Below are 72,089 nucleotides of genomic sequence, written 5' to 3'. Positions count from 1 at the left end.
TGCATACATCCCAGTACATCACCGGGGCCAAGCTTCCTGCCATCCAGGACCTCTATACTAGGCGGTGTCAGAGGAAGGCCCTAAAAATGGTCACTGTAAGATCTACCTACACCTGTTGTATTCGGCGCATGTGACAAATACCATTTGATTTGTCGCCTTAACATTCTACAAAGCACTCATTAATCCACTGTAAAGTGTGGTTACTAGTCTCTCTCTGGTTGTGTGTCTCTTTCCCTCTCTCTGGTTGCGGTCTCTTCCCTCTCTCCCTGGGCTCTGTGTGGGATGTGTGGTGTATTACTTCTTTCCTGGTGTGTTGGATTGAGCTCTCCTGCTGGCTGGTCACAGTCAGACCACATAATTGAACAGCTCTGCTCCTGAACTCAATTTTATTCAAAGTGAAATAAGGCTGTGCTCCTGGGATAGCTTCAAAAGGAGCAGGGCCAGACCAAGGCATGATTCTGCAGGTCTGCTGGGCGGTGGAGGGGAAGGGGGGGTGTAACATCCAACTGGAGCATGGAAGGAAATCTGGACAGGCACCATGCTTAAATCAAAGGTGAAATGTCAGCGGAGTCGAGGCCTTTGAATTGGTTTGCTTTATATCTAATATACAGTAGCTATGGTTTCTCCATCCATGGACCTTTTGGAGAGGGACATTTTTGAAGAGAAAATTTCCTTTAGTATAAATGGGTCAGTGTACAAGGTCATTTCCATGTATAAGGACACATGAGCAGCAACATGTGAGATTCATAGGTGCATGTCAAGTTGAGTGTCAAATGAAAGCTGAATCAAAATTTTTGAGAAATTAAGGAATATATACTGTCCATTTTTCAGCATTTTTCCATCCTAAAAATTTGGAATAAGCAAAAGCTTTATTTTCTGGTCAAATAGATGGGAAAGGGGTCTTAGAAAACGCCTATCAGAAAAAGTCTTAAAAGTTCTTCGAAATACATCAAAACATAATAATGTTGAAGACCCCTGCCAACTAATATCAACACTTAGATTGAGTTTTGGATAAATGATTTACCTTCTGTAAGTTTAAGAAACATTCACTTTTGCTTTGAAATTCTGTTACCAAAAACCCACATATCTTTAAGATATTTTCTCATTTCTCTTCCTCATGAGGAGTTATAAAAGTTCACAGAAGTAGCAAGTAAAGATAGACTTATCAATTAGTTGAAATGTTTTTACGGGTATCAATGTTATTCATGAGTTATTAAGAAATGTTCAGATTAACTAGCCCATGTCTGCTAACATGTTTTATTTAGTTCCCCCCCATATACAGTTAAAGTCGGAAGTTTACATACACCTTAAACTCAGTTTTTCACAATTCCTGATATTTAATCCTAGTAAACATTTTCCTGTCTTAGGTCAGTTAGGATCACCACTTTATTTCAAGAATGTGAAATGTCAGAATAATACCAGAACTAATTATTTATTTCAGCTATTATTTCTTTCATCACATTCCCAGTGGGTCAGAAGTTTACATACACTCAATTAGTATTTGGTAGCATTGACTTTAAATTGTTTAACTTGGGTCAAACATTTCGGGTAGCCTTCCACAAGCTTCCCACAATAAGTTGGGTGCATTTTGGCCCATTCTTCCTGACAGAGCTGGTGTAACTGAGTCAGGTTTGTTGGCCTCCTTCTCGCACACACTTTTTCAGTTCTGCCCACAAATGTTCTATAGGATTGAGGTCAGGGCTGTGTGTTGACCACTCCAATACCTTGACTTTGTTGTCCTTTAGCCATTTTGCCACAACTTTGGAAGTATGCTTGGGGTCTACTGCACTGTACTCTACTGTAATGTACTGTATTGAACTCTACTTTACTGAACTCTGCTGTACTGTACTCTACTGAGCTCTACTGTGCTGTACTTTGATGTCCGAACTTGTGAAATGACATTCATATCCATAATTATGCATTGCTCTGTAGTACAGATCAGGGAGCCATGATGAAATCACATTACCGCAATGCCGTTACAGGGTGTAAATCCACTTCACTTACTGTAGTTCAATAACCAAAGTAGAAGATTCTGTGTCAGTGTGTCATGTTATAGCTGACACCCCATTCTTTCTGCAGTCATCGTTGAATCTTAATTCAGAGCAGATTTTTAACAGTTTTTTTTAAAAATGTGTACACTTAAAAAGCTGAGGGAGAGTTTACAAAGATTCTGTTACCAAACTTTGCATCTGCACAGTTCTTTCAGTAAATGTTTTTGTAAAATGTTCTATGTCTATTGTTAAAAATGGTCATTGTGCATAGAGTTGTATGGTTTGTCAAACTTTGAAATCAGTGGTTTTTGTTTGGCATACATTTTAAGTGAAAAATTGGAGTCTCAGCGCAATTCTGTTATCGTGGAATTGCCCACAAGCAACGCCCTTAGAATAAATGGTTCAGTGTACACTCTCAACCCCCTTAACTCATTCTGTGTATGATTCTGTGTATTATCGTGTCGGTTATTACTCTGGCATTGAAAAAAATGGATTTCAAACATGCAGATGACAGATATCCAAGATATATCTTCTCTCATTGTCTCTCGCTGACAAAGTAGCTCATCGAATTCAGAACTCCTAAGTTTTGTGATATTGCTTTGTTGAGATCTCATTCTGGGTGCTAGATGGCTTTTTTTTGTGTGTTTGCGAGCGCTGAAATGAGCACAGGGTTTAAATGGCTTTCTTTGCCCGGAGAGGTCCGATATAATTGCATCCTGACAAAACATTTTGTTGCTTCTTTACCGGTGAAGCTGATACTGTAACTCTCCAAACACCTGAGCAAGGCACCGTGAATACAAATACAGCACTACACCTCGTCTGCCTTCCCCATGTCTGCAAGAAACACTATCTGCTTAATGCGAATGTCTGCAATCATAAATGTAATGAAATACCCAAATGTTCTTATCCCAGTCTAACATTATAGTGAAATGTATACAGTATGGTGCAAATGTACCTGTGTTCAAGGTCTACTCCTGTAGCATTACTAGACATGTCCATTTCATTACATCTCAAATATTCTGTGGGTATAGACTGTAGAACAGCACTGAGTTCCTCTGTTTTTGCGAACTTTTGCAAAACCTTTAACTCGTCTTGTTTTTATTTTTTTTGTGTGCCATGGGGTCCATGCTTATCACTCTAGCCTCTCTCTGTCTCTATTCCATTCCCTCTGCATCTTGCCAATAAGTGAAGCAGGAACTGTAAGATTACAATGGAGCAGAGTGTGTATATTTCTATTACAGAGCTAAATTCCCCTGCCTGTGGCTTCAAGACCCTCCTTAGTCTCTGTCACCCCCGTCTAGACTCAAAATACAAGAGTGCTCAGGAAGCCTGATGGCCATCATGGTGAGGGGCTCTTCAGACGTATTGATGCTCCCTCTGAGTCCCCAGACACTAGCATCTTGTCCCCTCAAGCTACTACTCAACGGCGGCAGGAAGAGTCTTTCTCATATCGAGGCCACATCTAGCCACGAGCAATGTGTTGGCGACAGGTTGCGACACATGTACTGTAACGCAAGCCTATTTGGTTGCTGGTTGGTTTGCGGCAGTGAATTAGAATCCCTTGAAGTTTGGCTTGATGTGCGACTTAGGATGGGGAAAAAGTGAGGATATTGCTCAGCCAGATGTTAACTCCAGTCAGTGGACAGGCTAGGGAGATATTAAGGGGGGGGGGGGGGGGGGTGTATTCGCCCACGCTAGAGCTGGCTAATTGTGGAATCCAATCTTAAATCTGTGATAATTACAAGTGATCTAGGGTAAATTATAACAACCAGGAAGCACCCCCTGTAGGAAAATGGAGGTGGCTATATTTCATGTGAAAACCAAGTGTGACCACCAGCCAGCCCTGCACTGAGCACAGCGTCACAGCAGTCGGCTTAATAAGGAAATATTAAGCAAATTACCTGTGAAAATGGACAGTCATTTCCATGCCCCGGGCAAGCATTTTTTAATCCCTTTAGACCTTTTGAGTCATTCATCCGTGTGCAAATGATTATTCTTGGTCTGACAGATCAATTGGGGTTTTGAGGAAAGATGATATTATATAGTTTTTTCACAAGGCCACATCGTAAATGACAGGGTTATGAAACAGGGGATAACATGGACGCATGTTTTCCCTTTCTAATCAACCTTAGGTGACTCTTGTCCTCCCTCTTGCCTCATCATTCTCCCTCCTCTCTCTATCCCTCTATCGCTCACTCTCTCACCCACACACAAATACCAGTCTGATCTCACACACGCACACGCACATAAACACACACACACACACACACACACACACACACACACACACACACACACACACACACACACACAGCCGAGTACACAAAAGCAGCAGAGCGCTGTAACAGAATGCAGTCATTAGCAAATGGCCATATCATCCATTTTGTCAGCTCTGACAAATCATTTAATGGGATGTGGTCTGGTCATGGACCCATAGAGTGATACCTCCTATTTACTGTCCCCATTGCAAGCTCCATTGCTCTGCCCCTAAATATGAATCAAACAGAGGTGAGTCCCAATAGATGAGAAAGATGGACAGAGTATCTCAGATTTGTATATATATTCCGCTTTTATCTTTTCAGCACTATAACTCTATCCTCTCCTTTCTTCCTTGTTCATAGTGTGCCCCCTATAGGGCAGCAGGTGTATTGCTGCTCCATTTATATCGACGTCAAGCCTGCTATTTTATGATATTGGCTCCACAGATTACAGCAGTGCCAGATCCTACAATTGAAGTTCACCTTGAGTCGGGTCCTCTTTTAATTTAGAGGCAATACTTTTCTCAAAAAGAAACAGAGAATGGTGCCTCCCGAGTGGTGCAGCGATCTAAGGCACTGCATCACCACAGACCCGGGTTCAATTCCAGGCTATGTCGCAGCAGGCCGCGACCGGGAGACCCATGAGGCACAATTGGCCCAGCGCTGTCTGGGTTAGGGGAGGGTTTGGCCGGCCGGGATGTCCTTGTCACATCGCACTCTAGCGACTCCTTGTTGTGGGCCGGGCGCATGCAAGCTGACTTCGGTTGCCAGTTGTACAGTGTTTCCTCTGACACATTGGTGTGGCTGGCTTCCGGGTTAAGCGAGCAGTGTGTCAAGATGCAGTGTGGCTTGGCAGGGTTGTGTTTCAGAGGATGCCTGGCTATCGATCTTCGCCTCTCCTGAGTCCATACGGGAGTTGCAGCAATGGGACAAGACTGTAACTACCAATTGGATATCATGAAAAAGGGGTAAAAATATATTTTTTAAATGTTATGAGAGTGAAACACAAAGATATGGTCTGTCTTAGTCTCGTAAACCCAACCTAGGCGGCAGCAGTGCCTAGAGGTTAGGGTTCCCATCAAATCACAAGGCAGACATGCTGGTAAAACCTTTTCAGTTGTTTTAGTGAAGGTAGTTGATGCAAACTAACTACTCGCAAAATGCACTCATTAAAAATAACCTCTGGTCTCCAGCTTGCTAGCTACTATTTTGTATTTTATTTAAGCTGATAAGGCAGCGATGTAGGCAGTGACGTAGTTTGTCTATACCAAACTGGCGTTCTATTACGTACTGACGTGTTCTGCCAGAACATTGGAACATTGGAACATTGTGGGAGGCAACCCTGATGTCTAGAGAGACTAGGTTACACTCACAATATCAATTCACATGACAATATAGTAAATCAAAACTATTCCATTTAACACACCAATTAAAATCAGTAGCCTATGCTTTAAAAGCAGAGAATTCAGGATTTACTCTTTTCAACAAAATAATAACTGGGGACTGCAAAGAATTAATGGTTAATCAGCAATGGCTTACAGTTGAGAAAGTGATTTTGTTCTGGGTGGAAGTAACAAGAAATGCCATGAGAGAAATATTCTAGCTCTCCCTGGCGTAATTGGTGTTGTCTTCTCTTGATCTGTCTACTGACACTGCAATGTATTTACATGGCCAGATTGATGTGCTGTCATACTGCAGGCTACCTCCACTGCCAGTCTCACCATCTCATGTTTCAAACTGTAAATAGGCCTACCACTAAATGGTTTCTCCCATAGAAATAGAATCCACTGTCTCAGTCTGCATCTCAGTTCCTAACATGCACCCTTAGAAAAAAGGGTTCCAAAAGAGTTATTCTGCTGTCTCATAGGAGAACCCTTTTTGGCTGCAGGTAGAACCCTTTTGGGTTCCATGTAAAACCCTCTGTGTAAAGGGTTCTACCAAAAAGGGTTCTTCAAATGGTTCTCCTCTGGGGACAGCCAAATACCATTATAGGTTCTAGATAGCACCTTTTTTTCTAAGTGTGTAGGAAAAGCCCACAACCATAGTGGTGGCTGTTTGAAACAGACTCCTGTATAGAGCTTCAGATGAGAGAATGTTTTCTTTAACTTCTCTTTCAAAGACTGCCACATTCATTCCTAACTACCCTGTAGCAGGACTATTATAGTATTACATTACGACTTGACAGGAAACACGGCCCATCTAATTCACACATCCCTTTACTTGCAACACTTAATTCATTTGAGCAGCTAAAATGCCGCATTCCTCCACACACAGAGGGAAAGTTTTTAAACCACCTGTATTTAAAGCGGGTGGGTACTATAGTACTCCAGTACAGTAAATGATATTCAACCCATTTGCCATAACTGTATGATGAAGAGCATTGGCACGGCTTCTCAGCCCCTGTATCCATCATTTAGTACATTCAAAGATTCATCAGTGCCCTGAGTGGCTCTGTGGGCACACAATGAACGAACCGACAGAGTAGAAATACCTTCCGTGTGACAGAACCATAAACATGCTTCATAAAGTAATAGCTGCAGAAAGTGATTGTGCAGTCAATATTCTAAATCTTACATAAAATGAAGTATTTTGGATACACCTTCTTTCCCCTAAGTGCTTTATATTAAATTCAGTTCAGCAAGTCAGGAAGATCATTGGATGAGGGCCCTCAATGCTACATGAGCCAATAGAAAATATATTTCAGTGGGTAGGTGAGAGTTCGCCATCTCCAGCCACCACTTTATGAGGCTTTCCAAAGATCAATTGCTTCAGAATTCTTTCTATTTGAATGTCTGGACAACCAGGGCATCCCATGGTATTAAGATTCCCTTTTAATGATTTCCAGCGCAGGGAAACTATGGTTTAAATGTTCTGAACTGAGCAAAATAGGCGCAGCAGGCCTCTTACTAATCCTGTTTCCAAATGAGAGCCACTTGTCAAGGTCAGACTCCAAATCCGTTATTAATTTGTCCCCTGACAATAACTTCCTGGGGTATTCCCAGCCATCTTTCATCAGAACAACCCAATCGTCAGGCCCTATGTATTTACAGACTTCGACAGCAACAGCGGCCCGCAGACTACCAATTACCCCCTACATCTATTCAAATGACCATGTAATGTCACTGATGTTACACAGACCTGATCAGGAACAAATCAATGAGACAGTAACTAGGGAAACTACAGTGGATGGGGAGTATAGCTGTATAACCCCCATTGCACTCTCTAAAAACCCTACATAGTGAGGAGACATTTCTGAGGAATATGTTGGACTTTCATGTCGAGACCTTATATTGAATATGTTATGAATTCCTTATAGCATACCCTGCAAACAATAATACGTCACGAAATGGTCACCTAGTCATCAGGACATTGCGTCATGGTCCCCTGGAGGTTTTGTCGTGCAACACTGAAAGCACGAACGACCGCATGTAACCACAGCAATGGGACTGGGAACATGGTTGAGTATAAACAGTCCATTTACAGTATTTCCTCTATAAGGCAATCAAACAGGCAGAACGTCAGTACAAAGACAAAGTTGAGTTGCAATTCAACGGCTCAGACACAATACGTATGTGACAGGGACGATCACGTATTATAAAGGTAAAATCTGCCACATTGCGGACACCAACGTCTTGCTCCCGGACAAGCTAAATACCTTCTTTGCCCGCTTCGAGGGAAACACAGTGCACCACCGCTCCCATGGACTGTGAGGTCTCGTTCTCTGTTATCCATAGAAGACAATTAAGCATGTTAACCCACGCAAGGCTGCTGGCCCAGATGGCATCGCTAGCCGCATCCTCAGAGCATGCGCAGACCAGCTGGCTGGAGTGTTTAAGGACATATTCAATCTCTCCCTATCCCAGTCTGTTGTCCCCACTTGCTTCAAGAACTAAATTACTATCGCCCCGTAGCACTCACTTCTGTCATCATGAAGTTATTTGAGAGGCTAGTTAAGGATCATATCACCTCCACCTTACCCCGACACACAAAATCCACTGCAATTTGCATACCGCTGCAATAGATCCACGGATGACGCAATAGCCATCGCACAGCATACCGCCCTATCCCATCTGGACAAGAGGATGCAGAATGCTGTTCACCTCAGTCTTCAACACCATAGTACCCTCCAATCTCATCAATAAGCTTGGGCCCTGGGTCTGAACCCTGCCCTGTGCAACTGGGTCCTGAACTTCCTGACAGGCCGCCCCAAGGTGGTGAAGGTAGGCAACAACATCTCAACTACGCCTATCCTCAACATAGGGGCCCACAAGGGTGCATGCTCAGCCCCTTCCTGTACACATGGCTGTGTGGCCACGCACGACTCCAACTCAATCATTAAGTTTGCAGATGACATAACAGTGGTAGGCCTGATTACCACTCCCTGGCATAGTGGTAAAAAAGAAAATAACCTCTCCCTCAACGTCAACAAAATGAAGGAGCTAATCGTGGACTTCAATGGGGACACAGTGTAGAAGGTGAAAAGCTTCAAGTTCCTCGGTGTACACATCACTGACAATCTGAAATGGCCCGTCCATACAGACAGTGTGGTGAAGAAGAGGCAACAACGCCTCCAATTCGGATTGGCCCCTAAGACCTTCACAAAGTTTTATAGATGCACCATTGAGAGCATCCTGTTGGGCTGTATCCCCACCTGGTACGGCAACTGCACAGTCCGACAACCGCAGGGCTATCCAGAGGGTGGCGCTCAAAGCTTCACTGCCTGCCCTCCAAGACATCTACAGCACCTGGTGTCACAGGAAGGCCAAGAAGATCGTCAAGGACCTCAATAAACTGAGCCAAGGCCTATTCACCCTGCTACCATTCATAAGGCGAGGTCAGTACATGTGCATCAAAGCAGGAACCGAGAGACTGAAAAACATCTTCCATCTCAAGGCCAACAGACTGTTAAATAGTCACCACGAGCCGGCTCCCTCCCAGTACCCTGCTCTAAACTTTAGTCACTAGCTGACTACCACCCGGTTACTTTACTATGCACCCTAGAGGCTGCTACCCTACATAGACCTTAATAGACTTTAATAATGGAACTCTGGTAACTTTAATAATATTTACATAATGTTTTACCCACTTAATATGTACAGTGACTTCAGAAAATTTTCAGACCCCTTGACTTTTTCAAAATGTTGTTACTTCACAGTCTTAATACGTCTCTAAAACATATTAAATAAAAACAAATCCTCAGCAATCTACACCCCATAATGACAAAGCAAAAACAGGTTTTTATAAATTTTGCAAATTTATGAAAAAAACAAACATAAATACTGTATTTACATAACTATTCAGACCCTTTGCTATGAGACTTGAAATTGAGCTCAGGTGCATGCTGTTTCCATTTATCATCCATAAGAGGTTTCTACAACTTGATTGGAGTCCAAATTCAATTGACTGGACATCATTTGGAAAGGCACGCACCTGTCTATATAAGGTCCCACAGTTGACAGTGCACTTCAGAGCAAAAACCAAGCCATGAGGTCGAAGGAAATGTCCGTAGAGCTCTGAAAGATGATTGTGTCGAGGCACATATCTGGGGAAGGGTACTAAAAAAATTCTGCAGCATTGAAGGTCTCCAAGAACAGTGGTAGCCATCATCCTTAAATGGAAGAAGTTTGGAACCACTAAAACTATTCATTGAGCTGTCCCCATATTGCTGTTTATTTTTTTGCTCCTTTGCACCCCAGTATCTCTACTTGCACGTTCATCTTCTGCACATCTATCACTCCAGTGTTTAATTGCTAAATTGTCATTATCTCACAACTATGGCCAACTTATTGCCTTACCTCCATAATCATACTACATTTGCACAAACTGTATATAGATTTTTTAATTGTGTTATTGACTGTATGTTTGTTTATCCCATGTGTAACTCTGTGTTGTTGTTTGCGTCACACTGCTTTGCTTTGTCTTGGCCAGGTCACAGTTGTAAATGAGAACATGTTCTCAACTGGCCTACCTGGTTAAATAAAGTAAAAAAATAAAACAGTGGCCACCATCATTCTTAAATGGAAGAAGTTTTGAACCACCAAGACTCTTCCTAGAGTAGTCCGCCCGGCCAAACTGAGCAATTGGGGGAGAAGGGCCTTGGTCAGGGAGGAGACCAAGAACGCGATGGTCACTCTGACAGAGCTCTGGAGTTCCTCTGTGGAGATGGGAGATCCATCCAGAAGGACAACCATCTCTGCAGCACTCCACCAATCACGCCTTAATGGTAGAGTGGTCAGTAAAAAGTACATGACAGCCCGCTTGGAGTTTGCCAAAAGGTATCTAAAGACTCTCAGACCATGAGAAGCGTCACATCTGGAGGATACCTGGCACCATCCCTATGTTGAAGCAGGGTGGTGGCAGCATCATGCTGTGGGGATGTTTTTCAGCAGCAGGGACTGGGAGACTAGTCAGGATCGAGGCAAAGATGAACGGAGGAAAGTACAGAGAGATCCTTAATGAAAACCTGCTCAGAGCGCTCAGACTGGGGTGAAGGTTAACCTTCCAACAGGACAACGACTCTAAGCACACAGCCAAGACAACGCAGGAGTGGCTTCGGGACAAGTCTTTGAATGTCCTTGAGTGGCCCAGCCAGAGCCCAGACTTGAACCTGATAAAACATATCTGGAGGGACCTGAAAATAGCTGTGCAGCAATGCTCCCCATCTAACCTGACAGAACTTGAGAAGATCTGCAGAGAAGAATGGAAGAAACTCCCCAAATACAGGTGTGCCAAGCTTGTAGCGTCATACCCAAAAAGACTCAAGGCTGTAATCACTGCCAAAGGTGCTTCAACAAAGTACTGAGTAAAGGGTCTGAATGCTTATATAATTCTTATGTTGTAAGATGGCGCCGGAGAGGATGGCAGAGACGTTTTACGTTCCCCCAGCCGATTGTGTTTTTAGGTTTGTTTATTTGCAACTTATTTTTTTACAGATTTTGTACGTAATGTTGCCGCTACCGTCTCTTATGACCGAAAAGAACTTCAAGACATGAGGACAGTGATTACTCACCACTGACTAGCAGAATCCTCTTTTTCCTTTCACGACTATGACGAGCCCGATGAGAAGGATACACTGCTTCCTCGGAAACAAGCCATGATCCCCATGATCTGCATGAAGAGGAGGTGGAGAAAGAGGGGGTGAAGGTTGGGCTGCCTTCTGAGAATTCATAGGTGATCGAATAAACCCCCACTTCCCTCCATTCTGCTAGCAAACATGCAATCTTTGGACAATAAAATGTATAAGTTACGTGGGAGATGAAACTACAAACAGTACATTAAAAACTGTAACATCTTATGCTTGGCTGAACGACAACAACATCAACATTCAGCTGGCTGGTTATACAATGTACTGGCAGGATAGAACAGCGGCGTCTGGTAAAACAAGGCGCGGCGGTCTATGTATTTTTGTTAACAACAGATGGTGCACGATATCTAAGGAAGTCTCGAGCTATTGCTTGCCTGAGGTAGAGGATCTTATGATAAGCTGTAGACCACATTACCTACCAAGAGAGTTTTCATCTGTATTCTGTGTAGCTGTTTACATACCACCACAGTCAGAGGCTGGCACTAAGACAGCATTGAATGAGCTGTATTCCACCATAAGCAAACAAGAAAACGCTCACCAAGAGGCGGCGCTCCTAGCAGGGAAACTTAAATCTGTTTTACCCAATTTCTATCAGCATGTTAAATATGCAACCAGAAGAAAAATAACTCTGTACTCCACACACAGAGACACATACAAAGCTCTCCCTCAACCTGCATTTGACAAATCTGACCATAATTCTATCCTCCTGATTCCTGCTTACAATAAAAAATTAAAGGATGAAGCACCAGTGACTAGATCAATAAAAAAGTGGTCAGAGGAAGCAGATGCTAAGCTACAGGACTATTTTGCAAGCAAAGACTGGAATATGTTCCGGGAGTTCACCCCATCAGTCACTGGCTTCATCAATAAGTGCATCGATGACGTCGTCCCCACAGTGACCACACGTACATACCCCAACCAGAAGCCATGGATTACTACAGGCAGCCTCCGCACTGAGCTAAAGGCTAGAGCTGCCACTTTCAAGGAGCAGGACTCTAACCTGGAAGCTTATAAGAAATCCCGCTATGCCCTCCGACGAACCACCAAACAGGCAAAGCGTCAATACAGGACTAAGATCAAATCGTACTACACCGGCTCTGATGCTCATTGGATGTGGCAGGGCTTGCAAACCATTACAGACTACAAAGGGAATCACAGCCAAGAGCTGCCCAGTGACACGAGCCTAACAGATGAATTAAACCACTTCTATGTCCGCTTAGAGGCAAATAACACTGAAACTTGCATGAGAGCACCAGCTGTTCCGGAAGACTGTGTGATCACGCTCTCCGCAGCCGATGTGAGTAAGACCTTTAAACAGGTCAACATTCACAAGGCCGCAGGGCCAGACGGATTACCAGGACGTGTACTGCGAGCATGCGCTGACCAACTGGCAAGTGTCTTCACTGACATTTTCAACCTCTCCCTATCCGAGTCTGTAATACCAACATATTTTAAGCAGACCACCATAGTCCCTGTGCCCAAGAACACTAAGGTAACCTGCCAAAATTACTACTGACCCATAGCACTCAGGTCTGTAGCCATGAAGTGCTTTGAAAGGCTGGTCATGGCTCTCATCAACACCATCATCCCAGAAACCCTAGACCCACTCCAATTTGCATACCGCCCCAACAGATCCACAGATGATGCAATCTCCATTGCACTCCACACTGCCCTTTCCCACCTGGACAAAATTAACACCTATGTGAGAATGCTATTCATTGACTACAGCTCAGTGCTCAACACCATAGTGCCCTCAAAGCTCATCAATAAGCTAAGGTCCCTGGGACTCAACACCTCCCTCTGCAACTGGATCCTGGACTTCCTGACGGGCCACCCCCAGGTGTTAAGGGTAGGTAACAACACATCCACCACACTGATCCTCAACACAGGGGCCCCTCAGGGGTGCGTGCTGAGTCACCTCCTGTACTCCCTGTTCACTCATGACTGCACAGCCAGGCACTACTCCAACACCATCATTAAATTTGCAGATGACACAACAGTGGTAGGCCTGATCACTGATCACTGACAACGACGAGACAGCCTATAGGGAGGAGGTCAGAGACCTGGCTGTGTGGTGCCAGAACAACAACCTCTCCCTCAACATGATCAAGACAAAAGGAGATGATTGTGGTCTACAGGAAAATAAAACATTTCATTGACGGGGCTGGCGTGGAGCAGGTTGAGAGCTTCAAGTTCCTTGGTGTCCACATCACCAACAAACTAACATGGTCCAAGCACACCAAGATAGCCGTGAAGAGGGCACGACAAAACCTATTCCCCCTCAGAAAAATTTGCCATGGTCCTCGGATCCTCAAAAGTTTCTACAGCATCAGTATGACAACTGCTCAGCCTCCGACCACAAGGCACTTACAGAGGGTAGTGCGAACGGCCCAGGACATCACTGGGGCCAAGCTTCCTGCCATCCAGGACCTCTATACCAGGCAGTGTCAGAGGAAAAATTGTCAAAGACTCCAGCCACCCTAGTCATAGACAGTTCTCTATGCTACCGCACAGCAAGCGGTACCGGAGCGCCTAGTCTAGGTCCAAGAGGCTTCTAAACAGCTTCAACCCCCTAGCCATAAGACTCCTGACCATCTAGTCAAATGTCAAATGTACCCAGACTATTTGCAGTGCACCCCCCCCCCCCCCACCACCCTTTACACCACTGCTACTCTCTGTTGTCATTTATGCATAGTCACTTTAATATCTACCTACATGTACATAATACCTCAAATAACCAGTAATAATTGACTCTGTATCGATACCCCCCTGTGTATGGTCTCGCTATTGTTATTTCACTGCTGCTCTTTAATTACTTGTATCTCTTATTCCTATCTGTATTTTTTTTAACTGCATTGTTGGTTAGGTAGGTAAGCATTTCACCTGTTGTACTCTGTGCATTTGACTAATAAAATTTGATTTGATTCAATATTTCTAAAAACCTATTTTTGGTTTGTCATTATGGGGTATTGTGTGTAGATTGATGAGGGGGAGAAGGCTGTAACCTAACAAAATGTGGAAAAGTCAAAGTGGTCTGAATAAATTCCGAAGTAGCCACCTTCTGCCTTAATGCCAGCTTGGCACTCTCTTGGCATTCCCTCAACCAGTTAGTCACCTGGAATGCATTTCGATTAACAGGTGTGCCTTGTTATAAGTTCATTTGTGGAATTTCTTTCCTTCTTAATGTGTTTGAGCCAATCAATTGTGTTGTGACAAGGTAGGGTTGGTATACAGAAGATAGCCCTATTTGGTAAAAGACCAAGTCCATATTATGTCATTCTTGGGACATGTCATGGTCTCCTGGGAACAGACAGGGAACTACACAAAGGTCCCAGAGATAGTGCCTCCTTTACATCACTATACTGTATATGATCACAGTTCACACCAAAAACAAAATGAATGCATCACACCACCACAGCTGTCAGCAAGCACAGTTGGCAGGCATCAATATCGCCACTTTGTCCTCTCTTTGAGCTCTCCCAGCTTGCATTCACCATACAAAATTCCTGCTGCCTGTCAGAACCAATAATGCCACCTCACACTTTTAGTAGTCCTGACATCTTGGTGAACCACAATCATCAAATGCTAAAGTCCGGCTTTGGGTGTTGGAGGGGAGCCAGTGGGCGCGCTGGAGAGTGAGTGAGTAAGTGAGTGAGTGAGTGGAGGGAAGTAGGTAGGGGGGAGGGAAGTTAACACATACAGACACAGGTTTTCTCCCCAGTTGGTCTCCAGACTACACTCTAAGCAAAAAAGGTGCTATCTGGAACCTAAAAGAGTTCTTCGGCTGTCCCCATAGGAGAACCCTTTAAAGTGCCCTTTTTGGTTCCAGGTAGAAATAATATTTTTGGGTTACATGTAGGACCCATTCCACAGAGAATTCTACATGGAACCAAAAGGGTTCTAAGTGGAAACAAAAAAGGTTCTCTCTGGAACCTAAGTTTTTTCCTATAGGGACAACCGAAGAACCCTTTTGGAACCCATTTTCCTAAGAATGTAGAAACAAATGAAGTCTTGTGGGATAGTGTACATACTGTAGCTGAGGATGAGGTTGGAATAGGACATGAAGGGGAGAGAGAAGAGAGAGGCTCATGAACTCAACACTGTGCTGTAGTGAATAATGCAGCTACAGGCTCGGAGGGGGAATACTCACTCCGGTTAAGGCATCACCAGAGACCAACACATTAAAGGACACACAGACAGCAAAGGACACAGATAGGCCCATAGCAAAGACACATAGACCCACAGCGAAGGCTGGTATTAGACATTGAAGGACAAGGAGACACTGTTTTTTCCACTTGTGATAACACCTTAAGAAGAACCACTGGACAGCAGACTGCGGAGTAGCTCCTTTTAAAGAATTTCTATATTGAGGTCTGACATAGTGTATAGATTATCATACACATTTATGAGGCAGCTCTCTGCAGGGTTGAAGGCAAGAGCAGGAAACAACTTTATTAGCCCACAACTGTTGGGATTCAGCCGCTCTCTATGGGCCTCTCAGCTGCACTGGGTAAGACAGTGAAAGACAGATACTTAACAAGCACTGGCAGGAATGACATTACATTGAAATGACATCGAAGCGCACATGCATGAGATTTGGTTCTGGGTCCCGAGATACTGTTCACTCAGAGAGACACGGTTTCCAACCTGTCACAATTTCATCTGTTCTCATGCATGCATTCGAACATTCCAAAACAATAGACTATTGTAACAAATTACTGGGAAAAAAAGATAAATAGACCTCTAACTTTTATACAGCACTTTATGTTAATTCATGAATTGGTGTTCCTGTAGTGTACTATTGAAGGATTGGCCCAGGGGAGAATGGGGTGTGAAAACACCAGTTTGTTTGTTCATTGATTCCCCCTCAGACCGTTCAGCTGGAACCAGACCTGATGCTTATCTGCTGCTATGTTTGCTTATGCACTGCTGTTTACTAGTCCAGAGAAAGGGTTACAACCACATAAAAGTCAGGGAAGAGTGAGGGATTGGCAATGCCTTTGAACCCAATGCCTGGATGAGTCCATGCATCACAGCACTGACAGGTGTTTCAGCACTTCAGGCCTTTAGTGCTGGGCTTGAGTATGGCAGGGGACTCATCAAAGCTAAATGCAGAACCTGTTTTTTTGGCCTTTGTTATGAGATGCAAATGAGAGAGTGATGTATTCAGAGAAGCTTGGAAAATACATTTAATGAATTCTCATGCTCAGTTCACCATAGGAAGATAACCAAAAGGGACAATAACTGCAATTGGAAAATGATTGGTTGGAATCTAGATCTAAATTAATGGAGCAATTAAGTACATTTGAAGCGCATTAATAGATTGAATCTCTAAAACATGAGCCGTAATCTAAATATTCTGGAAGAATTGATTTGGAGTCTCAAATAGATGATATCACGACAAACTGTTCAACTAATTCTCCTCTTACCCTAATGTTTGTTATAGTTTTACTATCTATAGGAGCCATATAAAGTATTTTTACCTGTAGCCTATACCAATAACACATCACAGCACTGGGTTCTTACCTGCTTTAAGCTAAAAGTTATCAATGGCAGGCAGGGTTTGGCCAAAAGGGATTGAGAGATGTAAACCGGTGGATATGAAACAGAGATATGTGAATTCTAACTGATGGCTTCATGCAGGGAATGTGGCTCCTTCTACATGCTGTCAGTCAGGTGAGACAAGTGCCTATATTTCATATACTGTATGTAGGAGTGGCATTGGCTTCTAATTTACATTCAACCAATTTACTATCAACATGAGAGAGATTTCATCTGTATTTTTCATAGCTGTCTACAAACCACCACAGACCGATGCTGGCACTAAAACTGCACTCAATGAGCTTTATTCCGCCATGAGCAAACAGGAAAACATTAATCCAGAGGCGGCGCTCCTAGTGGCCGGGGACTTCAAGTTTAAGTTTCGGGGAAACTTGGCATGTGTCCTCAAATCTTCAAAAGGTTTTACAGCTGCACCATCAAGAGTATCCTGACTGGTTGCATCACTGCCTGGTATGGCAACTGCTCAGCCTCCAACCGCAAGGCACTATAGAGGGTAGTGCGTGCGGCCCAGTAAGTCACCGGGGCCAAGCTTTCTGCCATCCAGGATCACTATACCAGTTGGTGTCATAGACTGTTCTCTCTGCTATCGCACGGCAAGCGGTACCGGAGCGCCAAGTCTAGGTCCAAGACGCTTCTAAACAGCTTCTACCCCCAAATCATAAGACTCCTGAACATCGAATCAAATGGCAACCCAGACTATTTGCATTGCGCTGCTGCTATTCTCTGTTATTATCTATGCAGTCACTTTAATAACTCTACCTACATGTACATATTACCTCAATTACCTTGACACCAGTGCCCCCACACATTGACTCTGTACCGGTACCCACTGTATATTGTAATGAAAAGGTGTAGATTCACGTGGCAGTTGTTTATTTTGCCTTCGCAGAAGGCTGGAATCGTGGTCACAGGCAGGCAATGGTCATACACAGGTAGGCAAACAGGCAGGTGAATCAAAACTAGGACTGAAGGCTGTAACTGGTTCTCACAAACAATCAGTACCTCACAAAGGTACAAACAGAATGAACTGAACTAAATAAGGAGCTGATAAGACCAGGTGAGTAACTAACACAGGTGAAATCAATGAACAAAATGAAAGACAGGGCTACGTTCAAGAACACAACGAAACAAAACACAAGGTTGACTAAGAAAATGAATACACCATCTGACATATATAGCCCCACTCTTGTTATTTACTGAGGCTCTTAAATTATTTGTTATTCTGATCTCTTACTTTTTTTGCGGTATTTTCTTAAAACTGCATCGTTGGTTAAGGGTTTGTAAGTAAGCATTTCACTGTATTCGGCGCATGTGACAATAAAAATGTGATTTGATTTGATACCGGATGGGTGTAACGTCCAACAGGTCCTCCACACACAGCAGATGGTAGGAGGGTTTTTGTTTTTACACAGCTGGTGAATCATGTGGTGAGAATGGAACTGGCACAGCTGTAGTAGAAACAGAAATGCGTGTTGCCTTGGAAAGAAAATATGAATGCTAAGCAGTTGTGTTATTTTTTCTTATTTTCTCATGGGTAATTAAATCGCCAGACTGTTTTTCTACAGTTGTGTTAGCATGGTACAGTATCACTTCAAATGTATTGAAATCCTTTGAACAGGCCTACATCCCCAAACTGCTGTAGAGAAGGAAATAATTGTGAAATACAAGAAAATGATTCCCCAATTATGCATTTACAGACGGTGTACCAAATTCACTCACTCATATGATTATTTTATGCGTATTGTCAACGTTTGTAGGGCTATTATCAATGTAACTGAGAACACAACCAGGCATTACAGAATGAGTAAGTCTGCAATCCCAACAGTCTAACAGAGAAATCATGTGAAATAATACTTCACATAAGGTTCACTTCATGACATATTGATATTGATGTGAATTTATGAATTTATTTATGAATTTATGACATCTACTGGACATCTACTGGACAGGATGCCAACTCCTGTGTCATCAGACTGTCACCATCTTCACTCAGCTTCCAATATGTTAAAGGAAAACTCCACCCAAAAACTATCTTTTGGTATTTGTTTCATTAGTCCATTGTTGATATAAACGTCCCTTTTTCAGGACCCTGTCTTTCAAAGATAATTTGTAAAAATCCAAATAACTTCACTGATCTTCATTGTAAAGGGTTTAAACACTGTTTCCCATGCTTGTTCAATGAACCATAAACAATTAATGAACGTGCACCTGTGGAACGGTCGTTAAGACACTAACAGCTTATGGACGGTAGGCAATTAAGGTCACAGTTATGAAAACTTAGGACACTAAGAGGCCTTTCTGCTGACACTGAAAAACACCAAAAGAAAGATGCCCAGGATCCCTGCTCATCTGCGTGAATGTGCCTTAGGCATGCCGCAAGGAGGCATGAGGACTGCAGATGTGGCTAGGGCAATAAATTGCAATGTCCGTACTGTGAGATGCCTAAGACAGCGCTACAGGGAGACAGGATGGACTGCTGATCGTCCCCGCAGTGGCAAACCACGTGTAACAACACCTGCACAGGATCGGTACATCCGAACATCACACCTGCGGGACAGGTACAGGATGGCAACAACAACTGCCCGAGTTACACCAGGAAAGCACAATCCCTCCATCATTGCTCAGACTGTCTGCAATAGGCTGAGAGAGGCTGGACTGAGGGCTTGTAGGCTTGTTGTAAAGGCAGGTCCTCACAAGACATCACCGGCAACAACGTTGCCTATGGGCACAAACCCACCGTCACTGGACAAGAAAGGACTGGCAAAGGTACTCTTCACTGACGAGTCACGGTTTTGTCTCACCAGGGGTGATGGTCAGATTTGCGTTGAAGGAATGAGCGTTACAGCGAGGCCTGTACTCTGGAGCGGGATCGATTTGGAGTTGGAGGGTCCGTCCGTCATGGTCTGGGACAGTGTGTCACAGCATCATCGGACTGAGCTCGTTGTCGTTGCAGGCAATCTCACCGCTGTGCATTACAAGGAAGACATCCTCCTCCCTCATGTGGTACCCTTCTGCAGGCTCATCCTGACATGACCCTCCAGCATGACAATTCCACCAGCCATACTGCTCGTTCTGTGCGTGATTTCCTGCAAGACAAGAATGCCATTCCCCTCAGAAATGTCCGGGAACTGGCAGGTGCCTTGGTGGAAGAGTGGGGTAACATCTCACAGCAAGAACTGGCAAATCTGGTGCAGTCCATGAGGAGGAGATGCACTGCAGTACTTAATGCAGTTGGTGGCCACACCAGATACTGACTTTCTTTTAATTTTTACCCCCCCTTTGTTCAGGGACACATTATTCAATTTCTGTTAGTCACATGTCTGTGGAACTTGTTCAGTTTATGTCTCAGTTGTTGAATCTTGTTATGTTCATACAAATATTTACACATGTTAAGTTTGCTGAAAATCAACCCAGTTGACAGTGAGAGGACGTTTCTTTTTTTGCTGAGTTTAGTACCAAAATGATTTGCATGTCAGCAATTAAGTTTTCAAGATATAAAACTTTCAAATGGCTCTGTTGTGAGCCTCTTTGCTGTTGGACCCTGACATGATATAGAACACAAAAAAGCAGCTTCATCCACATATAAAGAAGTGCCTTTAGTGAAACATGTCTCATGAGACGGGAGAGCTCCAGTGGTTAATGAGATAATTATCTTCGAAAAGCACCTCTTTTTTTGAATATGACAACTTGAACGACATTTCTTTCATAAGTGGCAGAACCTCCCCGTCTTAGGCAGGTTCAGTACTAGAGGCCATACCTGCCCTTCCTTCCGTCCTTCCTGTCTGCAACCTCCTCTCTGTGTTATAATTTCAGTGAATTAAGTGCTTCACCACCCAGATACAGTACCTGGACAACTGTAGGTGGAATTTAACACAATGCACAGTGTCCATATTAGGACAGCTGCATGTAGACTAGAGGTTCTTCTGAAAGACGAGGAAAACGATACTATCACTAATATCAGCGTGATGTAAATTGAAGTTTCCAGGCCTAATAGAGAATGCGTGTAAAAGCCAAAGTGTCATTAATGGGAGCTGTTTCCTCTGAGTCTAATGTGGTGTGAGGATCTAATGTTATGGTTATTAGACTGCTCTCCCTGTCTCTCCCTCCCTTTCTCTCTAACTAACCAACAATATGGCTGATGTGACACCACACTGAATCCCCAAGCATCCTCCTGACATCTTAATTCAACTGCTCCTGGGCAGGTTTTACCCCTCTGTAAATCTCTGAGAGGATTATATCCTCACCTTATTTTTGGGGTGTTTGAAATCACCATATGTTGGCTTGTGACTAAATCTAAATCCTGTTTGATTCAGTTAGCTACATGTGTCTGCACTGTCATCCATTCTACATCGGGAGAAGCAGATACGGTGGAACCTCTCTTGGTTATACAAGAGTAATTGACTAATTTAACCACTTTTGAAGGAAGCGTTAAAAATAGAAAGTGTATACAATGTAACAACAACAGTAACGTATCTTGGTGTTCCGTCAAACCACGTATTAACAAGATGTCACAACGACAGATAGATGTTGAACCATGACAACGATCTACCTCATCTATCCATGTATAGGGCTGCATGCTGTTCTGGTTTTCTGCAGACTCGTTCAGGCGGCAAGTAGCTGGCTGCAACCAGTGGACTCATAAGGGGAAGTACCTGCCCTGAATCCTGGGTGTGGGCACAATTGAGCAACTTCAGGAATTATAACAACACACTCTGCCGAGGTAGCAGGGTTGGTCTGGCCTCACCACACCGTCTAATCGCAAAGACAGCGGCTCCCGAAGTGATGAGCGAGCATTTCTTCCTCATTATTTTTTCAGCTCGACACCAGTTGTCACTTTAGCTCTGCAGAGTAAAAAATACAATTCCTGATATTTTCCTGAGACTCTCTCTCTGTAGTTTCTGTCTCTCCAGACATCTTCATTACTTGCAGGTGGATTGCTTTGCCCGAGCATAGAGTTACCTTTTCTGACAGTCCTGGGACTTGGTCCCGAGAGATGTATTCAGCTGATATATAATACAAAGAAATAAAGTTATTTGTATTAAAGTGAAACATAACATCATCAATACCAACCTATTATTCCCAGAAACCACTTCAGTACTAACTTTTTAGTTCAGGTCATCACAACGCTCCTGTGGGACTATGATCATTAACGCAAACAAAAGTTACACTTTCACAGAAGGTCTACCTATTATCAGTTCCCAAAAAGCTCTGAAAAGCACTGCCTACGCGACTACACGTGACTGTTTAATGTTTATCTGGTGGAATCAATGCTTTAGCAGGTGAGCAGGCAGCTTTGTGGGCATAAAGGGAGGGTGTAGCTAGGTCCCTAGACAGAACTGAAATTTTAATTAGCATTGCTAGCGGTTTGGGTCACCAACACAGACATTCATCTGAGAGTGCTCAATATTTAATTAAATGGCTCTTGCTTTACCCATTTATTCTCCCAGCAACACCTTTTATCCGGCCTCCCAATTAATCAGCGCAAAATAATTAATGAGAAACAGCTCAGTCAAAGCCAGCCCTCAATATTCCACAAATACTGTATCAGTGGTTCAAATTTCCTGCAGAGGAGATGCAATGATGTTCAGTCATTGTAAAGCATTTTAGCACAGATTTTGTGACAATTGAAAAGACATAACTACCCCAATGTTGAACACAAGATCAGTAAAGGTGACAAAAATAGGATTCATTTTATCAAATTGTTTCGGCTGGTGCTCAAAGGTCACCAAGGGGAGGATCATCCTGTAGCACCAACTGTTCATATGGTCTCCAATCCACCAATACCTATGTTGCCAGTTACGTCACATTAATAAAGCCTGTCAACGACTGCTGCATGACTTCTGCCCATCACCAATTCAACCGAAGTATACATTTTTCCATCAGAAGATCCTTTGAAGATCCTTGTCTAAACATCTCAACATTTTCAGTTTCTTCTGAGCCTAACTCTTCACTAATTTCTTCTTCTTGATAACAGGTATTATTTGGCAGGTTGACTCTGCTCAGTTCTATTTCACTCTCTCATTTCACTTTTTTGCATTTAAATTACTTTTTGTAATTGCCTGAGCGAATCATGAAATAACACACACACACTTCTCCTCCTCTGTGTTGTCATCCTCCCTCTTCACTCTCAATAACAAGCACACAAAGTGCTCCAGATCCCTGTCAGGAATTTAGCTCACTTCAAGTGACTCATGTCACTGTTGGTCGTCTGACTTTGATTAATTTCTCTGTGACACACAGCAATTGAAGCCGGCTAGCCCCTACATCAAGTAAAATATTTACCAATTATTCACACAACCCTTGGGAATAGGCCTTAACAAGCACGCAGTGTTAGCATGCTGCTCATGAGCCTGCACAGAAGTGTGTGTGGGGTGGTGGTGTGGTGTGTGTGTGTGTGTGTGGGGGGGGGGGGGGGTGCTGCAGATAGTTGCTGGCCTTTACGAGTCATCCTGCCTTTGAGTTCCTTATCTTGTGTATACACAAGGACATTCACAATGTTGGGCCGGGGCACGGCTTCATATTAAATCCTGGAGCCTGAGCACCAGAATGCTATTACAGCTCAATTGGGTAAAGATACACTTACGTATGGCTAGATGGAGATCAACGTACAGCACTAGTCCTTCTCTTCACTGGTGATGATTAAAACGGTAACAGTAACAACTGACAAGGAACACTAAAGGATATTACCGTTTATTGTTATTATTATAATAATTTGCAGAATTCACATCTGTGGACAAAGAAACGCAGCGCTGCAATCCCTTCAACTGAAATGGCCCCTTTGAAATCTGAAATATAGAATAACATTTTTTTTTTTGTTAAAAGTTTATACATTTGCCATTAGATCTGACCTGCTGAAACAGCAAAAACAATTATATCTTCAAAGAAAGAGTAAGTCAGGGAAAATAAACAACAATCCCAGGATATTATTCTCTAATAGAAATGTATTAAATCTTCAAGGAGGTAGAGTTTGAAATAATCCACTGCTTGCATGGAATATAACAGGCAAAGGGAATGGAGTGGCGATTAAAGAGTTTTACAGGCCCTATGGGTACACTTTACCTTAAATCAGAGCTTTCCAGAGAACACAAAGACTCTTTCTGTTACAATGTCCCTGTGGATTAAAATGGCATCAAACACTTTCAAAATGGTTTCTGCAGTCCAATGATAAGATGGCAGGCGGTAGCTATGTAAATAAAGTTAACACTTGGTACAAGCTAGTGGAGGGGAAGAGGGCTCTCTCTGTGATGTACATTACAACACTGTGAGAGTGACACACTCCATGAGCATGATTCTAAAGCCTGCAACATGAATGCAAGGGCCTCTGTGTGTCATAGCAATTATAGGGAAGTATTTAAGGAGCCCTGATGCCCTCAGACACTGACATTCAACACCAATGATTTTCAGATCACTTTATTCACACAGAAATATAATATTATACAAGCAGTTGTCTAGTAAATACAGAATATACTGTACTACATAATGCCATTGGATCCTAGATCTCCATACCTGAATTGTGAATATACATTATTTTCATGTAAGTTAGCAGACACTCTTATCCAGAGCAATTTACAGTTAGTGCATTTATCTTAAGATAGCTAGGTGAGACAATCACATATCGCAGTCATAGTACATTCTTCCTCATTAAAGTGTTACATGTTGACCACATGTCCCAGTGATTCACAGCGAGCTACTTCCCTGACGTTGAAGCTGTCTATGTTACAAGCCATGTGGAAACAAGTTCTCACTGTTCTCCTCCAGCAGTTCTTCACTTTCCACTAAATTAAATCGTTTCAAATGAGAGCTGTCAGTGCCGCTCCAATCCTCCTCCTTTTTGAATACCAGTCATAAAACACGAAGGTGACCCAAGGGACTTGTGTTGGAACCTCAACAAGCAGACGGTGAGTCAAGTCAACAGGAGGAGTTTGACAAAGGGGGTAAGAGAAAATAAAATGTGACTTGTGTAATGTTGACGCAGGCTTTCTTTTAGTGACTGTGGGCTTGCATTTATAAGCTTTGATAAACTGTCCCCTGAAGTGGAAAAATGTCCTTCCCTTCAATTGACTTGTAACCCCACCACAGTGCTTTATGCAATAAACACTTTAGGAGGGTGGGGATAGGAAGCATGTAACTGAGCACATCTCCTTCATTTCAATACTCAAAACCATACAGTTAATCATACAATATATGTATGTATGTAATGGTCAGATACTAGCATCAGTTCACCTATTGAATGAGACACCTGGACATCCAGATCAAGTCCCTTGAACAGAATTACTTGGCTGCCTTCTGTCACAATGAGCTCCTCTAATGTTAGCTGTTTGACGCCACACGAACTGAATAGAGCTGGGTCGGAACAATGAAGAGTGACGGACAGGGACGAGGAGAAGTGAGGAGTGCTGTCATCTCATACTCAATTACAGTGAATTCATTTGGCTGAGATGGAGGAAGTCTAATCAGTTTCACAGGATCTCCTGTGGCTCCTGCTCTATTCACTACAGTAACATCTGCTCCATCCAGCTAGCGCAGTCAGACACACGCATGGCACTTGCTAGCCTTCTGAACAAAAAACACTCTCTGTCATATTTTCCTTCTCTTTTGTCAAAAAGCTATGTAATTACTGTATGGTGACAGCAAGTCCCATTTGCAGAAAAGAGGCTGGTGTTTGTTGCTGTCTTTCTAGCCCCAGCTGTACTAGTGAAGGTTTTGTAAAACTTCAGAATTACAGTACTGGCATGACTTTGAAAACTGCTATCCAGTAAAGAGCAAACCCCAGGAGCCCTTTGATATTTGTTTCAGATGTATATAAAGAGTTCTATAAAGAATGGCTTTCACTTTTAATGATAACCCAAACTAAAACACTACGTACATACCAACTGAGGGAATGTCATCTTGTTAGTATTGCAGCATTGTAGATTTCCATCCGAGAATCTCTTGCATAATAATCAGAATAATAACCTGGTTGAAAATCTGTTCTTTGATTTTTTTTAAACTCTTAAAACCTGTTACTGCGGTGGGCTAAACACTTTATGTACTGTACATCACAGAAGGCTGAAATATAACAAAACTGTTTGACATGGAAACACCAGATGTTTGTCAGGTTTTTTAAATAACCTTTATTAATGATGAAATTATAACAAATATGAATAGCAATCCACCCATGAGGCCAAAGAGGGCGCTGTTCCCAATGTAACCCTTCCTGAATGACTGCAGGAAAGGGTTACATTAGGAATAGGTAACTCACCATGGGTGGGCATGCCTGTTGGTTCAATTCAAAAACTCTATATGGGTACACTCATGTCACGTTTCATATCGAAGTCTGGTTGGACACAGTTTTCAATTTTCTCGTTCGAGACATCTTTTTCTCTGCTGGCTGTCTGTTGTACAGCATGATGGACACAGTGGATCGTTGCAGTCAGAGTCTTTGAGAATTACCAAAGCTGGGTGAGTAGATTTCCCCCAGAAAACGTGGCCAATCATCTTGTGTGGACCCATGTTATTTTTCACAGAAATAGTGTTTTCATTTCCTGGAGGGAAATAGTATTATTTACTACAAAATTGCTTGGCTTGTTCCCCATTGGGTGAACTGTGCAAGTTCAGACTAAACATGTCTCCTCTCCTTGGCTTTTCACATTGCCTACACCACTTTCAGGTGAGGCTTCATTTTCTACTACATTGCGGCACTCAGTAGTGGAGCAGCACAGCGGTCTTTAAGGCTAAAGAACTGGAGCTCAACCACATCTCAAACAGATGGTTATATCAAGGAGCTCTCTGGGAATGCTCAGGAACAGCAGGGGTTTATCTACTATGTCTCCTCAAATGAGCCCTTTACATGGGGATGGGACAGGAATGCAGTGGTTCAGGGCTTCTCATGACTGACCGGCAGTAAGGAAACATACAGCTTTCAAATGCATATCTTGCCTGGCAGCAGACAGATAAAGAATTTCATTCTGATTGTTCTTTGCCTCCATGGGATTAACTTTTGTAATCACCAGGCAGAGAAATAAGGCTCCATGTTGGCTGAGTGCACTTGGAGTGGGAATTTATGAAGGTGTTACAGTTGGATAACAGGTGTGGGATAAATCATACTGTAGACAATTTGGAAGACACAGTTTAATACGACACCTGTAATAACTAATAGTGCATTGAAATGTCAACGTTAACACGTTGTTAACCTGTTAAACGCACACAAAAGGTTTGGAAGAGGATACACATAACGACAGCAATGCGCATTTTGTTTCAGTTCGATTGGAGAAAGCATCAATTCTAGTCAGACTTTATATGAGGGTCACTGCAAGCAGAGCCTGCATTTGGCAGTGTTTTACGACATTTTCCTGGCTGTCTCCTAACCTGTTATCACTATACTGTATTATGCCTATACTGAAGCGTTCTCCTCTTCCCATGACTGGAAACCAAATGGAAACAATATGATTCAATATCAGAGTTATTGTTTTGTAGTCAATAATGACACAAAGCTGTGGTACTCGGAACCATTACACTACTGAAGCTAAAATAAAACATTATAAAGAAAGTACTTTTAAAACATCCAACAGTTGAGTCATCATTCACTGAAACAGTTTTAGATATGAAAATATAAACGTCTGCTTCAAATGTCTTGACAAAAGACATTCATAAAGCAATTGGCCAGCAATTAGGAACCATTTAGATTAAATGAAACTGCTGGGGAGACAGTCGCAAAAAGTCATTTGTGGAGGATATGACCATCATTTAAGAAAGGTACAGCACAGATTTCCTGGGTACACTGTGTAACTATTTATAGGCATAAACCTACATACAATTGAATACCAATTACCTAAGAAATTGATTTAACTCACTTTAAACCAGAACGATATTGAGCATTACAGAGATTTGAATTTATATGCAATTACCTTTCCAGCAATGCAAATATCAAGCATGAGCATTTTCCATGTGGGAAAAACAGCACTAAATCTCCAATGACAAACATTAACTGTAAGTAAGCAATGTCATAGGTCATGTCAGAGTTAAGCCATAATAATCAATTCAAACTCTTTAATAATCAATGCCAGTAAACCAGGCAAATACCACTTCTTCTCCTTAACATTTGAATCTTGGAAATCAAATGGTAATTAATTCCTAATATGTTTTAGAAATTGCCTAATTGCTTCATATGCCCGCCCCTCTCAGTCAGCCACCAGTTGCTTGTAGCAGCCAGAGGATGAATGAGCCGTTAATGATGCTCGGTACACTACAGTGATGCTTGCTGCTGCTGTAGCCTGGCACAGCACAGCACAGCCCAGCCCAGGCAGTGTTCTTCTAATTAAATGTTGCATACTGTATGCCATCATTACTGCTGGGAGAGGGAGCTCGCTCATCTGCTCCCACTGAGTGCCCTGAGATCAGGACAGCAGGGATGTTCTCCACTCCTCCAACTAGGTACTTCATACAGAACACTGAACACAAGCCACAACAATCATCTTTCTGTCTTCTATCAGCTAGAAAGCACTATTAGTGTCTAATGGTTGTAAATGTGCTGCTTGTTAAGCTTATTTAGGATATCTTGACCACAGATCAGATATGAACTATTGGATGATTGCTTGCTGCCCGGGTCCTTTGCCTTTAGGGCTAATTGTTTATTTTTGTCTGCTAGTCCTCCGTAGTTTTCTGAACATTACCTACATGCATCAGACAGACATTGTCTGGAATGTCACGAGTCAAGATCCACAGATCCTCTTTTTCCCATTTGGCATATCATCATCTCCATCTCTGTGGAAAATATCAGTGACACGTGGGGAATGAGAAGCAGAGAAAATATATAATATTATTTATGAGGAGTTGTTGCCCTCTGTGCTACATCGTTTACGAGAGAAAAGGGATGCTCGTCCTTTATGGTGCACTTCAATGGACATCAGAAATCCTCTAGGCCAATTGTCCTAACGCAGGGGAAAGAGAGTTTGATTATTTTCTCTCATTCTCTCATCATGATGGCTTCCGCCTCACACGGCTGTCATTGGTGTTCTTCTTATTAAAGATTAACAGGATTGTGTCCCTGGCGTTGTACACAGGTTGCCCCTCATGACTGTTCCAGATGAATCCCAGGCTGTGTCATTGTGTTCCTTTCAAGTTCCCTGAGACCAAAAGCCTGGATAGGACTCACTGGCTCCGTCTCCCTCACTCTCCCTGTCATTCCCTTTGTGGCTGGATAATGAAAAGTGTCTTAGCGCTGTGAAATATGAGATGTAACAAACTAAGTCGGCGAGTCTCCTTTTTTGGCACTATCTCCTTCAGCCCAAAGAGGAAAAAAGGGAGGATTAACGTTTTAAAAAGATTAAACAGCAGTGTTTCTTCTCAGATATATTTGATCTAATCCCCAGTTTGAGTTTCAGTTTCAGTCTTGCTCGTCAAGTCATTATTTTCAGACCAACAGCACACACTGAAACTTTCTTTCACTCCTTCTCTCTCTCAGAGTCCCTCTCTGTCCCTCTCTCTCGCTAACCCTCTCTCAGTCCCCCTCCCTCCCTCCCTCTCACTCCCTCTCTCTCTCACTCCCTCCCTCTCTCTAACCCTCTCTCTAACCCTCTTTCAATTCCTGAATGAAGTTGATGTTGGTGCTCTAAAATGGTTAGGGAGTTTTTGTAAAACTAGAAATGCAGAGTTCCAAACTAATAAAACTGCCAATGTCAACCTTGTCACAGTGACTTGAAGGTAAATTGCTCCTCCTTCACATTGGCATGAAAGGAAGGCACATATGTCTTGATAATGCACACGTCTTGATAATGCCTGTTTTTCACAGCACTCTGGGATATAACAACAGCAACTCAGCTGGCAACTTTCACAAATAAACAAATCTAAAATGCTGGGAGGAACATGTTTTTGCATTGACTATGACAGCACATTAATAGCATTCACATGCAAATATGTCAATGACATCGTTCTGTTGGTTGCCAGTGGGCATATTTCAATTGCTATTCACTGTCTGCGATGGTGTATGTTTTACATAGGAATGAGGAACGGGTTGGTCCATTATACTACATCTATCCAACCATATCACTTAACATAAATCGTTTCAGATAGTCTCATTATGGAAATGCCCACATAGTAAAACAGATGATAATGTTACATTTAAAGTCTGGGAGAGAGGCCCCATAGCAACACTGTCTCTTCCCCTAAGAACTGTCACTTTAACAGACCAATGTAGACCCTCAAAGCAGAGAGGGAGAAGGCATTCGGCCAGGCAACTGCTTGTCAGCCGACAACTACAGTATGTGACATTCAGGAAATTGACAAACACTGATTTACATAGTCTCCATTTCTCAACCTGGATGCAAGAATCCTTTGAAAAAAAGTTTCCTGTGCACACCCATGGAGGGCCTACTCCGTGGTGTTCCCAGCCCGTTGTCTGACATCCACGGAGCTAGTATTAAAAACACTAGTGGCCCATCTGAAAGAGACACTCAGTCGTGTGGGTTGATGGACACTCCAGCCGCACCATGAAAATGCTCTGGAGAGAATAATTGAGCCAAGCTAGCTGTGAATTGCCAGTAAGCATTTCATGGTAAGATCTACTACACCTGTGGTATTCGGCGCATGTGACAAATACAATTTGATTTGACATTTTTCTATCCAAATGTAGTGACTTGTGAGTGGGTGGTGCTAGATCGCCTTGGATAAAATGTCTCTGCTGTTTGAAGGCTCCTGAACATGGGCTGATGGAGAGACAGGTCCCTGTTCTAGACGCTGTGGTGCATTGAAGGAGGGTACAGTAAGGTTTACCACCACCATGACTCCCAGAGTCCCTGTGCTGGACCATTCTATGGGTAAAATCTAAATTGCGTACTCCTCTCACCTTCTCTCCTCGCCTCCCTCTTAAAACCCATTGGATGAGAAAGCCAGAGGTCTCTTCCCTCTGACCTTCTCCTGAAATTGGTTTTGAGAAGGAGGAGAGAGGAGAGAGGATGCAAGGAGTATGCAATTGAGATTCTCCCAATGTCATCACATCTTGGGGAAAGCATCACAAAATCAATCAATTAATCAAGTATTCAATCAAGGAGCTAAGATGTGCCATGCATATCAATTCCAATGGTTACGAGGGAAGGAGGTACTGCCCTTTTGAAGGCTTAGTTACCACCATTCACAAAATATATAATTCAATGGACATCATGATGACCCTCACAATGATTTTCATGCATCAACCTAATTTTTCATATAAAAGGTTTTTAAACAATTCCAAAAATGAGCCTTCAGAAGACAAGCACACAAGTCATGTTTTGCTGGAACGAGAATCCATCTGGGATAATTTTCATTTATTCCATCTGAGCACCAGGGCGTCAGTTCTCGTTGGTGGAGGACCATATTGTGCCAATGGTGTGTGGCGATAACGGCTGTCTGCTCTCTGTGTGTGTGTGTGTGTGTGTGCAGGTGCGCGTGTGTGCAGGCGTGTGTGTGTGTATGCGTGTGTGTATGCGTGTGTGCGTGTCAATGTGAGCATGCAACATAGGACTTTGGGGAGTAGAGCACTGCAACTCCTCTCGTTCCAAGTTAGATTCTTAGCTAACTGAATATGAAAACAGCTTTTTGTCCAAAGTACTCTGTCCTTATTCTAAAAAATAATTGTAAGTTGGATCTACAGGAGTCCCACTTGCAGTGAACTAGCAACTCTCTCTGAATCAATTAGTGGTCTACCATGGTTTACTGGAGTGATTGGACCTTCTGGGTGCAATGGGAAAATTGTAGGCTACTTGAATTAGCAATGAATAAAGCGGTGGTGAAAATAATGCGTAAGAGTAGATACTTTTCTGGCCAAGACCACTTCACCTTTAGAAATATTTCTCCATTCCAGGCTTCTAGAAATAAACACCATGTCATACATCACTCATTTTGATGGTCATATTGGTGATGTAAAAAACTACGAATGGAAACGCACTCGCATTGGCCGGCAAATCGGGTGACTTTAAATCGAAAGAATCAAACTCAATTATTGTACTTTCTTTGGAGTCTAGAATGTTCTGCTTGACTAATTAAAGACAAATTAAAGGTCAGAGACATGGAATCACGCACGTTGGATCGTTGAGTCAAACTGAAAACCACTGAGATTCCCAAATGGCACCCTATTCCCTATATAGTGCACTTATTTTGGTCAAAGTACACAGACCTAAGAGGTTAATGAAAAATGGGAATCCACATCGATGTCAGAGGATCTGAAAGTCATACTGTAAGCCCAAATAGCCAAGAAAACGTCCATTATATGGGGCATTGTGACAAGTGATACATCAAAATACTCACTAGGTTTGATTGATTTGATATTTGTCTAGCTATCACAGAGTTGTTTTCCTAGTTGTCACAGTGGGTTGTATTTCTACCAGATGCATAATGACTGACTCTTCCGCAAAAATCCACAAGAGCCTGGCAGATTTTCTTAAAACAGCTGATTTGTTGCTTTTACATGGGGAAAAAATGTATGCTGCCAACACTGACTGCATCGTGGGCATATCTGGAAAAGAAGCCATTTTGAACTTGGCTTGGGCCCTCCATATAGGAATTGGCTGTATGTGACCTCTGCTTGACAGTTTTGATGATATGCCTGCTGAGGATGGCATGTATAAATGACTCTCAATTTCCTTTATTCATTTTAAGTGTCACTATAAATTTATTTCTAACTGGACGTGTCTTGGCATTTAAGCTTGCTGCCTTACATTGGGATGCCCCTCCTTCATTCTTAATCGCACGGCAGCATACACAACATTCTCTAAATGACATTGCCGATATTCACCTTTAACCCATACTGTAGCACTGTAGTAGCTGCAAACAAATGCCCATCTTTAAACATCAACTTGGAATTACACAACTAATTTCACATACAGACTTTGCTTGACCTTAGCTTTCATACAATGGATAGCAATGGGAGGTAAATGAACACTGTCTGAGGACAGAGCCTTAGCTAATCAACAATCTTAGCATCCATGTCATTTTTACAGACACCTCACCACCCATTCCCATTTTTCTTCTTTTTTTTTTTAGACAAACAGAAACCGGATCTCAGAATAGCTTCCCAAGTGGCAGCCACCGGCATGCATATATTCTGGCTGTCAGAGTCTGTATTGTAAAAAGAGAGCAGGGGAATAACTTTATCTGAGATATGATGGCATCTGTCTCTCAGGCAGCAGACTCCTCATTACAGGCAGTTACTTTGACTGGTTGTTCAGACATCAGCTGTCACAGTTCATCGACCATGCCAAGGTAGGGGCAAAATAAACAGCTGCCAGAAGAATGGTCAGTAGCATTGGAGCTGCAGACAGGTGAACACTGAGGCACTGTTATTTAGAAAACTCTCCAAACGCCTGACTATTATGGAATAAGATAGTGTTTCAACGTATGATTATTTTGCCTCCATGCTGTTGGGAAATATGTTGGAAACCAGTAAATAAAATGTATACAAAGATTAAAGAGGCATACAATGACCAGAATCCTTAGTTAAATCCCTACCTCAAGGACAGTAGTAGTGAGACCTGAAGACCACCAAATGGCCCAACATACAGTGCCTTGCGAAAGTATTCGGCCCCCTTGAACTTTGCGACCTTTTGCCACATTTCAGGCTTCAAACATAAAGATATAAAACTGTATTTTTTTGTGAAGAATCAACAACAAGTGGGACACAATCATGAAGTGGAACGACATTTATTGGATATTTCAAACTTTTTTAACAAATCAAAAACTGAAAAATTGGGCGTGCAAAATTATTCAGCCCCCTTAAGTTAATACTTTGTAGCGCCACCTTTTGCTGCGATTACAGCTGTAAGTCGCTTGGGGTATGTCTCTATCAGTTTTGCACATCGAGAGACACATTTTTTCCCATTCCTCCTTGCAAAACAGCTCGAGCTCAGTGAGGTTGGATGGAGAGCATTTGTGAACAGCAGTTTTCAGTTCTTTCCACAGATTCTCGATTGGATTCAGGTCTGGACTTTGACTTGGCCATTCTAACACCTGGATATGTTTATTTTTGAACCATTCCATTGTAGATTTTGCTTTATGTTTTGGATCATTGTCTTGTTGGAAGACAAATCTCCGTCCCAGTCTCAGGTCTTTTGCAGACTCCATCAGGTTTTCTTCCAGAATGGTCCTGTATTTGGCTCCATCCATCTTCCCATCAATTTTAACCATCTTCCCTGTCCCTGCTAAAGAAAAGCAGGCCCAAACCATGATGCTGCCACCACCATGTTTGACAGTGGGGATGGTGTGTTCAGGGTGATGAGCTGTGTTGCTTTTACGCCAAACATAACGTCTTGCATTGTTGCCAAAAAGTTCAATTTTGATTTCATCTGACCAGAGCACCTTCTTCCACATGTTTGGTGTGTCTCCCAGGTGGCTTGTGGCAAACTTTAAACAACACTTTTTATGAATATCTTTAAGAAATGGCTTTCTTCTTGCCACTCTTCCATAAAGGCCAGATTTGTGCAATATACGACTGATTGTTGTCCTATGGACAGAGTCTCCCACCTCATCTGTAGATCTCTGCAGTTCATCCAGAGTGATCATGGGCCTCTTGGCTGCATCTCTGATCAGTCTTCTCCTTGTATGAGCTGAAAGTTTAGAGGGACGGCCAGGTCTTGGTAGATTTGCAGTGGTCTGATACTCCTTCCATTTCAATATTATCGCTTGCACAGTGCTCCTTGGGATGTTTAAAGCTTGGGAAATCTTTTTGTATCCAAATCCGGCTTTAAACTTCTTCACAACAGTATCTCGGACCTGACTGGTGTGTTCCTTGTCCTTCATGATGCTCTCTGCGCTTTTAACGGACCTCTGAGACTATCACAGTGCAGGTGCATTTATACGGAGACTTGATTACACACAGGTGGATTGTATTTATCATCATTAGTCATTTAGGTCAACATTGGATCATTCAGAGATCCTCACTGAACTTCTGGAGAGAGTTTGCTGCACTGAAAGTAAAGGGGCTGAATAATTTTGCACGCCCAATTTTTCAGTTTTTGATTTGTTAAAAAAGTTTGAAATATCCAATAAATGTCGTTCCACTTCATGATTGTGTCCCACTTGTTGTTGATTCTTCACAAAAAAATACAGTTTTATATCTTTATGTTTGAAGCCTGAAATGTGGCAAAAGGTCGCAAAGTTCAAGGGGGCCGAATACTTTCGCAAGGCACTGTAGGTCCAATGCAGCCATTTCTATCTCAACATCAAATCATTTCTGGGTAACAATTAAGTATATTACTGTGATTGTTTTCAATTAAAAATAAACAAAAAAATGCGTCTTAGCAAGGGCAAAATCTCAAGCACGAATTTTGTAAGGACTGTCTGTGAGTAGTATGAGAGGAGAGGGAAAACTGAAAACTAGCTATTATTGTCCGAGAGGTTTGGAACTCTTTCCTATTGGTCTATTAACTAATTTATTGCCAGGTGATGTCACCAAAACTCCATAATAACAAAACAGGCTGAAATTTCAGATGGTCTTTTCAAACAGCTCTTACACTAAATGGGCATTATCATAATTCTCACAATTTCATAGTATTATTCCAACCTCATAGTGTGGAAATATTTATAAAATACAGGAAAGCACGTTTTTGACTGCACTGGGCCTTTAAAGCTGAAATCTGCATAAGGTGAAATAGTGCCACATGCATAAAGGAGCATCCTGCAATGTGGTAAAATAAAAATCGTAGTACATACTCCACTGTTGTATCGCATATGCAATGATGTGCAATGATGTCCGAAGGGATAAAAAGGTGTTAGTTGTTTGATGTAACGTCTTTGTTGTTGTAATGTTGCAAATGGGCGTGGCAGTTTCACCTCTACAAATTCCAGCTTTAATAGATACTGTAAAGAGCAAAAACATTTAATGAAACATATGACCTGCCAAAGGCAAGTGGGCGTGTAGAGGGTGGTGGGAGGGGCGTGTAGAGGGTGGTGGGAGGGGCATGTAGAGGGTGGTGGGAGGGGCATGTAGAGGGTGGTGGGAGGGGCGTGTAGAGGGTAGTTGGGAGGGGTGTGTAGAGGGTGGTGGGAGGGGCGTGTAGAGGGTGGTGGGAGGGGCATGTAGAGGGTGGTGGGAGGGGCGTGTAGAGGGTGGTGGGAGGGGCGTGTAGAGGGCGGTGGGAGGGGCGTGTAGAGGGCGGTGGGAGGGGTGTGTAGAGGGCGGTGGGAGGGTCGTGTAAAGGTGCTGTGAAAAGGAGTCTTCCATGTCATCCTGTCTGATCTCACCGTGCCTATATCTTTGGGCCAATCTGATACAGCCCTCATCTCTGTAGGGCTTTCCTATCCTTCCATCCTATCGCCGTGCAGTGCGGTGGTTCTGCACACCTGCCCCCCCAACTCCAAACGCTTCTCAGTGATCCCACAGCCACATTCCGAGAATGCGGACAGGGAGAAAACTGAGGCTTTGCTCGGCCTGCTGTCGTTAAAGTCAGTGGTCAGACGGAGAGCTGGTGCTAAGGGGTGGTCATAATCCTCCTAAATCCCTGGGAGCTTGTATACCTGACCCGATGGCACTGAAAATAAATTAGTTCCCTACGCTGTACAGTTACAACTTGGCCTTGAGCCACTCTCTAAGAGTCTTCTTTACTTTTCAGCCTTTTTCTTATCACCTCAAATAGGGATTCCTGCAGACACTCAGAGGAGTCATCACAAATAACAAGGATGTCCTTGATCCCTGCCTGAATACCTTCTGGAGGCTGGCCGTCTGTCTGACCACCCTCTGGAGGCTGTCTGCCTGTCGGACCACCCTCTGTCCCTCTGTATTCTAGCAGTGAGGCTGTCTATCTGCCTAGCTCTTCCAACACTGGCATTGGTGAGACTGTCCACCTGCCCAGCTCCTCCAACACTGGCATAGGTGAGACTGTCCGCCTTATCCCAGTACTCCAGCACTGGTGTAGCACGCCCCCCCCCCCCCCCCCCGCAGCCAGGAGGGGTCCACAAGCTTTGGAGGTTGGGTCCCCCAGATAACATATGAACACATAATAAGCCATAAAATAAATGTTTAGAATTACAGGAAACGTTCTCTAAGCCTCATGGCAAAATGTGTAGAATAGCAGGAAATTAGCTCAGAGATTCTTGAAAGTCGTGACAATCCTTATCCGGCAGGGAAACTTTATTTTATATTTGAAAATAATGGATTTTGTTGCATTAATTGAGCTTAAAATGTACAGTTAGGAGAATTTCATAAGGGGAAAATATTTGTTTGGGGAATTTTCGAAATAGTTCAATATTTTAATAGGATTCATTTCCATGTCAGCTGGAAGATGTGTCAAATGGCCTAGTGGCCTCATGGGTGCAATGTTATTAATATTTGATTAATCTACTTTTCTTTTCTGTTGTTTATATGTCAAACGGTTTTGTTATATTTCAGTCTTCTGTGATGTATATAAAGTGCAACATTGGGATGCAAACACAAAATGTAATACAATTCAACACTATATTTGACATGGTACAGGTATCTTTTTGGTTTTAAGCCCATGTGTTATGGTGTACAGTATACCTTTGTTTCAAAGTAGATTTATTTAAGACTACCTAGCAACACTCTGTGTGACCCTGATTTAGCCCACTGCAGTAAAAAGGTTAAACACTTGTTGGACAATAATTGTACAAATTAAATTCCTTTCATGGTGTCTGACGAAGTTGACATAAATCCAGTTAGTTGCGGGGGCCCCTCGAAACGGTGCTACACCACTGTCCTCCAGGCATCTGACAACACTGAAATGTCCAAAGTGAGTCCCAATGGCACCCTATTCCCTTTATAGTGCACTACTTTTGACCAGAGTCCTATGAGTAGTGCACTATATAAGGAGGAGGGTTCCATTTGGGATGCAACCCTATGTGCATCTGAGAAACCTCTGAAAAGGCCACAGTGATAGTTCCTAAAGGAAAATTGTCATTAAATGAAAAGCCAGTCTATCTTATTCAGACCGCATATATTCATGCAATTCTTGGAAATAGACAAGTCAACAAATATGTGATAAATTGCTCTTCATCAGAGGCTCTGGAAATGTAATCTTGATCTCATCTCATGACTCAATTATAGAAAATTCTTTCAGGCGATGTAACCAACGAGGCCTGAAATAACCGCACCTTACATTTCCAATGAAAACACAAAGCATGGATTCTGAACCAGTATTCCATATTGAAGGTAATGAGTAATTTGTTTCAGTTATCACCGTATATATAGCCTAAATAAAATCACAGAAATATGTTGACCTGCATGACTCTGAATGAAAGGGCGGTTTACTGAGATGGGTCCCAAGGGAGAATTTTAGAAAGGTAATCTACAACTCCTGACACTGTCCATCTGTCTGAAATCACTTTAAACATGATTGATTCTCTTTGAAATCAGATATACGTACTCTGAACTAAACAGAGGAAATAAGCAAGAAAATAAGCAAAGTATTTCAAAGACCAGTGCACCATGCAGAGATAATCAACAGGCGCATGTTCCCATATGGCTGATAATGGTGATACCCAGACTGTTGGAATCTGGGCACTAATGTGGTTTTCTAAACATGCTGCTAACAGAGCGCATGCTTTCTAGTCTACATTCTATTCTACCATTTCTTCTGTGGTATTACATTCCAGTAAATTGTTAGCATTCTGTGAGCAGAAACATTGAGCTAGATTTTTTTATATTACCTCGTAAAATGCCTCCATGGATAGGCCTAACTCAAAAGCCAAGCACCTTCAATCAAAACTTACAAAAAAATATAGAGATAAAAAAGTGAAGAAAAACATATATTTTTTTATTGAGCTTATGCCGTTTGGATTAACGTGGTAAACAACAACACAATTCTTACTGAGTGAATCATGAAACGAAACAGGAGGCCTATACTACTTCAAACATGCTGAAAAGGAAACTGAAGTGGTTTGGATTGAATATAGAGGATGAAGACGTCACACCCTGATCTGTTTCACCTGTCCTTGTGATTGTCTTCACCTCCAGGTGTCACCCTTCTTCCCTATTACCCTCAGTGTATTTATACCTGTGTTCTCTGTCTGTTGCCAGTTTGCCTTGTCTTGTCAACCAGCGTGTTTTTCCGTTCTCCTGCTTTTTCCATGTCTCTGTTTTTCTAGTCCTCCCAGTTCTGACCTTTGCCTGCCCTGACACTGAGCCCGCCTGCCTGACCATTCAGCCTGCCCTGACCTCGAGCCTGCCTGCAACTCTGTACCTCCTGGACTCTGACTGGTTTATGATATTTTGCCTGTCCTCGACCTGTCTCTTGCCTGCCCCTTGTTTTATAATAAATATCAGAGACTTGAACCATCTGCCTCCTGTGTCTGCATCTGGGTCTCGCCCTGTATCATTATAGAAGACCACAATGACACATATTTCCCCAACAATGAAAAATATTTTCCCAACTTGTCAGAGGATAAACAATTAGCCGTGTGTCGGAGGCCCTCTCCTCTCTGAGAGATGAGACCGTCTCCAAAAAGTCAATGTCACTTGCGTCAAAATGATAAAGGTCACTCGTTCCCGTCAGTTCTAACCCCATTTTAAGCCAGAGCTGAGGAATTATCACAGAGGAGAAACAATAGATGGAGGCCTCATCACCGGGATCGGGAAGGTGGCGGCATGACGTGGTGTGGCGCAGAGAGAAGAGAGGCTGCTGCTGCGCTGCTCCCTCAGCCCACACGCTCAGCACCACCACTTATCAAGTGTGATGTATCTGAGCCCGCATTGAACAATCGGGAAAGGTCACTCTCAGCTGGTCCCCTGTGCACAGCAGTCAATCTGTGAGGAAGAAACAGCAGCCACCAGCTGTGCAGGGGGAGAGCAGCTTTGTCACTTGTCGGCCAGGTAGGCCTACCAGTCTGATTCAAATCAGATGGCTGAACGAGAATGGAGGGCAGGCACTTTAAATGACATGGTCTATGAAGCCGGCTTCAAATAAAACCCTGGATTTACCTATAAGTATGGACCATATTATTCCATGGCCCATTCTTTAACCTGATTTAATCGAACAGCTCCACTCATTGGTCTACACTACAGCTTTAGGCTCCCATTCAGGAGGTCCGCTGACTCACAGAGGCTACTATTCTAGTAGGGGTTCAGCGACTGCAAAGTGCAGGCAGACTACCTCAGACTAATACTGATTAGGCTGCAGGATTATTTTTCAGCTGATTTATTTAGTATGACACATAAATTCAGTGTAAATGAATGGAGGGTTTGGATCAAGTTAAAATGATTTAGCAAAATGACTGCACAGTGGTCCCTGGTGCCAGCGCTGTTTACTTGTCGGGATGCAGCCCTGGGAATTGCTCTACTTACACCAAATGATTTGTGTGAATATTTGCAAAGAGTGGTCTTTTTTTCTCACCACTCTAATTAAACAATGTAAGTTCTTATTTAGGACATAGATATTCATAATGCCAACCTAGGAGAGCTGGTGGAAACTAAAAGCCATAAACATAAGACAAATGTTCATCAGTTGCAAGAGTGTTATGTCATCAATCATCTGACTTTATTAATGAACAATATTAATGAAGGCATTCTAATTGTATAAGATCTGTTCTTATACCCAAATTCCTGAAATATGTTGTCCTTTTCTTCACTGATAACGCCATAAAGAGAGCAGCACATCACTCTCAGCAAAGACCCAGGAGAGACCAAGGCCTCCTCTCAGAAGTACACCAGCATCACCCTGTGGTGATGATAAAATCACAAGACAACCAACTACAGGAGCTCCACCACAATGCCTTCTGAAGGATTCCAAAGTGCATGACCTTTTCACTTCAGCTGAATTCATGCTCCATGATCATGAATGCTATGCCTAATTAGCATCAGCAAGACAGCAAGACAATAATGCTCCGAAAGAGATACTAATTCAAGGGCAGACCTTTCAAAAGGGCCAAATTCATCATGATTAAATACCTCATAAACTCTACAAATATAAACTAATTGACTGTGATGGATGACTAAACGTGATAAGTTAATATAGTTGGTCAATCATCATGCTTATTCAAAACTTTACAGGTATGCTACAGAGAGCAAACAAACCTGCTAGATTTTGAAGAGCACAGATCCCCAGCCATACGTATGGCAATGTTAGTAGTCTCAGATAACACTCATTGAAGAGCATTTTAAACAGCCTTTCAGTCAAGTGACTAAAAAGTATTATTTATTGCAGTGGGAATTGGATAGCACTTGCATACTTCCAGTTCAATATACAACAAATCATTTATGCTCTTTAGTATGAGTTATCATTGCCTTGTGGTTGTGATTTACCAAGCTTCCTATATGAACTCCTTTTATTAATCTTTGTAAATAGGGAATGTGTTACTGTTTCATTATGTGCTGTGTTTCTTATAATACATAGCCTAATTTATTTATTTAAGTGTTGCTGCTCAAATTCATATTAAAGCAGAGTTAGGATATTGGTTGTTAGACATTATTACAATGGTATCTATATTACTTATTTTAAATATTGTTCTTATGGAGAAGCACTGATTCACTTATATGTGGAAAGTATTCTCGTGACCTGTACTGCTGTCTGCCTCAGCTGATAAAGTAGTTGGAAGTGACATCAGCTGTATCCTTTTTCAGACTTGCATTTGGTCTCATGGTCCTTCTGAAAGTGACATGGAGAACATCTGTTGGTTGGCACACTTATTAGTAGATGTAGAATAGATATTAAATAGATATCAGAATAGTATGTTGAAAAGCAGTCTCTTTCAAAGGAACTCCTATCGATGCTTCACGGATATTAAAATAAACAGTGTATTGTATTGAGTGTATTGTAGTGGCTCAATATATTCAGCGGTTAGCCCTGGACTTTTAATCAAACACAACAGTTAATCCAACCAAGATAATGGCATTATACATTTTGGTTAAAAACTTGAGCATCCGATACATCCTAATCCTAGACTCAATCTGTAGTGGAAATAACTTTTCTTTCACTCTTTGAATCACTGACACACACAGAGATCTTGGTTGAATATAAAATATGTCTTCCCCTTCCCAAAATTAGATCTTATAACAGACCTTATGTCAGAGAAGACAAAACATAGGGTCATGACGCTGATTGCTGATCAACAGTCTACTGAAGTTTCTGCCCCTCTCCACTGAGGTAAACTGGCAAATTTGATTAAAAAAAATAGGTTTGATATATACGGCTTACATAACATACAGACTTGCTTTCTTTTTCACATAATAGAAAATGTAGTGCATGTCGTCCTAGACCAATACACAATCGATCTATTTCACATGGTTAGTAACATCTGGGCCTATACAGCTAATCATATCACAAGGCCAATTTTCTCTCAGCCTAATGGCATTTTTTTTTTTTTTTTAATAACATGAGATTAGCTATAAAATGTTTTTTAAACAGCAACATTTTTCTCTTAGCCCCATAGCAAAATGTGTAGAATTGTAAGAAGTTAGCTGTTTTCCTTGCTCAGACCTTGCAGGGCCCAGCAAAACGACGGTACGCCACTGGAGATACCCCACTTGCTGTTTTTTTCTGGTTCAATGAAAGTCAATGAACTAAGTAGACCAGACCCAGCTGCTCTTGCACTGGTGTCTATTGGAGACTGATCCCATTAAGTAGTCCGGAACTGACATTATCTTTTTCAATGGTAAACTGCCTGAGTGAACGATCTTAATTCACCCACCACCTTTGACACTTTAATACCTTTTGAACTGTTCGCAGCCTAAGTAGGCTCCCCTGGGAAACGATGACCAAAACTATGGGTCCTACTCTGTCACATGTGTTTCTTGGATGAAGAGGGACTTTACAGATGTAATTGACATATGGGAAACAGCCAAATTGTATTTTGTCCAGACTACCAGACAAACCATGGTTGGATAGATCATGATTGATGGTCCATTTGATAAATTGACTATTTTATTTTGAAACACTAAAATGAATAGCATTGTATTATACCTGTGTTCATCTAATTAACCAAGTTTACATTCACAGTAAGTCACAGTCACTTGTGTTTTTCAACTGTAAGCTACCAATGGTGGGAAAAGTACACAATTGTCATAGTAAAAGTAAAAGTCACCCAGTAAAATACTACTTAAGTATAAGTCTAAAAGTATTTGGTTTTAAATATACTTAAGTTTCAAAATTAAATGTAATTGCAAAAATATACTAATGTATCAAAATTAAAAAGTAAAAATAAATATTTTTTTATTTCTTACTTTAAGCAAACCAGAAGGCACAATTGTCTTTTTTTTGCTTAATTGATAACCAGGGTCACACTTCAGCATTTGTGTTCAGTGAGTCTGCCAGATTAGAGGCAGTAGGGATGTTCTCTTGCTAAATGCGTGAATTAGACCAATTTCCTGTCCTGCTGAACATTTAAAATGTAACGAGTAGCCTACTTTTGGGTGTCAGGGAAATGTTTGGAGTAAAACGTACATTGTGTAGTGAAGTAAAAGTTGTCAAAAATATAAAAAGTAAAGTATAGATACCTTAAGTATATTACACTGTAGGCTACGTATACTGTTGACATTTAAGAGTCTAATAACGTTACTTATAGGGACATACATACGCATGCATTTATTGTAATATGGTTAACAATAACCTCGCATCATTTTTTATTATAGCGTCTCTACTTACAAAGTTGCATCTGCATGCCATTCGGGACACAAAGCTGGTGGGGCAGAATTCAGGGGAGCACACCCTCTCTGGAGCTGCTGCCTGTAACAACTGCGGAATAAAACAAAAGTAGTTTATAATGGAAGCAAAGTCGTAATTATAAAGTTGTATGTACGCGAGTCAGATGTTTAGAAAAACGCAGGGAAAAACGGTGGACACTTTGATTGTTTGAATTTTAAATGTTGAGGAAATCAATCACCCCATGTCTCGAGCCACTACGCCGGTGGTGCACGGTCTACGGCGGCGAAGGGCTGGCGTGATCAGGCCAGCAATCGGCCTAGTCAAGTGACTCCCAAAGTGTCAGATATAGCTTGCTCGCCAGCTAGCTAACTTGCTGAACTACTTTTGTCAACCAACGTCGTTGACGTCCCTGATGTGGCAATTGAAAGTTGCTGTTTTCAAATTGTGGCTACTACTAGCCATTGTTAATCGACTTTTTAACTAACGTTAGCAAACTACCTTACTAGCTAGCTCAGCTACCAGTTGGCTATGTTGGACTGAGCTAGCTAGCCAGTAAACACAGCTTGCGAGTTCCAGTTTTTAAACTAGATTTATTTCCGTTTTAGGTCCGCCAGTGTCTTGGCAAGTTGTCATGTAAGAGTATTTTTTATTTTTCTTCGTGTACGCGTCTTGCATATTATTATTTTTTACATCTTGGTTTTAATGAATAACTAGTTAGCCAGTTAGCAATGTCTCTGCCATCCGCTGATATGATCGAAACTCCCCCTGGATATCCCTTTGAAGAAATAGATTATGTGGATATTGAAGTTGAAGAGGTAAGTAACAAGTTAGCTATCTCAACATTTGATTGGAACGTGAGGGATCCTATGATGCAGAAGTTGCCACAGTGCGTGATATCGCAATTGTCATGGTTGCTACCATTGTTAATCTACTTTTTAGCTAACGTTAGCAAACTACCTTACTAGTTAGCCCAGCTACCAGCTGGCTATGTTGGACTGAGCTAGCTAGCTAGTCAACAAACAGCTTGCTGGCTAGGTGTGAATCACCCCAGCATGGGGTGTGATGTTGGGTTTGAATCACCCCAACATTGTGAAGTTGTATGGCTCATTCAGTAATCCGGTAAATCAGCTTTTTAACTATGCATGGAATGTTTTGTGCATTATGGTTTTGAAAAGGCCTGGGAATTAAATTACCATAACTATCTCACTAATAGCTATGCCATTCATCAATTATTTTGCCATAGACGTTATGGAGAATGGTCAGTTAGCTATGCTCCAAATCTATTTGACAGGTCTTGTTTTGATTGTAGCTAGCTAACTAGCTGCAGTTCCCCACAGGTGGGCCCCACACATCAGACCCCTCCATCATATCAGCTGACGTTGACTGTCTGCACACAACAGTTTGATTGATATGCTGGATTGTGTAATGGAACTTGTCCACAACAACGGTGTTAGCTTGGCTAATTCCCAAAACACCCAGATGGAAAGTGGCATTAGTAGGGTCATGATAATAATAGACAAATAACATTGCATCCAATACACTTGGCTTATGTCATCTACCTGTTATCTTTCAGGTCGTGGGGAGAGGTGCATTTGGTGTTGTCTGCAAGGCCAAATGGAAAGGCAAAGACGTCGCAATCAAGACAATAGAGAGTGAATCTGAAAGGAAAGCGTTCATAGTTGAGGTATTGTCACATTGTACTGGGATACTAGTAGAGAGATTCTGTAAAGTTATGGCAGGGCAGTTTATTACAACCCAAAGAGATCCTTATTGATTCTCTTCCCTCCTCCTCTCCCCTCCCAAGCTGCGACAGCTTTCGCGTGTGAATCACCCCAACATTGTGAAGTTGTATGGCTCATGCAATATTCCGGTAAGTCATCTTTTTAACCTTGTAGCCTATGGTTTTTGCCAGTTGTTGTAAATACCTTGGAACAGTGGGTTGTTACTGCTATTGGTGTTTCTACAATAAAATCAAGGTAGACAAATGACCAGAACATCGTGGGATACTCTATACCCTAATAACTAGATCTTTTTTTCATTTTTGACGTCACAAATTTTCCGATCTAGGTCTGCCTGGTGATGGAATATGCTGAAGGGGGGTCTCTGTACAATGGTGAGTCAATGGACGATGATGTAGGCAAGCCTACTACTAGGCTTGGGCAGTATCCAGATTGTCGTACCTTCATACTGACCTTGTGCCATCCTAGGATATGAACACAAGGGGCGCTATATTCAAACCACACTGAGTCTGTAATCTGAAGGTTAGCAATGCTAATAAGTACACTATATATACAAAAGTATGTGGGCACCCCAAATTAGTGGATTCGGCTATTTCAGCCACACCGGTTGCGCAGAGATGTATAAAATTGAGCACACAGCCATGCAATCTCTGTAGAGAAACATTGGCAGTAGAATGGCCCATACTGAAGAGCTCAGTGACTTTCAACGTGGCTTTGTCATAGGATGCCACCTTTCCAACAAGTCAGTTTGTCAAATTTCTGCACAGCTAGAGCTGCCCCGGTCAACTGTAAGTGCTGTTATTGTGAAGTGGAAATGTATAATAGCAACTAATAGCAACAACGGCTCAGCCACGAAGTGATAGGCCACATAAGCTCACAGAATGGGACAGCCAAATGCTGAAGCGCGTAGCGCTACCTGCTCCAATGCATAGTGCCAACTGTAAAGTTTGGTGGAGGCATGACAATGCCCCCGTGCACAAAGCGAGATCCATACAGAACTGGTTTGTCAAGATCTGTGTGGAAGAACTTGACTGGCCTGCACAGAGCCCCGACCTCAACCCCATCAAACACCTTTGGGATGAATTGGAATGCCGACTGCGAGCCAGGCCTAATCACCCAACAACAGTGCCCGACCTCAATAATGCACTTTTGGCTGAATGGAAGCAAGTCCCCGCTGCAATGTTCCAACATCTAGTAGAAAGACTTCACAGAAGAGTAGAGGCTGTTATAGCAGCAAAGGGGCACCCAATTCCATATTCATGAACATGATTTTGGAATGTGATGTTTGACAAGCAGGTGTCCACATACTTTTGGGCATGTAGCGTACATTTAACCACTTAGCTAGATGACTAAGTTAGCAAACCAGTTGCACAACTGCAGAGCATTTAGCACATTTTAGACGATTAACTTAATAGTTATAAGATATCTAGCTGGCAAACATTTTGTTTTGAATTCCATATTGTAACCAGGCCACCTTGCGCATGCTGCACAACAATGAATGAGTGACTAAAGCATCCGGTCTCTCTTTGTTGTGTGCTTGTAAACAAAACAACGTGATTGGAGACTACCAGTAAGCATCGTCATGAAAAAAATGTGATGAGTGAAATGAAGAACGCGATCTGCTTTATCTCCTAACGTATTGTACACGTGACCTTGACGGCAGGTATTTAATCAAGTAGCCACAAATATATATATATATATATTTTTTTTTTAAAGCTTCAAAGAAATGGTTTTCGACGGTATTGAGAAACCATCCTGTGGCTATTTCCAAATTCCCTGGTATACCGCCAAGCCGACCTACTTCTCTACCACACACATTGACATGGCATGTATTTACACAAATTTACAAGCCATGTCAAACAAGTGGAAATATTGCAATCAATGTCAATAACTCCAATACCCAAATGCAAACTATGCTCTTATTAACCCTTTACACTCGTACCTTTATACGTGTAGAAAATTGCAGATTTGAGCGTAAATAAGCACCTAAATTGGAATGTACAGTGAGTGACATGCTATAAGTTACATCAGAGCTCAGGCTCTGCGCTTCAGTGTTATATGGGTTTTGAATTACAGCCGTTCTGAACTTGAGCACAGCTCACGACAACAAGTTGCCCCCATCCCTCCTGGTATTTGGGCAATTTTCTTGTTGTCTTAGTGAGGGAAATTCTGTAAATTAAGATGACTTGATCGTAATTTGAAAGATGTGATGTTGAGGATTATAATAAATACCGTTTTGATGTCAAACACCCTTGAGTCCAAATGTGCACATCATAACTCATGTCATATACAGTGTCAGCATTTAGGATCACTATGTTTGATGTACAGTTACAGACGACGTGTTGTCATATCCTGGGTTGTTCTGAACAGAATGAGCCCCTATTTGTTTATTGTGAAGAAAATTTCCCAAGGCGCACACACCTGAATGTATTCATGACTCTTTTCTATGATCTGTTTCTCTGAATTGCCCTGTGAAAGCCTACGTAAGATCGTATTTTATAATTTAGCTAGGCATAGAACAAGCTTTAAAATCATGCCCACCAGACCCAGATTGCGATGTTATAATGGACTGTTTTTGGAATGTATCCAGAGTATTTTCAGATTTCGTTAATGTAAATGTAAAATGCACACATCAACAGTGCAATGTTTTGATTCAGTCTTGTGTGACGTTAACTGTTGCCTTTTGGTCTAATAATTTCTCTGTTGGGCCTCCCGGGTGGCGCAGTGGTTAAGGGCGCTGTACTGCAGCGCCAGCTGTGCCATCAGAGTCCCTGGGTTCGCGCCCAGGCTCTGTCGTAACCGGCCACGACCGGGAGGTCCGTGGCACAATTGGCCTAGCGTCGTCCGGGTTAGGGAGGGCTTGGTCGGTAGGGATGTCCTTGTCTCATCGCGCACCAGCGACTCCTGTGGCGGGCCAGGCGCAGTGCGCGCTAACCAAGGTTGCCAGGTGCACAGTGTTTCCTCCGGCACATTGGTGCGGCTGGCTTCCGGGTTGGCTGCGCGCTGTGTTAAGAAGCAGTACGGCTGGCTGGGTTGTGTATCGGAGGCCAGCCGCATCGGAACCTTCGTCTCTCCCGAGCCCGTACGGGAGTTGTAGTGATGAGACAAGATAATTGGATACCACACAATTGGGGAGAAAAAGGGGTAAAAAAATAATAATTAAAAAAAATAAAATAAATGTATCTTATCTGTTCCATTTAAATTTCGCCTCATCCATATAGGCCAATTCCCATGAGTGTAAAGGGTGACTACTGACATGATTCCTTAGATTGGTCAGGACTTTCACAATGACCTGTTATGTAGTATTGCAGAGTTAGGAAGTGTTCATGGATCCGTTACCAGAAAGGTACATGTGTATTTGAGTGTGGTATTTTAAAATACTTTTTTAAAGTACATCGGTTAAATGCATTGGAGTGTTTGAGGCAGTGTTTTTGACTATTTTCAAATATATACATTAAACTACTTGTCTTTAATAAATAAAATCATAATACTTACTTTGAATGTATGTGAAATTGAGGTATTCAAAATAGTATTTGAACCCAGGTCTGACTCTTACCTGCCCTTTACCCCCCTGACTCCTGTACAAGCACTTTACCCCCTTGAATACTTTTCTACCTCTGAATCTCTGTCAAAGTTATTTAAAGTTGGTGTTCTTAGTTGTGGTCGTCACAACTTTGTTGAATGTTTGAAACTATAACTTTGAAGGTATTCTCTCTGTGTGGGTGTGTGTGTGTGTGTGTGTACGTGCATATTAGTAGTAAACAAGGAAAGTTCTCCCTGGTGAGGACATTTCCCAGGTCCCCACAAGGACAAAGGCTATTTTAGGCTTAGGGGTTAGAGTTTTATAGAAAATATCATTTTGAATGGCAATTCATTTTATGTTCCCACAAGGCTAGTAAAAATTGGTGTATGTGAAAGTGTGTTTGCACTTGTGGACTTTTATGGCTATGGAAGTGTGCGTATGTGCATGCAGGTGTGTTTTGTGTTTATTTCGAGGTGTCTGTGGTAGTGACTGTGTTCTCTGTCCACAGTGCTGCATGGTGCTGAACCCCTCCCCTATTACACTGCTTCCCATGCCATGAGCTGGTGTTTTCAGTGTTCCCAAGGGGTCGCCTATCTCCATGGCATGAAACCAAAGGCTCTCATTCACAGGGACCTCAAGCCACCCAAGTATGCTCCTCCTCACCACCCCCCCCCCCCCTCTCTTGTTTCACTGCCAATAAAGTGCCTTGCTCCCCCACTCAAGGTGTAATTTAATAGATGTGTGTGATATATTATATTATGCAATAGCATCAGAATATTTGTGTCTGACTTTATTAACCAAAATAGCATAGTTTTATTATATATATATTTTTAATGAGAATAGTCAATGGACGGGCTCCAGGCGTCTGCGTGTAAAAGTATTTTACTTATGTCTTTGTTCCATTTCTGTTCAATCTGGCTGCAGTAGTAAGGCCTTAGTGTTTTCATAGTGTGCCCCTGACTGAAATGCTTAGAGTAGCTGTATCGGCTCCAGAGGTTATATATTTGGCTCTGACGGAAAAGACTGGAACCTAACCTTCACGCTCTTTGTGTGACACAGCGGGTGTTGCCAGACTGTGTGGTTGTAAAGTTATTTGCTGAAAGGGATCTGACTTTCCTTTTGTATGCATAAAAATAATCTGACTAGCTGTATTCCCTTTTTTCTCATGTTTTTTTATGATTAGAAATGTTTGCTTTGAAGCTAAAGTGGATTTATTATGTGTTTGTAACCCATTTAGACCTCAGTAGCCTTTAGTAGTTACCCTTACGTTGTCTCACAGATCACTCATTTGAGTGGATCTTTTGTTTACTTGTTTGTTTCAGCCTGCTCCTGGTTGCCGGTGGCACCGTGCTGAAGATATGTGACTTTGGGACAGCGTGTGACATTCAGACCCACATGACCAACAACAAAGGAAGTGCTGCTTGGATGGCCCCAGAGGTGTTTGAAGGCATGTATGAACAGCATGGCAAATGTTTGGAACACGCCATGGGATGCCTGTCCCATCTGTCTTAGAAAGCGCAAATTGGACTGACTCTTTAAGAACAAGGGTATCTAAACAAGTGTAGCCTTTCATAAATGTGTTTATCTAGAGTGCATTGATTGTCAGTGTTTGGTTATGTGATGCTACTGTTGAGAGCAGTGTTTATACAGTAGGGCTTATGGAAGTGATCGTTAATTGTAATGGTGTGCCACTGTGGCTTTATCACTTACTTGATCACTGGAAGTCACCCCAAACACGTAGACGCCACCATTTCTCAAAGCCGGATTGATCTAACACTTCCATTCATATCTTGGGTGGTATTTATTATTAATTATTGTGGTTGTACACACAGACATTTAGAATTGAGGGAAAGATGCAGCATATTGCAGAGACGGTTTCAGTTTCATCCCAAAGAGAATGTACCATTTTAGTCTATGCTCTCAGCCGGTAGTTTAATGCAGGATTTCCCAAACTCGGTCCTGGGGGGCCCCCTGGGTTCACATTTTGTTTTTTGCTCTAGTACTATTCAAATAACCAACTCATCATCAAGCTTTGATTATTTGAATCAGCTGTGCAGCTAGGCGCAAAACAACTATACATGCACCCAGGAGGGGCCCCAGGACCGAGTTTGGGAATCCCTGGCCTAATGTATCTTTGTTTTACAAAACACATTGAGGCAGCCTCTTGTCAAGGGGGTCAGGAGGAAAGGTAATAGTAATTATCTTGTTTAAGGGAGTAACATGATTTCCATGCAATTTAAACAGCTCACATTTGCCCCCAGAATGACCTCCCTCAAGCTAATTTGCATCACGGGGAGAAATGTTATTACAAAAGGCCTTGGCAGCAAAGCAACTTTAAAGTTCCAAATGACACCCTATTCCATATATAAATAAAGGTAAGAAAAAAAATATATAGTGCATTATGGGCCCTGGTCAAAAGAAGTCCGCTAAATAGGGAATAGGGTGCTAAATAGGCAATAGGGTGCCATTTGGGACACAACCCAAACGTCTGTGTGAAGAGTAGTTTAATTCCACAACATAGCCACAGTAATTAAGCATCTCAGGAGTGGCCCTGAACTAAAATTGCCTCCTTATTTTCATCACACATATGTTCTTAAGGTGCGCAGACCAGATGGATGCTCCTGTGCTTTCCCAAGCACATCCCCCTTCTCCCCAACACTCCTCACACATATTAACTGTGCTTTTTTAAGACTTACTTTTCATCAGCCAATCAGAGCAATCTGAAAGGCCCTGAGTGGAGCTGTTTCTCTCATATGTGCTTTCAGGCAGCAATTACAGCGAGAAGTGTGATGTGTTCAGCTGGGGCATCATTCTCTGGGAGGTGATCACACGCAGGAAGCCCTTTGACGAGATTGGAGGGCCGGCCTTCCGCATCATGTGGGCTGTGCATAACGGTGAGTCTAAGAGGAAGTAGGTGGGGGAGCTGAATGAGTTCATCTCTGTGCTGACATGTCAATCACCCTGGCGTCTCAGAGCCGGCTGCCCAGTGAGACCTGCTGTGAGATTAAATGAGTTACGAGGCTGACGGGGAAGCGCAATTAAAAAGACAGACTCACCTGTATAGCGCTCCCTGCTGTTCCCTCCGTCGCACAGTAGAGTGATGGAGCAGAATGCTAACGGAACACGGACTGTCTGAGAACAGGAGCACACCTGGGGACACGACACTACTGCGTCTGTCATTCCAACAAATTAGCGGTGCCACCACAGCAGGGGCTTTCATTTGCATTAGATTAGAAGTGTTTACTTGTACTGAAATTAACTTTCTGGAACTTGATTACATTTTTAAAAGATTGCGTTTGTATAACCTTTGACCTCTCCATTTTATTGTGTTTGGGTGTTTGTATTCATAGTGATAAATGTTGACGTAGTGCGTCGTATCTCTCTGTTTATATTGATAATGTCCAGGCACCCGGCCACCGCTCATCAAGAGCCTACCCAAACCCATTGAGAGCCTGATGACCCGCTGCTGGTCTAAAGACCCCTCCCAGAGACCCTCCATGGAGGAGATAGTCAAGATCATGACCCATCTTATGCGAGTAAGGCCCTCCTACACTCATACTTATAGAGATGCATTAAATGAAATTGAATGCCTTACCAAGATAGCCGCCCTGCAGACAAGTGATCTCCACAGTGTCCATTCCAGTGTTCTTTTGAATTCCGTGCCGACACCGATTCTGGATGCAAGGAGAACTCTTAACCATGGTGTCCTGTTCTCCGACTGCTTGCCTGGTCAGATGGTCAGTGTTGGGAATGTCGCTGTTACGTTTTCTGTCAACCTCTCTTTTCCAGTGCTTCCCAGGATCTGATGAACCCTTGCAATATCCGTACCAGTCTTCAGATGAAGGACAGAGTAGCTCGGCCACCAGTACAGGTAGCTACATCTATATCGTTGAAATAGTGGAAGCTTTTATTATCTGCGTTAGTTTTACGTACATAAAACATCATGGACGTAATGTGGAAATATCTCACGTCTCACCACCTCTCTATTGGGTATTACAGGTTCCTATGTGGATTACACTTGCAACAGCAATAAGAGTGACACAAACATGGAGCATGGGGACTCTCCAGGGAGCAACGACACCATCAAGATCACACCTCAGTTTGCACATCAGTTCAGGCCAAAGGTAACGCAGCAACCTGTACTGGTACTTGGCTTGCCATGTCTATCACAACCATTAAATCTGAACAATTTACTTTGTCAGGTGTCTAGGTGAGAGAAGGTAGACAAATTAATGCAATTAGCTACATTTGTGTGGATATGAACAAAATGATTTAAACAAGCATCGTATGACAGTAATCATGGTCATTTTGACGTAATCATCAGTGCACAAAATGTAATTGAGACTTTTTGACCACACTGAATAAGTAGTGAAATGTATTGTAGGCCAACAGTATCCGTTTTGTCTGTGCTCTCAGGTAGACCCGTTGTGGAGCCTGCCTCTGTCCAGAGGGAGCAGTGTTGAGAGCCTGTCAGAGCGAACACACAGTCTGCTGCCCTCAGAGAGCAAAAGAATGAGCGCAGACCTGTCAGAGCTGGAGCACAGGGTGCCTTTCGCTCCCACAGGTAACGTCAGAATCAACACCCTTCACACACCCCAAAATGGATTATACAAGTGTAGGACTACATATTTGACACATCACACACTTCTAGAAGAGAAGCATACAGTTCATACTTACAGTAATGTTACGTCAGCTAATGAAGTCAGCTTTATTTCAGTACGAGAGAGAGCGCTGGCATCCTACGCCATTAAAGCTACTATCGGGTTGGCAGGTAGCCTAGCGGTTAAGAGCGTTGGGCCAGTAACCAAAAGGTTACTGGTTCGAAGCCCCGAGCCGACTAAGTGAGAGAAAATCAAACTATGATATAACACATATGGAATCATGTGGTAACCACAAAAGTGTTAAACAAATCAAAATAGATTTTATATTTGCAATTCTTCAAAGTAGCCACCCTTTTCCTTTATGACAGATTTGCATACTCTTGGCATTCTCTCAACCAGCTTCATGAGGTAGTCACATGTGTTTCAATGAACAGGTTTGCCTTGTTAATTTGTTGAATTTCTTTCCTTAATGTGCCTTTGAGCCAGTTGTGTTGTGACAAGGTAGGGTGGGTACATAAGATAGCCCTATTTAGTAAAAGACCAAGTCCAGCTTGCAAGAACAGCTCAAATAAGCAAAGAGAAATGACAGTCCATCATTACTATAAGACATGAAGGTCAGTCAATCTGGAACATTTCAAGAACTTTGAACGTTTCTTCAAGTGAAGTCACAAAAACCAAGTGCTATGATGACACTGGCTCTCATGAGGACCACCACAGGAAAGGAAGGCGCAGAGTTGCCTCTGCTGCGGAACATCTCAGATTGCACCACAAATAAATGATTCACAGAGTTCAAGTAGCAGACACATGTCAACATCAACTTCTCAGAGGAGACTGTGTGAATCAGGCCTTGATGATCAAATTTCTGCAAAGAAACCACTACTAAAGGACACCAATAATAAGAAGAGACTTGCCAAGAAACACGAGCAATGGACATTAGACCAGTGGAAATCTGTCCTTTGGTGTGATGAGTCCAAATTTTAGATTTTCGGTTCCAACCACCTTGTCTTTGTGAGACGCAGAATAGGTGAAAGGATGCGGAGGTGGTGTGGGGGTGCTTTGCTGGTGACACTGTCTGATTTATTTAGAATTAAAGGCACACTTAACCAGCATGGCTACCACAGCATTCTGCAGTGATGCGTCATCCCAACTGGTTTGGGCTTAGTGGGACTATTATTTGTTTTTCAACAGGACAATGACCTAACACACCTCCAGGCTGTGTAAGTGCTATTTGACCAAGAAGGAGAGCGATGGAGTGCTGTATCAGATGACCTGGCTGCCACAATCCCCTGACCTCAACCCAATTGAGATGGTTTGGGTTGAGTTGGTCTGCAAAGTGGAGGAAAAGCAGCCAACCAAGAGCTCAGCATATGTGGGAACTCCTTCAAGGCTGTTGGAAAAGCATTCCTCATGAAGTTGGTTGAGAGAATGGCAAGAGTTCAAAGCTGTCATCAGGGAAAAGGGGGGCTACTTTGCAGTGGTGTAAAGTACTTATGTAAAAATACTTTAATGTGTTACTTAAGTTGTTTTTTGGTGTATCTGTATTTTACTATTTATATTTTTGACTACTTTTACTTCACTACATTCCTTAAGAAAATATTGTACTTTTTCTCCATACATTTTCCTTGACACCCAAAAGTACTCGTTACGTGAATGCTTAGCAGGACAGGAAAATAGTCAAATTCACGCACTTATCAACCAAACATCCCTGGTCATGCTTCTGATCTGGCGGACTCACTAAACGCACATGCTTCGTTTGTAAGTTGTCTGAATGTTGGAGTGGCTTTCCGGTTTGCTTAATATAAGTATGATAGTTGGGTACTTTTCCCACCACTACTACTTTGAAGAATCTAAAATATATTTGTTAAACTTTTTGGGGGGGTTACAACATGATTCCATGTGTGTTATTTCATAGTTTTGATGTCTTCACTATTATTCTGCAATGTAGAAAATAGTACAAATAAAGACAAACCCTGGAATGAGTAGGTGTGTCCAAACTTTTGACTGGTACTGTTAAGTTGCTTTGGATAAGTGTGTCTGCTAAAATGACTTCAATGTAAATCATGTCTCCCTGTCTGTCAAGATGCATTTCATCTGCTTTCATCTCTGAGGTGATTCCTCATGTAAGCTCCTCCATATGCCCCTCAGCACTGGTGCCAGTCATCTCCCCTCCTTCACACAGATCTAAGGCTCAGGCTGAGCTTTATAGACAGGCATCCCAATTCTGATCTTTCTTCCACTAATTGGTCTTTTGACCAATCACATCGGATCTTTTTCAGAGCTGATCTGATTGTTCCAAAGACCAATTAGTGGAACAAAAAGATCAGAATTGGGCTGCCTGTCTAAACACAGCCAGAGAGAATGCCTTTCATCATTCATCATCTGTCTTGTCAAAATTAAGCTTCCAAGGCATGAGTAAGCTACAATTAGCCTTAGTCTCTATTTGTCAGGGTTTTTCCTCACGTGTTCTTTTCATCTTAATGTGAGACTGTTTTCTGTGAAATATCTTCAGTTGTCGGTCTTATTGTATAGAATTATTTCACATTGTTGATGCTGTACATGGTATATCATATGAATATTAGTTTGAAATGTAATCTATTTAGCTTTATCATCTGTTTATCTTCAGTGCTCCTCAATGGTTACTATAAATTACAGTATTCGGTGCCATCAATATGGTTTGATCAATTTATTTTATTCCAATTATCATACATATTCTATTGGTACAGTCAAACAGTTTGTTAACCAAATGCCTGTCATGTCTGTGCTGAGACTTCCTATGCAGTATTGCTAGCACTGTGTTGTGAAACTAACCAACCAACCTTAGGACAGGATGCATGTTGCCCGTGCATTGTGCATGTATGTGCTCTGCATGTCAATACAGTCCAGAGGGGAGTGAGGAGAGAGCAGCGTCTGACATGTATGCTCCAGCTCTGGGCCCTCTCTTTGTCTGCATGTGTACGCCAGCTATGTGTGTGTATTTGTTGCAGCACGTCCCCAGTATAAACGAGGCCACCGTAAAACGGCGTCATTTGGCACCATTCTGGACGTTCCCAAGATCGTCGTCACAGGTACCAGTGCGGACTACCAGGCTACCTGGTACCCTGGGTATAGCTGGCTTGGCTGAACTGAATCAGTGGGTTGCTCTGACACTGCTGGGCCTTTAGTGTCTGTTACTCCAGGTCTCACAGGCTACAGGGGTGCTTGTAGTCAATGCGTCTCAAATGTCACCCTATTTCCTATAGAGTCCCTATGGGCCCTGGTCAAAAGTAGAGGACTAAATATGGAATAGGGTGCCATTTGGCATGCAGTTCTTATATTCTGCCTTGACACTTTACAATTGAATTGAAGTAAGGGATATTATTTAGTAAGGGGATATTACCACCAGTGATGACTCAATACAAATCAGTATTGAGGCTATGGATGATGATAAACCTGGAGTAACACACGCAGATCTCTTTTCCTCTGTCTTTTGTGGTTTTGTTAGACGTTAAGAGGGACATGGGTTACACATGATGGCGGTCTTATCTGTGTTTCACCCTCCAGGCACAGGATGCTGATCAAGCTGTTTCGATTCACACAGATCCATCTTTTAATCAACATATCTAATCCAGATTCATGGATGAATCCAAACGTGTTAGGCTGATGTGCAAAAACAATAGAATAGGCTGTTGATTAAGGGGCACGTCATCAGGTTATTTTTATCATGCCATCAGAAGGGGGGGTGAAATGGATGTGATAAGATTCATAACTCATGGCCCTGTCTGTTTCTCAGATGTCCTTCTGGCTTTGCTGCAGGCATGCAGGGAGTAAATCGGTTGGCTTGGCTTGCTCTCTCAGCTCGTCCTTGTCTTTCATGCATAGAGGACATCTGTTAAAAGCTTCTTTTTTTTTCTCTTTGCATCCATTAACTTGGTCGATTTGATTGATTTACCTCACATTGAGGGTCACAGCTATTATTACCACCCAAGATGAGGATGAAGGAAACGGGGACAGCAGCACTGGATTTCAAACAAAAAAAGGCCTTTCTATTTAGGAAGGAGGAGCTGCGAGAGACATGTTGAAGGAGAAGTTAATTAATCAGTGACTAAAGGAGAGGGCTGACGTAAGGGGATATTAAAGGTATGACAAGGTTGTTATAACTATGTGGCACACCTAGATGTCACTCATTTCTTCAGTTCATTTGAACCCAGTCTCCATTTAGTAGTTTAATTAGTATGAAGCATTTCAAGTTTTTTGAAGTTCTGGATTGGCATTCTAAATAAAATGTCTATTCAGTGTTATCATAGTAGGTTGGGACTTCAAATGGCTATGCTCACAAGCACCTCTGTTGCCATACTTTAAAACATGATTATTATTATAATTTTTTTAATTTGACCCCTTTTTCTCCACAATTTCGTGGTATCCAATTGTTTTAGTAGCTACTATCTTGTCTCATCGCTACAACTCCCGTACGGGCTCGGGAGAGACGAAGGTTGAAAGTCATGCGTCCTCCGATACGCAACCCAACCAAGCCGCACTGCTTCTTTACACAGCGCGCATCCAACCCGGAAGCCAGCCGCACCAATGTGTCGGAGGAAACACCCTGCACCTGCTGTTGCCATACTTGACAGCAGCTAAGTATATTATTTTTACACGTGAAATAACAATCACACAATGACAGGACCTTATTCTGATCTACAGTGCCTTCAGAAAGTATTCACGCCACTTGACCTTTTCCACATGTTGTTGTGTTACAGCCTGCGTTTAATTTGAAACCCCATTGAGGTTTTATGTCACTGGCCTACACACAATACCCAAAATGTCAAATTGGAATGAGGTTTTTAGACATTTCTACAAATTTTATTAAAAAGAAAAAGCTGACATGTCTAAGTATTCAACGCTTTTGTTATGGCAAGCTTAAATAAGTTAGGCCAAATATACACTGGAATTGCTTGCACAGATGACGTTCAATGTTCCTGAGTAGTAAGATTTGAAAATGACTGTCATGGAATGATCAACAACCAACTTGACAGAGCTTGATATTTTTTTTCAAAGAATAATGTGCAAATATTGTACAATCCAACTAGAGACCAAGAAAGACTCCGCTGTAATCCCTGCCAAAGGTGATTCTTACATGTGGTGACTCAGGGGTGTGAATACTTATGTAAATTAGATATTTCTGTGTGTTAATTTTCAACACATTTTTCTAACTTCCATTTTGAATTCAGGCTGTAACACAACAAAATTTGTGATAAGTCGAATGGGTATGAATACTTTCTGAAGGCACTGTATAGGCCTAGAGCAACAACTACTGCAGTGACAAATGAGCATTTGTCTCAATCCAACATTCAATGTATTGTTTGTTTCTGTGTGTGTCTGCCTGCCTGTGTGTAGTGTCTTTGTTTCTGAGTTTTGTGCATTAAGAGAGGTCAAGGTAGTTTTAGATGTTCGCTTCCATATCATGTAAAAAGTTATGCATTCACAATATTGTAGTTTAGAAAGAAAAAATCAGTTGTTGAGGGTATTGTTTAGTTACATTTCTAACTTCAATTGTCCCAAATAGTTTTTTAATGGTTTCCACCTTTAATATTGCCCTTGTTGCAGTAGTTCAAATGTGGTATGGGTCTGAGATTGATGCCGAGGGGTGTGCGGAGGGTAAAAAAGACCTCCAGTGCTCCCATCGCCAGAAAATTCCCAGCAGCTGAATATTCCAACTCTGAAAACAACCAACTCAGAAGACATTGTTCATAATTCTCCAGCATAGATCAAACTAATAATACTTCTAACTGCCAGATGGCTATAATTTCACCTGTTATTCTGACAATGTCAGGCAGGTCAGAGCCAACCTCAGGTTTACCTTGGCTGGGGATGAAGGAGTGGAGGCAGGTCAGAGCCAACCTCAGGTTTACCTTGGCTGGGGATGAAGGAGTGGAGGCAGGTCAGAGCCAACCTCAGGTTTACCTTGGCTGTGGATGAAGGAGTGGAGGCAGGTCAGAGCCAACCTCCGGTTTACCTTGGCTGGGGATGAAGGAGTGGAGGCAGGGTGCAGATCAGGGCCAGACCAGACCTGATTGTGCTATTCAGCACAGGACCCCCCTGCCCGTTGGCCTTTGCTGGGCCTCAGACAAGACGTGCTATGAACCCTAAAATACCCTAGTTTCCCATCACCAGCATCCCCCCCCCCCCCCCCCAAAAAAAAAAAGCAGATCTGCACAAACGTGACACAGTGAGGCCTAGCTATTCATGTGGTAGGTGTGTGTGTGTTGTGCCGTGTTAGTGTTGGGGTTGAGGGGGATGACTACTACGCTATGGTCATGCTATGGGCATACCAGAGCACATGTGACTGGCCAAGGAGTCGGGGGTTAAATCTGTGCAAATGTCCTGTCTCTGTGTGGCTCTGTGGTTTGGATACCCCACTTTTCACAGACCTCAGACAGACAAGTCCCCCTGGAACTGTCTCTAGGTTTTAACGGTTCCCCTATCTCTCTATCCTGTCCACAGCCACCTGTGAGGCGCAGAGACGGAGATCTGTACAGGACCTCCCTGGGGTCGGCACAGAGTCCAGCCAGGTAAGATGCTCTACAGTAGGACAGCCAGGTAAGATGCTCTGCAGTAGGACAGCCAGGTAAGATGCTCTGCAGTAGGACCGCCAGGTAAGATGCTCTGCAGTAGGACAGCCAGGTAAGATGCTCTACAGTAGGACAGCCAGGTAAGATGCTCTACAGTAGGACAGCCAGGTCAGATGCTCTACAGTAGGACAGCCAGGTCAGGTGCTCTACAGTAGGACAGCCAGGTCAGGTGCCCTACACTGGGACAGCCAGGTCAGGTGCCCTACACTGGGACAGCCAGGTCAGGTGCCCTACAGTAAGACAGCCAGGTCAGGTGCCCTACACTGGGACAGCCAGGTCAGGTGCTCTACAGTAGGACAGGTAAGATGCTCTACAGTAGGACAGCCAGGTCAGGTGCTCTACAGTAGGACAGCCAGGTCAGGTGCCCTACAGTAGGACAGCCAGGTCAGGTGCCCTACACTAGGACAGCCAGGTCAGGTGCCCTACACTAGGACAGCCAGGTCAGGTGCCCTACACTAGGACAGCCAGGTCAGGTGCCCTACACTAGGACAGCCAGGTCAGGTGCCCTACACTAGGACAGCCAGGTCAGGTGCCCTACACTAGGACAGCCAGGTCAGGTGCCCTACACTAGGACAGCCAGGTCAGGTGCCCTACACTAGGGCAGCCAGGTCAGGTGCCCTACCCTAGGGCAGCCAGGTCAGGTGCCCTACTCTAGGACAGCCAGGTCAGGTCCCCTACTCTAGGACAGCCAGGTCAGGTGCCCTACCCTAGGACAGCCAGGTCAGGTGCCCTACACTAGGACAGCCAGGTCAGGTGCCCTAGTCTAGGACAGCCAGGTCAGGTGCCCTAGTCTAGGACAGCCAGGTCAGGTGCCTTACTCTAGGACAGCCAGGTCAGGTGCCCTACTCTAGGACAGCCAGGTCAGGTGCCCTACTCTAGGACAGCCAGGTAAGATGCTCTACAGTAGGACAGGTAAGATGCTCTACAGTAGGACAGCCAGGTCAGGTGCTCTACAGTAGGGCAGTCAGGTCAGGTGCCCTACACTAGGACAGCCAGGTCAGGTGCCCTACACTGGGACAGCCAGGTCAGGTGCCCTACACTGGGACAGCCAGGTCAGGTGCCCTACACTGGGACAGCCAGGTCAGGTGCCCTACACTGGGACAGCCAGGTCAGGTGCCCTACACTGGGACAGCCAGGTCAGGTGCCCTACACTGGGACAGCCAGGTCAGGTGCCCTACACTAGGACAGCCAGGTCAGGTGCCCTACACTAGGACAGCCAGGTCAGGTGCCCTACACTAGGACAGCCAGGTCAGGTGCCCTACACTAGGACAGCCAGGTCAGGTGCCCTACACTAGGGCAGCCAGGTCAGGTGCCCTACACTAGGGCAGCCAGGTCAGGTGCCCTACACTAGGGCAGCCAGGTCAGGTGCCCTACACTAGGGCAGCCAGGTCAGGTGCCCTACACTAGGGCAGCCAGGTCAGGTGCCCTACACTAGGGCAGCCAGGTCAGGTGCCCTACACTAGGGCAGCCAGGTCAGGTGCCCTACCCTAGGGCAGCCAGGTCAGGTGCCCTACCCTAGGGCAGCCAGGTCAGGTGCCCTACCCTAGGACAGCCAGGTCAGGTGCCCTACCCTAGGACAGCCAGGTCAGGTGCCCTACACTAGGACAGCCAGGTCAGGTGCCCTACTCTAGGACAGCCAGGTCAGGTGCCCTACTCTAGGACAGCCAGGTCAGGTGCCCTACTCTAGGACAGCCAGGTCAGGTGCCCTACTCTAGGACAGCCAGGTCAGGTGCCCTACTCTAGGACAGCCAGGTCAGGTGCCCTACTCTAGGACAGCCAGGTCAGGTGCCCTACTCTAGGACAGCCAGGTCCGGTGCCCTACTCTAGGACAGCCAGGTCCGGTGCCCTACTCTAGGACAGCCAGGTCAGGTGCCCTACTCTAGGACAGCCAGGTCAGGTGCCCTACTCTAGGACAGCCAGGTCAGGTGCCCTACTCTAGGACAGCCAGGTCAGGTGCCCTACTCTAGGACAGCCAGGTCAGGTGCTCTACACTAGGACAGCCAGGCCAGGTGCCCTACACTAGGACAGCCAGGCCAGGTGCCCTACACTAGGACAGCCAGGTCAGGTGCTCTACACTAGGGCAGCCAGGTCAGGTGCCCTAAAGTAGGGCAGCCAGGTCAGGTGCCCTACAGTAGGGCAGCCAGGTCAGGTGTCCTACACTAGGACAGCCAGGTCAGGTGCTCTACAGTAGGGCAGCCAGGTCAGGTGCTCTACAGTAGGGCAAGGCCTGGATTGACTAGTGTAACAAAATAAGCCTTTCACAGAGGGGAAAATGCATGTTATGAAAGCTTTCTCAAAAGCTTTTTGGTGGTATCGTATCTTTTCTCTCTCTCTCTCTGAATTGCATTGCATTTTAACTGATCGTGTTTTGCTTCCTCGGAGGATTTGATGCATGCTCGATCAAACATGGTGTCCAATGGCGGAAAAGCTAAGTGATGTAATGGAGAATGTCACTGTTGCGAAGATGAATATGTTCCAGGTGTAGAAAGAACATTCTCTTGTCTCCCTGTGCATTTCTTTTGCAGTAGCAAAATTCCTGTTTAGTTTAAAGATGAAGTAGACTCTGGACCTGTATTGATTTATATTTGTATTGTTCTTGTCTGATACCTTTTTGCACAAGGTTATCTGTGGAGATCAACTTGTGAGTTCCCAGTAGTGGGAAGGAGTGTTTTCCTCTGGTTTTCTTACATGTTTCTCTCTTTCGGGAGTGTGTACATAACCCCAGACAGACTTAAGACTTTGTTTTTCACACTTTACTTGACAAACTATACGTTGTTTCACCCCACTGAAAGAGGCTCAGGATTCCCATGTGGGATTTTGTTGCCGTCTGAAGCCATGGGATGACAGCTATAATAATTGTTGACTTTACTTGAGGTTCTGGTGTTTTGTGTTCAGTGGACAAAAGCAATAGCGGTCCTGTATGGCTCAGTTGATAAACCATGACGCTTGTAACGCCAGGATTGTGGGTTCAATTCCCAAGGCCACCCACTCGTAAAATGTATGCACGACTAAGTTGCTTTGGATAAAAGCGTCTACCAAATGAAAAATTATTATTTATAGGGACATTTTGTGGACATGTGTTTCCACCTCTGATCTTCTACGATTGGCTGTATGAGTGATTGACAGTGTTGTTGGCCTGTTACAGGGGAGCCGGAACAGCAGCAGGTCCTCCAGTCCCAGTGTGAGGATGATGCCGCCTGATAAGACCAGCAGCAGAGGCTATAGCTTCTCTCCCGATGACCCCACAGGTACAGTAGTATTGGTGGCAGGTAGCCTAGCGGGTTAGAGCGCTGGGCCAGTAACCAAAAGGTAGCTAGTTCCAAGGCGTCAAGGTGAAAAATCTGCCCTTGAGCAAGGCCTTAACCCTAATTGCTCCAGGGTCACCGTTGATGATGGCAGACCCTGGCCGTGACCCCACTCTCCGAAGGGGGAGTTGGGATATGCAAAAAGACAAGGGTCTATTTCTGTTGAAGGACTTCTGGAGTCTATTGATAACTGAATGCCTGCCCAGTGGACTCGGCTTACATCGAGTCCACTACTGTCACTGTCAGAGCAACAAAAAAACATGAGTCTTGCTCTCTCCTGCCCAGATACCAACGGCTCAGACAACTCCATTCCCATGGCATATCTCACTCTGGACCACCAGCTGCAGGTAGGGAATCATTTCATACTGTCCCTGTCCTCCCCTGTCCCTGTCCTGCTAATGTTAAGCATTATTTTATACCACGATACATCTTGTTCTCACTCCCATCCCATTCAACTATTTGTGTGGACCTGTCCAAAAACAATATGGTGTCACAGTGAATCTTTTTTTTTTGTGTGTGTGTGTGTTGATATGCTATTTTGTTTTAATTGAAATGTTGATGTTTTCCCCACTCAAAGATGATTTCAACAACACTGCAAATTGACTAATTCAATTAGGGCAGGATAGCATACTTTTCTCAGAGGTTATCTAAAAAGAGGAATGTCTGTATAAATATCCACTGGCAACGGCGGTGAGATATTTTGTATATTTTTAAAAGCTCAGATGAATCTGATAAACTCTAAAATGTATTTATGTCATCTAACTGGATATATGCTTCCAAATCAATTAATCGCATGGTTTATTTTCAGCCTCTCGCTCCTTGCCCAAAATCCAAAGAGTCCATGGCTGTGTTTGAGCAGCACTGTAAAATGGCCCAGGAGTACCTAAAAGTGCAGACAGAAATCGCCTTGCTGATCCAGAGAAGGTAAATAGTGAACATTTACTGTACCTCTCCATCTTGTAGGGCAAGCGTTCAGCCACCACCAAAGGGCTGAGGTAATGCTCTGTTCTTTCAGTCTGTTAGCGCTCCAGAGTTCAGTGTAATTAACTCTAGTCTGTACTGTAGGCCCTGCTGAATGTGACAATACACATCTGTGCGATCCAAGCAGACAAAAATGTCTCCCCGTTTAAGGGGGTGATCTGTCTTGTGACTAACAGAACAAGCAGCTCCATCAGATGTGAAACATGTATTTAGACTTGGGCATATGACTGCTGAGGGCAGAGGTCCACCCAAAGGCAATTACTAATTTAAATGACCAATGACATTCAAACAGGCCTGCTAAGCTGTGCAAGTCGAGCGTTGTGAAACAACTGGCTGTGTTTGGATGAAGAGCTAATCTCCTATTCATAGACCATGACTTTAGCAAGGAATTACCACATTTGTGGAATCAGCGGTTTTCTCACAGAAGCGATTGAATGCTTTGGTGCTTCGTCATCCACCAGCCTCTCAGCTGTGCTTATTGCATGTGATGCTATTCCTCTGTTCAAGCACAGAGTAATTCACATTAATTCACAGTTGTCTTAATCACATTTTTTATTATTACTTAAAGGTGCGATATGCAGAAATTGCACCTCCATTTCCTGGTTGTTAAAATTGTAATAATTTGCCTAATTTCAGTTTGTGCCAAAACAAGCAATGGATAGTGTAGAGCAGTGATTCTCAACTGGGGAGTCACGGGAGGATTTTAAAGGGTCGCGGGACTTGTGCAAGAATAATAAAATAACATTATTTGCTGACTTAACACATGCAGTGTGTCTGCAGTGGTGAAATGGCTAGCTACATTTGGACTCGGAGGGGTTCACGCTCCACTCACTCACTGCCCAATACAATAAATTCTCCCCCCACGCGCACACACACACACACTGATCCAATGAAATGACACATTTCGCTACATCTGCAATAACATCTGCAAAATGTGTATGTGACCAATAAACATTTAATTTGACAAACTGATCCAATAAAAATGTAATTCTGCAACATTGTTTTAAATGTGACACGTCCAATCCGATAATACAGATCTTCTTCTGACAGCTAGCTTGATTGACAGCTAACTACGCAGAGGTGTTCTGCAGGCATTGCACATGTGGACAGTTGGATGTCATTTAGCTCATGTAGTCTAGCTGTCAGAGTAAAATCATGGACCAGTTTTTTTTAAACGTGCAGCTCCCTCTTCATCTACTGCTGCTACCAACGTCAACAACAAGGCAGACAACCTGGTCCCTGTCAAGAAGAGAAAATACCAACCGACTTCATCAAATATAGTTTTATATAGAAGAGGCAGGGTGAGTGTAGACCGCAACGAGCTGTTCGCTAATGAGAACATGAAACCCAAAATGAAAAGGCATCTGGGCACCAAGCATCCAAGCCACAAAGACAAGACAGCTGACTTTATTTTTTTTTTTTAAAGGAAATGTCAATATCTGGAGGCCTCACAAGATTCATTGAAGAACGTCTGCATGGTACAAGAAAAGGCACTTTGTGCATCATACCTTGTGGCCCAGCGTATTACTAAGTGCAACAACAAAAAAACAGCACAGAGGATCTCATACTCCCTGCTGCGATTGATAAATGCACTGAAATCTTCGGGGAGTCAGCCGCAACATACTTAAAACTATACCCATATCCAATGACACTATGAGGAGGAGAATCCCGGACATGTCTGGGGACATAACGTGCCAGACATCAGAGTACATCAGTGCAAATTTCCATTACGCACTGCAGCTTGATGAATTCACAGATATGGCTAACCATGCAATTCTAATGGTCTATGTCAGACACGTCTGGGATAATAACTTTGCGAAGCAGTTCCTTTTTAGTGTCGATTTGCCCACCACCACCACTCCAGAGGCTGTCTTTAGCACAATGGATATGTTCCTGGCCTCCGTGGGACTGGCCTGGGATGGGTGTGTCGGTGTGACCACAGATGAGGCAGCTGCCATGACGGGACAGCACTGTGGAGTAGTAAAGCGGATCCTGAAGAGAGCACCGAGTGCGACGTGGATCCACTGCTTCCTACACAGGGAGGCTTTGGCAGCGAAGGACATCATGGCTGTGCTCCACGCCACTCTCCACAATGTGAGTGAAAAGTGGTTGTTTCCAGGCCTTCTGCAGGGATTTGGGGAGGGAGCACCAGCAGGTGTTTCCAGGCCTTCTGCAGGGATATGGTGAGGGAGCACCAGCAGGTGTTTCCAGGCCTTCTGCAGGGATATGGCGAGGGAGCACCAGCAGGTGTTTCCAGGCCTTCTGCAGCGATATGGCGAGGGAGCACCAGCAGGTGCTTTATCATGCAGAGGTCCACTGGCTTTCCAGGGGTAAACTGCTGGGTCGCTTTTATGAGCTTCGAACATTTCGATTGTGAGGAATGGCTCTCGCAAGTTGCCTACCTGGCAGATATTTTTAACCATCTGAATTCGCTCAAGGGAGGGGTCATAATCGATTTTAACAGATGGACAAAGTGAATGGCTTCCAGATGAAGCTTACCATTTGGGCAAATCATGTTTCTAATGGGAGGATTGACGTGTTTCCCAATGCTGATTTTCGAGATTCAGAATCTGATCAACATAAGGCACACTGAAAAATAAATAGTTAAACAGCATCTTGTCAAGCTGCAGGGAAGGTTTTGCGACTACTTCCTGGAGGAGAACAGGAGACTAGACGACTGGACCCGGGACCCCTTTTGAGTGGAGATGGGAAGCGTCACGTTGCCAAGTAATGAATAGGATCAGCTGGTGGAGCTGTCATTTGATAGCGGACTGAGCATGCACTTCCTGGAAATGACACTGCCATTCTGCTGCAGCGTAATGAGAGAGTATCCTGCTCTCACCTGTCATGAGTCATTAATAAAGAATTCCTAATGATTGTTGTTTCTTCTATTTGAAACACAGGTATGTGTTACTGAGTCTGATCATGTATTACACCCCACTCCTGAACTGGTCGCCTAATTAAATGGCTTATTCTCTTGAATTGATAATACATGTTTTCTCAGTTAATATGGCTGTGTAATGACTTTCTTTAATACCATAATTGAGTCTATTTTGCAAGTGAAACCTGCCCAAGAATGCAACATTACAACATGTTATCATCAACAGTCCATAATATTGGGTTGTGACTTTCAAATTTGGGTCCCCAGACAAAACCAGTTGTGTAGAGAATCATTGTTCCCTCTAAACTGCTGTAAAATATATTTTCATTAAATCAAAAATATAGTATTTTCAGCTGGTTTACAAAACCAAAAGTAGATGACACAAAACAGATACCGGGGAACAGTGGGTTATCTGCCCTGTTCAGGGGCAGAACGACAGATTTTCACCTTGTCAGCTCGGGGATTCGATCCAGCAACCTTTCGGTTACAGGCCCAACGCTCTAACTACATTTCTATGTGAATGTGGTCGGGTCACCCAAAAAGTTACATATTGCAGCTTTAATGGCATATCCCTTTCCTTTTTTTCTTGTTCTCATTCTGTATGCTTTTCTCTCTCCTCTCCGTCGCCTTTCTTTTTAATCTTAGTCATGTTTGTATTTTCTTATGTAAACTGCACTGCAATTAAGTTTTCTGTATTGTAAAGTGCACCATTGTGGCACATATAAAAAAAGAAACGTCCTCTCACTATCAACTGCGTTTATTTTCAGCAAACTTAACGTGTAAATATTTGCATGAACATAAGATTCAACAACTGAGACATAAACTGAACAAGTTCCACAGATGTGATTAACAGAAATGGAATAATGTGTCCCTGGACAAAGGGGAAGTCAAAATCAAAAGTAACCGTCAGTATCTGATGTGGCCACCAGCTGCATTAAGAACTGCAGTGCATCTCCTCATGGACTGCACCAGATTTGCCAGTTCTTGCTCTGAGATGTTACCCCACTCTTCCACCAAGACACCTGCAAGTTCCCGGCCATTACTGGGGGGAATGGCCTTAGCCCTCACCCTCCGATCCAACAGATCCCAGACGTGCTCAATGGGATTTGAGATCTGGGCTCTTCGCTGGCATTGGCAGAACACTAACATTCCTGTCTTGCAGGAAATCACTCACAGAACGAGAGGTATGGCTGGTGGCATTGTCATGCTGGAGGGTCATGTCAGGATGAGCCTGCAGGAAGTGTACCACATGAGGGAGGATGATGTCTTCCCTGTAACGCACAGCATTGAGATTGCCTGCAATGACAACCAGCTCAGTCCGATGATGCTGTGACACACCGCCCCAGACCATGACGGACCCTCCACCTCTAAATTGATCCCACTCCAGAGTACAGACCTCGGTGCAACGCTTATTCCTTTGACAATAAACGCGAATCCGACCATCACCCCCGGTGAGACAAAACCGCCACTCGTCAGTGAAGAGCACTTTTTTACCAGTCTTGTCTGTTCCAGCGACGGTGGGTTTGTGCCCATAGGCGACATTGTTGCCGGTGATGTATGGTGAGGACCTGCCTTACAACAGGCCTACATGCCCTCAGTCCAGCCTCTCTCAGCCTATTGCGGACAGTCTGAGCACTGATGGAGGGATTGTGTGAGCACTGATGGAGGGATTGTGTGTTCCTGGTGTAACTCGGGCAGTTGTTGTTGCCATCCTGTACCTGTCCCGGAGATGTGATGTTCGGCTGTACCGATCCTGTGCAGGTGTTGTTACACGTGGTCTGCCACTGCGAGGAAGATCAGCTGTCTGTCCTGTCTCCCTGTAGCGCTGTCTTAGGAATCTCACAGTATGGACATTGCAATTTATTGCCCTGGCCACATCTGCAGTCCTCATTCCTCCTTGCAGCATGCCTAAGGCATGTTCACGCAGATGAGCAGGGACCCTGGGCATCTTTCTTTTGGTGTTTTTCAGAGTCAGTAGAAAGGCCTCTTGTGTCCTACGTTTTCATAACTGTGACCTTAATTGCCTACCGTCTGTAAGCTGTTAGTGTCTTAACGACCGTTCCACAGGTGCACGTTCATTAATTGTTTATGGTTCATTGAACAAGCATGGGAAACAGTGTTTAAACCCTTTACAATGAAGATCTGTGAAGTTATTTGGATTTTTACGAATTTTCTTTGAAAGACAGGGTCCTGAAAAAGGGACGTTTCTTTTTTTGCTGAGTTTGTGTAAATGATACCAATCTATATCTCCAGGAAGGAGTTGATCGCTGAACTGGACCAAGATGAGAAGGACCAGCAGAACACGTCCCGCCTGGTCCAGGAGCACAAGAAGCTGCAGGAGGAGAATAAGTCTCTGTCCACCTACTACCAGAAGTGCAAGAAGCAGCTGGAACTGATCCGCGCCCAACAACCGAAGAGACAGGGCACCTCATGATGATCAAGCTGGCCCCTACCTGACTCATGCTGCAGAGACACAAACAAACTCTCCCCATGTCATATCCCCTGTTCTCCTCCTCTTCCTCTTCTCTTCCTCTCCTCTACTGATCTGGGTCACCTGTAGTCTGGTCTGCAACCCAAACCTCTACTGTTCTGGGTCACTTGGAGTCTGGTTTCAAACCCTAACCTCTACTGTCCTGGGTCAGCTGTAGTCTAGACTGAAACCCAAACCCTACCTGCAAAACATTTGCCACTATCTCTCTCCTCCTCCCTCTGCCCTATGTTAGCTATGATCTCAACCTAGGTGCCCCCGCCCACCAGCACCTGGGCCCTGTAGGTTCCAGTGGATCTTGTTTTACCTTGTACTGTAAAGAGACCTGTGTTTTACTGTATACCTGCATGTTGCGTCATAGACACACTGCTGATAACATGGAATGGACAATAAGGTGCACTCAAGCATCCTGTTATGGAAAGTCTCTGTGTCCATATGTATGCACATCTTTACAGTATATTCTTTGATTGCAGACCAAAACAATCAGCATCTATCTACCCTCTCTGTCCATAAAGAGCTGTAGTCATGAGGTTGTGATTGCCCTAGATACAGTGAACACAAAGGGCAGAGGAGTGGGCTTCTATCCCTCAATGGTCAGCCATCCTTTGGGTCAGAAAGGATGCTTCTTGAGGTGTGAGTCCTGTACAGTAACCTCCTATTGCCTTGTGTTCCACAGCCTGATGGGAAGGGGAGGCCAGTGAGGGGTGTGAAATATGTTTGTCTCTATTGCTCTCAGGGCCCCTCGGACCCTCCCCTGGGCTGCCTGGTCCGTGTGTGTGTCCTCTTCCCACAGTCCAGTCCTCCCGTTGGTTAGTCCGCCCCTGACCTGTCTTCCTTACTGGCTAGTGGCCATGTGTCCTTGAGAATGTGAAAAACAGATGGACGTGTGAGTTACGTTCAGAATTTGGCGTTTTTAATGAATTACGAACTGAATTTATTTGACTGTGATCACTAAGTTCTAAGTGTGTTTTTTACCCTCTTAGGCAGAAATAGACACTCTTGTATCTATATAATGTAGAATCTCTGTTCTCGCTCCTAGTTTTTATGGCAGCATAACCCCTCACAGAAGAAATCCACCACAACCTGACAACCTATCTGAAACTATTTCATGTAAGTTGCATTCATTTTAACGGTGGATGTATTTTAGATATGCCTTGCATATCCATGATGTGTCTGTGGATAAAAAAAAGAATGTCTTGACACAAGCAAAATATGAGACTTATTTTTTCAACCTGCTTAAGTAAAAAATAAACTTTGTACGAGGTTGAAAGTGCAACATGTTTAAGACTTCAAGACTTCAGTATTTTGTGTTTCTTTGTCTTTTATTATTCTATAATTTTACTTTGTATAAGTAAGACACCGTTTTTGTGTTAGGGATTATAATCTTATCTGGTATGGGAATATACTGAGGTACAGTGCATTTGGAAAGTATTCAGACCCCTTGACTTTTTCCACATTTTGTTACGTTACAGCCTTGTTCTAAAATGTATTCAATAAAAACATTTCCTTCATCAATCTACACACAATGTCTCATAATGACAAAGCAAAAACAGGTGTTTAGACATTTTTGTTATTACAAATAAAAAGCTGAAATATCACATTTACATAAATATTCAGACCCTTTACTCAGTACTTTGTTGAAGCACCTTTGGCAGAGATTTCAGCCTCGAGTCTTCTTTGGTATGAAGCTACAAGCTTAGCACACCTGTATTTGGGGAATTTCTCCCATTCTTGGGGAGCATTGCTGTACAGCTATTTTCAGGTCTCTCCAGAGATGTTTGAACGGGTTCATGTCCGGGCTCTGGCTGGGCCACTCAAGGACACTCACAGACTTGTGCCAAAGCATTGTCTTAGTTGTGTACTTAGGGTCGTAGTCCTGTTGGAAGTTGAACCTTTCCCCCAGTCTGAGGTCCTGAGTGCTCTTGGGCAGGTTTTCATCAAGGATCTCTCTGTACTTTACTCTGTTCACCTTTCCCTCGATCCTGACTAGTCTCCCCACCTCATGATGTTGCCACCACCATGTTTCACCATAGGGATGGTGCCAGGTTTCCTCCAGACGTGACGCTTGGCATTCAGGCCAAAGAGTTCAATCTTGGTTTCATCAGACCAGATAATCTTGTTTCTCATGGTCTGATAATATTTAGGTGACTTTTGGCAAACCCCAAGCAGGCTGTCATGTGCCTTTTACTGAGGAGTGGCTTCCGTCTTGCCACTCTACCATAAAGGCCTGATTGGTGGAGTGCTGCAGAGATGGTTGCCCTTCTGGAAGGTTCTCCCATCTCCACAGAGGAACTCTAGAGCTCCTTCAGAGTGACCATCGGGTTCTTGGTCACCTCCCTGACCAAGGCCCTTCTCCCCCGATTGCTCAGTTTTGCCAGGCGGCCAGCTCTAGGAAGATTCTTGGTGGTTCCAGACTTCTTCCATTTAAGAATGATGGAGGCCACTGTGTTCTTGGGGACCTTCAATGCTGCAGACATTTTTTGGTATCCTTCCTCACAGGTGGACTCCAAGTTGTAGAAACATTTCAAGGATGATCA

General features: G+C 43.3%; 1 protein-coding gene across 3 annotated transcripts; it reads left to right on the top strand.

The window, feature by feature from the left end:
- Window positions 1-43,437: 43,437 nt before the first annotated feature.
- LOC139415055 (mitogen-activated protein kinase kinase kinase 7-like) lies at window positions 43,438-70,837 on the top strand. Of its 3 annotated transcripts, none has more exons than XM_071162815.1 (17): window positions 43,438-44,244; window positions 45,003-45,113; window positions 45,234-45,299; window positions 45,497-45,542; window positions 49,200-49,338; window positions 50,014-50,142; window positions 51,461-51,585; window positions 52,097-52,227; window positions 52,481-52,562; window positions 52,691-52,815; window positions 53,108-53,255; window positions 56,277-56,357; window positions 59,770-59,837; window positions 63,043-63,145; window positions 63,488-63,549; window positions 64,011-64,126; window positions 69,318-70,837. In XM_071162815.1, exons 1-17 carry the CDS (start codon window positions 44,158-44,160, stop codon window positions 69,496-69,498), a joined length of 1,800 nt encoding a protein of 599 aa, XP_071018916.1. In that variant the 5' UTR covers window positions 43,438-44,157; the 3' UTR covers window positions 69,499-70,837. The 3 variants fall into 3 exon arrangements, with proteins under 3 accessions (XP_071018916.1, XP_071018918.1, XP_071018917.1); XM_071162817.1 differs by having other exon boundaries at window positions 43,454-44,244; window positions 69,322-69,545; XM_071162816.1 differs by lacking the exon at window positions 56,277-56,357 and having other exon boundaries at window positions 43,454-44,244.
- The last annotated feature ends 1,252 nt before the right edge of the window (window positions 70,838-72,089 follow it).

The sequence above is a fragment of the Oncorhynchus clarkii genome, chromosome 8 (genome assembly GCF_045791955.1).
Source record: "Oncorhynchus clarkii lewisi isolate Uvic-CL-2024 chromosome 8, UVic_Ocla_1.0, whole genome shotgun sequence".
NCBI classification, from domain to species: domain Eukaryota; kingdom Metazoa; phylum Chordata; class Actinopteri; order Salmoniformes; family Salmonidae; genus Oncorhynchus; species Oncorhynchus clarkii.
The sequence above is the reverse complement of the archived record's forward strand: the minus strand, read 5'-3'. Positions and strand labels throughout refer to the sequence as shown.

What these genes read in the sequence shown, in the direction of transcription:
- LOC139415055 (XM_071162815.1), top strand. Translation starts at nt 44,158, where the DNA reads ATGTCTCTGCCATCCGCTGATATGATCGAAACTCCCCCTGGATATCCC. An exon ending in CACATCAGTTCAGGCCAAAG is followed by an intron (nt 52,816 to 53,107) that starts GTAACGCAGCAA and finishes CTGTGCTCTCAG; the next exon opens with GTAGACCCGTTGTGGAGCCT. An exon ending in TCCCAAGATCGTCGTCACAG is followed by an intron (nt 56,358 to 59,769) that starts GTACCAGTGCGG and finishes TCCTGTCCACAG; the next exon opens with CCACCTGTGAGGCGCAGAGA.